At 32.5% G+C, this 62,919-nt stretch overlaps 1 protein-coding gene and 1 long non-coding RNA gene across 2 annotated transcripts; one reads left to right on the top strand and one right to left on the bottom strand.

Moving 5' to 3' along the window:
* Nucleotides 1–4,158: 4,158 nt before the first annotated feature.
* Nucleotides 4,159–5,917, top strand: LOC123690010. The gene is made up of 4 exons (XR_006750857.1): nt 4,159–4,551; nt 4,867–5,031; nt 5,354–5,439; nt 5,795–5,917. It is a non-coding gene; the product is annotated as an uncharacterized LOC123690010 (long non-coding RNA).
* Nucleotides 5,918–11,401: 5,484 nt separating this feature from the next.
* Nucleotides 11,402–53,885, bottom strand: LOC110996919. The gene is made up of 6 exons (XM_045632433.1): nt 53,775–53,885; nt 15,676–15,839; nt 13,641–13,857; nt 12,642–12,769; nt 11,980–12,160; nt 11,402–11,492 (listed from the first exon to the last, which is right to left on the bottom strand). Exons 1-6 carry the CDS (start codon nt 53,821–53,823, stop codon nt 11,443–11,445), a joined length of 789 nt encoding a protein of 262 aa, XP_045488389.1. The 5' UTR covers nt 53,824–53,885; the 3' UTR covers nt 11,402–11,442.
* Nucleotides 53,886–62,919: the final 9,034 nt, after the last annotated feature.

Genomic DNA, 62,919 nt, shown 5'->3' with positions numbered 1-62,919 from the left:
AGAACACCTTTGTTTGTTTGTCGCAATTTTATTTTATTGCAAATTATTTGTCTACTAGCTGACCCGGCAAAGGTTGTTTTACCATGTATTTGTTACTTCTAGGAAACATATTTTTAATTCTACTACGATTATAATATTTGATTGTCATCTTGCAACCTTATTGCCGATCTGTGGATAGATTAAAAAAAAATAAAAATCGGGATGTAAAAATAGGGGTTGATCGTATAGTGAGAGTGAAAATTGAGAGAGACATGAATTTTTTTACTGTCATCACAAAATAAAAATATTTTCTTTTTGCGAAAAAGTTAAAGTTTATATTAATTAACAAATAAAAATAGTGTTAAGAGTGAAAAATTCAGGGTCATATGAATTTTTTATTCTAAGTCTTCGGAACTTTTATCTTCCGAAAAATTTATGCGTTGCAGAGCTATTTGGTACTTTATCTATACATTGTGAAACAGACGCTTAACCTACGTTATAATTTAGATAGGAGTATAATTATAGTCGATTGTATTTATCTTTGACATTGTTGCACGTAATTTGCTACACAAAAACGTAGCAATCCGTAGATCAAAACATTCTCTATATCAGAACTATACTCAACTTAGCCATGGGGGGGTTCTTCGTTGTAAATGGTTCATTTATGTTTCTATTGAGATTGTCACGTTTGTTGGGTTTGGCTCCTGTCAGATTTAAGCCAGTACAAGATGGGTGTCGTATTGAACCTTTGAAGTCATCGAGTTATGAATATATATTTATAGTGTTTCTTAGTAAGTACTTAAAAGTTTTATAAATAAACAGTGCCGCTACAAACTTTGAGGTTTGTACCTCTGATGACTATATCTGATTCGTAATCATTTAATTTTGAGACACTCCGCCGATTTCTTTGATCTAAGGCATGCCGATTTCTTTTACCGAAAGACGGAGTGTTAATTGCGTAAACAGATAGTCCTCGAGTGCACATTCGAGGTTCGAACCTACGGCCTCAGAGATCAGAGCTATCGAATGATTTACTATATACTAGTATTAAGAATAATTAATAAAACGGTTTAAGAAATCTGATGCCAACATCGGTTGAACGACACTGTACACTGCTTCATTTAACATATTTCAATTTCATATCTTAACTAATTACTTTTCAGACGGTATATATTTTATAATTTCGTATATCGACATAATTTCTCCGGGAATAACAGGGAATATTCATGTTATTTCTTTGATATTAAGGACGCTTTTTTGGACTACACAAACAATATTGTTAAACATAGCGATATTAAGCAGTAAAGGTTGTTTGGAAACGTTGATAGATTGTGTTCCGGTAATTATTATTTACTATAAATATCATATTATGTCATGCCACAAGTATGATTACGCTGCAGTCCGATAACATTGTCGTTACTAGTTATAAATAATATGTCACAGAGCTCCTAAATTTACAAATTATGGTTTATTATAATATATGAAATAAATAAATTAAGGATTATTTGAACTAACAAATAGTCATTAATTTTTAGATGTCATTATTGTCATGTTAAAAATCATATTGATTTGATTTTTACTAATCTCTTTTTGCTAGTAACTTGAAATATTCGTTGTAAGTGTAAAAAAGATGAAACGTTGTTGAGTTTGAACGAATTTGATTGGTCTACAATAACATAATATCAGATCAGATAACATCGATAGAGAAGAATAAATATTATTTGTTCGTTCTTTTTTCAGATAAATAAAAAAAGTAATCTTGCAAGAGAACGATGGCGATCGCTATTAATCGCGTTTTATATCTTACTACGTATTGGATGTACTTTCGTTCCGTATATATACACTCGAAAATTCAAAGGTATCGGTAATTTAAATCAGAAAATATTTAAATTAGTACACCTAGGAATGAAAGGTAAAAAAAAACTTTCACAGCTCCATGCTTCCTTAAATATATTGTGAACTTACTGGAGGGCTTTTAGAAATTAGTCGTGATAATTGAAGTATTAATAGAAATTAATAAATTACATATTTTGTAGCCCAAGCCTTAACGCTTTTAAAAATTAAAAAGTAAGGAGTACATAGAAACGATTTAGTTTTGAGCATTTTTACTACTATTTCGTTGAAACAGCCACTTGGTCTCCGAAACTACAGAATGCCACCTTTGCCATTCACTCACTAACCGTTGCGTTTTTTCATTTAAAAAAAATCTTGAAAAAATAAAAACGTAATATTGAAACGAAATTTGTTTTTGAAGTAAAACTTCTTTAGGCGCATGAGGGTAAAATTTTTACAAATGTAACGTCACGCAAGTATGCAACGGAAGTGTCGAAAAAGAGAGAGAGAGCGATCGAGACCGATTGAGACAGAGTAAGACAAGGCGAACGTAGCATGAAGCAACTAGCGATGGAGTGAGAGTGGGGAGCAAGCAAGTGAGAAAGATCGAGAGAAAAAGTGAGATAGAGCGATTGTCGTATCACGCACAGTGCCATGGAGCGAGAGGTGGGAGAGAACTATAGTGAGAAAGATTAAACGAGAGAGAGAATAAGGGATATTGAGAAATAATACATGCTATATTGGTTTGTGTATTCGTTTACCAGTTAATTTATTTATATATACTTATTATTAGCACTTATACGTACAGTGAATAGAGATATACAAATACATACATGGAGTATTCGGGCTTTTACCTTTTTTTATTTATTTATTGAAAAAAAAGGCTTACCTTAGTAATTATTAATTCACAAAGATGTTTCACTTCGGACATGTGTACTTTGTACGCACGCACTTTTTTTTCTTTCAGTTGACATATTTGCGGATTGTTTTCTAAATATCATTATGGATCTTTTACAAAGTGTAATTGAGCTAAAATCGAGTTTTATTAAATTTGAAATTCATAAGTACATGGAAACAATTAAATATGAACTCATGGATATTATTGCTGACATTAAATCAGGTATGTATCTCGCACCATTTACGTCTGTTACGTACCCCTATACCATGGATTCTGCATTTTGGAATATATAAATCAACTTCCCTCATGGTGAAAAAAATTTGTTTTGCGGAATCTGGGCTGTATGCTGTTATTATAAATATCTTGTTCTTATTACGACTATACCGCGAATTTTAAATCAATTCCTGATTTGACATTAGCTACTGTCATTTTGTAAAATAATGATACAAAAGTGTAGTGATGTACACAGAGTATTTTAATAAGTCGATTCAGTTAACAAGTTCAAGTGGGGCGTGGAAAAGGTTCTCGAATTATGTAGGTAGATAATATCATCAATATCGTACAGGATCTAGATCCTGAAGTGCGTAGATTCGGGTCTAAGAATATTATTTTTGTCGTGAGTACTCGTTTTCGCAATATTAATATATTATTATATGTCATTTCTAAGTTTTTCTCTAATACTTCTTTACATATTGCACATTTGATTTTCATGACCCAAAACAGTTATCATACTACTCGATACGTACTCGACTTTTGAAGTATACTTGAAAATGATAAAAAAAACCCCTAATCCCCTCCCCCTCGAATCAAAAGACAATGAATGAATGAATGAACAAAACGTCATTATTACCATAGAAATAACTCCTCATTGAGAAGTTCAGTTAATGATAAAAAATAATTAGTAAGGCAATTTAAATATTTTATTTCCACAGATAAAAAGCCCAAACCCCCGATGTGTGATATTCGTTTATCGATTTGTGCTCTAAGCAAGGCTTTCGTGAGCACATGTAACATGATTTTTAAATTCAATACATCCGAGAATTTATTGGCCGTGACTTTAGCTTCAATGATTACAATAAATTTAGTTGGTACTGTCTCCAACTTCGCAGCAGCGATTACATCGACAGGTAAAAAAAATCAGTGGCGCTACAACCTTTTTAGGTCTTGGCCTCAGATTTCTGAATCTGTTCCATGATCATTAAATCTAATAGGCAAGAAGCTGATCAGCCTCCAGTGCCTGACACACGTGGTCGACTTTTTGGGTCTAAGACATGTCGGTTTCCTCACGATGTTTTCCTTCACCGTTCGAGCAAATGTTACGCACATAGAAAGAAAGTCCATTGGTGCACAGCCGGGGATAGAACCTACGACCTCAGGTATGAGAGTCGCACGCTCAAGCCACTAGGCCAACACTGCTACCCGCAGGATACTCACTTTATTTAGGCACCATTCCTGCGCTCAATGTTTTTAAGCTGAGTTTAAGCTAAATGAGAAATCAAGCAAGCCTATGCTTAAGCCTGGTTATGTTCACTTCTGCGTCATATATCTTTTATTGATTGTGAATGTTATTTTTCCCTATATACTGCTTTCTCTTTGTGTTTATCTATATCTATTGTAATCTTAATGAGGAAATTCTTACAGGATATGTCACCGTAATTACTTTAGAGTTGTAGTTCCATCTAGAGTTATGTTTTCAAACTTAAAATTGTAATGCTTTTTAAAAATCTTTTTCAGATTGTGAACATAAAACTGAGAAGTCTTGTGTAGAATTCGCTTGGCTGATATTACATATATTTAGAGTTATTTTGTATGTGGAAGCATCGGATCAAATAAGCAAAGAGGTAACTGTTACAAAGCATTTTTAGATTATTATTAGAATTTGTAAACTTTTATGAATGCATATGGAAAAATTTAGAGCAAGGAATTTCAAAGTATGACTCCCGCTAATATTATCAAAGTAATTTGAATTTGTTAATAGGGGTTCGTAACATTAACAATAAACATGCAACATGTATCTTGTATTGTTTACATTCTTAAATAAAAGTTTAGAATATCTGTAGATTAGAAATGTGAGCTATAAGGCCCTTTTAATAATATCTAACCTTTGACGACTAAATCAGACGATCTGGTAATTGATATTTGTAAAAATTATACAGGTGGACGTTATAAGGCTTCAAGTAGGAGAATTATCTCGACTCGTCACACCGGTCGGTGAGAAGATTCCGTTAGAAGTTGACATATTTCAAGTGGTCGTGTTAATCAATTATCCTGAAACGACTCCGATGGGTTTCTTTACAGTTTCTCGAGAATTGCTTGGACCAGTACGTGTAGTTTTTTTTCTGACCTTACATGCTTACTGTTTAAAAGCCTGTTTTGCTTATTTTTATTTATACCTTATCTTTGTATATATGAATTCCCTTAAATCGTATCGGTTTGTAAATATTTCTACTGAAAGCTGTTTTTTTTATAAACGCTTTGATGTAGAATGCAGGCGTCGCGGTGATTAGGATGATTTTTCTTATTCCGACTCGATGTACGATCATGGAATGCAGCTACAGATATACATTTGAACCACTAGATTTATATAGTGGTTAAGCATATACGAATTGCTTTGTATGTTTATCACATTTAATTTTTTTACAGATCTTTTCCACTTTTGTCACCTACGGCATTGTTATGGTCCAGATAAGTTCAAATTTCAATTACTAATGAAGATAATATTTTAAATTGTAAGTATGGATGTGTTAATATTAAAGTACCTAATACTATGCATTCGTTAGAATAATATAATTTTAATAATAGTCAAAGTCAAAAATCATTTACACTAAATGCTTCTAATGTCTGCCAGTTCTCAAATCAAGGGCGTAGAACTGAAGAGTTCTTCTCGCCCGCTCTACACCCTTGACTTGCGAACTGGTAGTAAATTAAAATTTAGAGTCAATTATCTGTTGAGTTTCAGAAGTGTACTCTATAATATGAATAAAGTTATTTAGAGTATGAGTTTATTGAAAATGGAATTATTGAGTCATAGATCAAGGAAATACAAACTAAACAAACTCATCTTCCAATAATATTTTCCTTCAGGTACTTGGAGTTGTGATGACCGTCTCTCTCTTAATGTGGCTTATATGACCTTCGCGTGCTTAATTCCTTAGTTATGTTGTTATCAATGAGATTCATATAGATATACCTAAACACAATAACGAGCGTTGTTACTTACAACGCTCGTTATTGTGTTTAGTGTATGTGCTATTTGGAAATTCAAACATATCGCAACAGATTAATTGGAGGAAAAATAAAACGAAGTTAACAGTTATATTTACAAACTAGAATTTATAATTTGTAAATATTTTAAAAATTATTATTCTAAGATCACTTACAACGGTCTCGTTTTTAATTTTAACGATTCGTCACATCAATGTTCGTTGTTTGCTTCGAGTTTACTAGGTTGATGTGACGTCTAATCTATATATAATGTTTGCTAAGAAATAAATGCTATTGTGAACATATATAAGTATGAACAGAAATTATAAATGCTAGTCTATACTAATATTATAAAGAGGAAAGGTTTGATTTTTTGTTTGTTTGTTTGTATGAATTGAATAGGCTCCGAAACTACTTGGCAGATTTGAAAAATTCTTTCACTGTTGGAAAGCTACATCATTCCTGAGTGACATAGGCTATATTTCATTTTCAAAAAAAATAGGCATCCTTACTAAAATTACGATAACATTAACATTTGTTTATTATTTGATACAATTCTAACAGATGGCGCTGAGTTAAAGGTAGTAGTTTGGCAAGACGACGTTTGCCAGGTCAGCTAGTTTTGAATAAGATACTAAAGTTTGTAACCTTTCACTCCGAGTTTTTGAAACTTTTTTATAAGCACAACAAAATTTGCTGCTAATTAATGTTTTTTAAATTATCTATTTAAATAATCTTACCTATATATTTCTAATGGTTGTGTAAATTTCGATAAAAATTTTCAATCATTTTTGCAAATAGAAGTGCGATGCAATACAATGCTGTACCCATATTTTTTTATTGTAGACACATTAAAATTATCACGCTTGGAACAATGTCTAATTTATCATCCCACCGCCTTACTATACATACTATAAACATTAAAATAATATACATATTGAAAAAATCCTTATGTTGATAAATTTATAAAATGTTTTATTTTCCACGTTCATCTGCAATCGGCTATCTGCCATAATCAGATATTTTCTGAGGTTAATTTGGGTTGGGTGGGATTCCATTGAAGGGCACCGTATGTGTTGTAGAAACTGGATTTTAGATTAGTTTCTCTGGTCTAGGTATAGTATTTGCCATCTTTTTAGGAGAGTCACGTCTTCTCCTGGAATTAACAGATTCTTGGCCAGCCCCGTTTGTATGCTTGCTTAATCTATCCCGGTATCTACTACTGTTAAGTAAATAATATAATGTAAAGAAGTGGAGCCAAAATATTATATTGATAAATTAATTTGCTACTTTACAGATAGTATAGTGGTGGATTTTTTTGTCTTTGAACTTTGGATTTGCAATATCAAATGCGCCTCAAATTTTTTAATGAAAGTTTTAATATAAATCAACTTTTGAAAATTGTCTTAAATGTATGACGGCAATTTCAAGTACAATGTTTATAATAATAATGTAAATGAATTTACAATATTGTAGGAAAACATCACGAGGAAACCATCACATCCAAAGGCCATAGAACCATGTCGTGAAGCAGTAGGCTCACCTATTTGCCTGTAATAAGTTAAGTCTGTTCCATATAACCGAAAAGTGCTTGAATATTTATTGTGGCACTAGTAAAAAAAGGATTTCTGTTCTTAGGCATTCTGATAATCCGTGATTTCTGCAACTCATTTCACTTACAACTGCCTTTGCGAACTTTTCAAACATTTACAAACAAACCTGAATATTTGAAATTTGGTAACAAATCATTTATTATCAATTGAAGGGTTAAACTTTCCAATATGACCCGTCGATTTTTGAGGTTTTTTTGATGGGAGATGGAAGAGGGGATGGAGAAATACCCCCTGTGTCAATCCCAACCTGCGGAAACCCATAGTTACGGAGATATTCATGTTTAAAATTTTAAGGCTAGAATGGTAACAATTTAGAAATGTGTCCCTGAATTTGATAATACTGATTATGTAAGTGTCTCTTTACCTTTAATGGAACACCTCCAAGTTATTTTTTCTGCCGGAGTTCCGTCTAAATATTAATAAAGATTATTTAAACCTGTATAATGTATAGAAATTCGTAAATAAATCGTACATTTTCCATTGCTTATTTTTTTTTATTTTCAATTTATCCCTAATGGGAAAGGCAAAGGACTTTAGCCATACAGATTCCATTAGTTATTAGAGACGTGACATTTTGCATCAAAATCGTTTTTTTAATTTGTCGATAGTTTTTTTAGAATAAAAACTTGAATTTTATTCAAATATAATATAATAATATGATATTAGTTAGTTATGATTATATTAGTTTTTTATATGTTTATTGATGATTTCAGAAACAGTTCTTAGAAAAAAGAAATTCATATACTAACCTAACCTAACCGAACTAGATAATAATTCGGTTTTTGAACGGCTCCGGCGCTACGGAAAACGCAGCCCCTCCACCCTTGCGTACCAAAGCACAGGCATTTCATGCCTGTGCTTTGTTACGGCGGGTGGGGGCTGCTCTTCCTCCGCGCCTCCGATTATTTATATACACTCTAGGGGTAGGGCAGACAAGACCACGTGGATAGTGGGGTGCTCTGATTCGGTGTTGGGTACTTTTAGGTTATTAAATAAAATGTTATTAAAAAAAAATATTCATATACTAACCTAACCTAACCGAACTAGATAATAATTCGGCTTTTGAACGGCTCCGATTATTTATATACACTCTAGGGGTAGGGCAGACAAGACCACGTGGATAGTGGGGTGCTCTGATTCGGTGTTGGGTACTTTTAGGTTATTAAATAAAATGTTATTAAAAAAAAATATTCATATACTAACCTAACCTAACCGAACTAGATAATAATTCGGTTTTTGAACGGCTCCGATTATTTATATACACTCTAGGGGTAGGGCAGACAAGACCACGTGGATAGTGGGGTGCTCTGATTCGGTGTTGGGTACTTTTAGGTTATTAAATAAAATGTTATTAAAAAAAAATATTCATATACTAACCTAACCTAACCGAACTAGATAATAATTCGGTTTTTGAACGGCTCCGATTATTTATATACACTCTAGGGGTAGGGCAGACAAGACCACGTGGATAGTGGGGTGCTCTGATTCGGTGTTGGGTACTTAGTTATTAAATAAAATGTTATTAAAAAAAATATTCATATACTAACCTAACCTAACCGAACTAGATAATAATTCGGTTTTTGAACGGCTCCGATTATTTATATACACTCTAGGGGTAGGGCAGACAAGACCACGTGGATAGTGGGGTGCTCTGATTCGGTGTTGGGTACTTTTAGGTTATTAAATAAAATGTTATTAAAAAAAAATATTCATATACTAACCTAACCTAACCGAACTAGATAATAATTCGGTTTTTGAACGGCTCCGATTATTTATATACACTCTAGGGGTAGGGCAGACAAGACCACGTGGATAGTGGGGTGCTCTGATTCGGTGTTGGGTACTTAGTTATTAAATAAAATGTTATTAAAAAAAATATTCATATACTAACCTAACCTAACCGAATTAGATAATAATTAAGTTTTTTGATTACAAATAATTAATTTGATCATAAGTTACAAATAATCTATGGTCCATATTGGAAAGTTTAGTAGTATCGATACGTCAAATTTTTCGAACCCTTCACTAATCGATACGTGAAATGGTTGATGTTTGACATCAGTCATTTGTCAAATTCATTGTGTTATGGCGTGTTATGGAATGATATTTGTCCATTTGTATGGAAAGTATAAATAAATATATCTCATGAACCGTAAGTTTCCGCAGCTTAATACTTTACAAAACGCTTTCTTATGGTGAGTACTATCTACAAAAAAAATTTGAGCATTCAAATCGACGGGTCATATTGGAAAGTTTAGCCTATGAAATAGAGGTTAAACATGAAAACGGGCCTTCTGTTACAACAACAAAGTTCTATTTTACTAAGTATAATACTCACAGATAAATTTATTATTAAAAATCTGTATTAATTCCTATTAAATGTTTAGTATATTTATTATTCATTACAAACTTACCCCGAATTACATATAATTTTCCCCAAGAATGTTTTCCTATTAAAGAACTTCAACTCAGGTTAAAAAATGGCTAAATCAATTGTCAATCACGAAATCATTGCGGAAATAGCAATTTTCAATTTGACGTTAAAATGAGATGTCAATTGTCACTATCACAATACCAAATGCCACAATTTTTTGGCGGGAGTGTTTTGAGTTTAGTTTTAGTTCCAAATATAAACAAAGTCACGTGACCGGCGCTTTTGTCACGGTTATTGTTGATCAGAATGCCAAATTGTGAAATTACACCATAAGAACTTTAGAGCGGAATCCGCGCTGGCGCTGTAAGAGTTTGAATAATGAGTCACAGAATCGGAAATAAATTAATTTTAATAGTATATAGTGAATAAAGGAGGGCACTTGTTGACAGTTGACTTTTGGAAATCACCATTTGCTTTGCAGTTTCTTATCATGTATTTAATATTTATAAACATATTTTTGCTTATCCAACAGATGGCGCTTTATAAATATTAAATTAAAGCCTTTAAAATGTTCTTATTTGGCTTTGTATTTTAGCCTGTGTGCTAATCCTTACTAATATAACGGCTAATATCAATTAAATTTGCTATTTAACTGTTTGCTATTTCATTCGTCTCTGACAAAAGTGAGAAAAGGAGTTAAATTAGTTTTATGAATAGCATTAAAAGAAAAATGAATATTGGGATTAAAAATATTATGTCTTACTTATGCCGAAGTTATGGCCGATTTAAGTGTAAAATATCACTAAATAAAAGAACTTATAATTGCGTTCCAAGTTTAGAACATAATGCTGCCACCTAGTAGCGAGAAGGAAAATTAGTATGTAAATTTAAATAGATATTTATAATATTTTTATTATTATTTACATAACATTTAGGGTGTTTTTTAGATGTCTCATTGACGAAATATGTTGTATCTGTAAAAATTTATGCAACGTAGTAAAGTTACTCAATATTTTTAGTATAAGTAATATTTTTTAAAGAATACTTGCCGAAATTTTCCTCCATTCATATTAATTGACATAATAATATATATTGCGTTTAGTTTTTATTCACTACCTCTAATTTTACTATTATAGTATTTTAGTTTGTTATAACTGAAATCGTTTTTGATTATTTATTTAATAAGCGCCAGAGTATTTTGTTTTTAGTTACCAAAGTAAAGATAATGCAAATATCCATTTGAACTGAATTAGTGCGTCTAGTTACTTTCTGATAAAAACATTTACAGACTATTCGTCTCTTCTTCTTTCTATTCATATTTATTACGTCAAAACAAAATAATAGCTCTTTAAAGACAGAAATTTTATTTTATTAATATAATCTGTAATATATCTTTTCTTTGGTAGACTTCTGAGACGTATGTATGAAAACAATGTCGTTAGGGTTGATTATTTGGATTCCCTGTAAAACTGTAAATCGTTTACAACGATATTAAAATTATTAAAAAAATAACGTGTTTTATTAAGTATCCTTGGATTGTATCATCTTAGACGATTCAGGATTGCCGTAAGTAGTATTAATTTGTTGAAACCTGAAAAAAATATTTACTTTAGTGGACAAGAGGAATCCAAACAGTGACCTCTGCTGGGTTATAACCCAAAAATAAAATAAAATAAAAAGCAAAATACATAAATCAAACCATATATTATGGTTTGATTGAAGTATTTTGCTATTACAGAATTTTTTTTTTATAATTTTAATTGTGTTAAGTCCGGATTCTGGTATAATTGTAAAAATCATTTATTTTCATATATTTTATTTCGAACCGATTCGACTTAGGCTCTTTCAAGAAAAGACCGTGCCCATTCTTCTGACAATATCGTGTCCATGGGCGGGTATTACTTAAGGTGAGCGAGCCTGCGGCCCGTTTGAATCCTATTACTCAAAAAAAAAAATTTCATAAAAGCAGACCAAAACACTGAGTTATAAGATTAAGGCATTACTTCAATCAATCGAAGTAATGATCGAAAGAATTTAATCGTCAATGAAAATCTACATAACGTTTTCGATATACCTACCTATTAAAGAAGCTGAGTTATACACAGCGGGTTTCCCTTTAATAGTATCATTGTTCCGTGTTATTTCTGGCAAACACGTGACTGTTTGTGTCGGATCAGTTCTTGTGTATGAAAGAGACGACCAAGCGTGCCACAGTTTTGAGGTCGCATTCCATTCACGTCGATTGAAATCTGCTTGTATCTGAAAAACGTGATTATTGTAATTTTAAACAAATCCATAAAATATTTAAAATATGCCAAGACGGTATGAGATTGATTCCGTGGAAGATAGGCCGGGTGCTGATATGGCATGCAACCTGTTCATACCCGCTGGCCTTCCCTTCTAAGAAAAAGACACTAACAATAGAAAAGAGGTATTTAATACAGGTAGTTTTTTTATAACTCATTTTACAGTTAAATAAAGTTTATTTAAATAACACAATAAATCTAAAATGTTGACTATAGCTAACACAGGGTGTCGGTTTTTCGTGACGGTGTGCGAGTGCATCGTAAAAAATTACATTGTTAATTTTTCCAGAACGCGCCAAATAAGTATAACTTAAAAAGTTTATTCGAGGAATGATCGAACCGGCATTCACTATGTACACTACGTAAAGTGTAGGCCTTGAGATAACAGCTGGCATTATTTTGAAACGATGGGGATGCAATCGTAGTTTAATTACCTTATCACCTCCAACTATCCAATTCAACGTGGGCGCTGGTAGACCTTCGGTTGAGCAGTTAAGCGTCACTCGTGGAGAAGCAAGATCTTCCGAAGCTTTGATCTCTAAGCGTGCATCACTTGGTACCACTGAACGTTAGTAAAAGAGGATACAATGTAATTTTATACATATACATGTTTATATATAAGAACTAAATCAGTCCAATTGCCTTCGTATACCTTTTTGTATACTTGTGTATATGTTGACAATTTTGTATTAAGACAAATGATGAATGACACATGTTGTTTTCTTTCCTGTATCATTTAAGAGAATCTTAAACTTTTAAAACTCAAACAAAACTCAACCCTATTCTTTCATAGTATTTAAATATGTTATACCTACTGTAGAAGTATATATCCTTATCCAAAGAAATCAAAATAAAACGATACGCCGGTAGAGATTTTAAGATAACCATCGTTTTACTGAAATGTAAGTCGACCTCAGTATTCAATGGTTTGACCGAAAATGTTTTGAAAAGATGTTACGTTTACACATTGGGCTCAAGCCCAGTCAAGGGACGAATACTTATACTAAAGTGCACAGAAATACATTTGTAAATAGATATTGTGTAAAACGAGTCTTGTATTGTCTAAATATTATGCTTTCCTGCCATAATGATTATAGGACTATGAATTCAACAACTGTTTTTTTTATATATTTGGTTGTTGTATTTTGATTGTTTAATAAATAAAACATATTTTATACTATTTATTACGCTAATTTTGGTAGTTGATTGCTTAGCAAAATTGGTTGATAAGGGCAGAGATTTATGGGTTCGTTTCATTTATATTTTTAGGTAAATTCGTCAGTGTTACTAAATAACAATTATTTCGAATCGAACATCTCCAATCAATCTCCAAGCTAAATGCCTCAACTGAGCACAGACTTTTAGTGGAAGCTACACAGATTGCAAAATTTTAGCTACTTAGTACTTTTAAGTAGGTATTTAAAACATAATACCTAGAGACTTGAGAAGATAGTCCATCTTGCCGATACGGAACATAGGCCTCTCGCCCGAGACTTCACAGGTATAAGTAGAATCATCCGATGGTGGCTGATAAGGCTCCAATGTGAGTACACATCTTCCGGTTTGACCTCTCTCTGAGGTCACCGCACAGTCAATGTTAATATAGTGATCAGGAGCTCGGAACACCTCGGTCTTCGAAGGTCCATGTTTCTGAAAGCGGATAGGTTATTTTTATCTAAGATCCTATGAAGCAAAGTTTCTCTCTCGTCGGTCAACACCTATAGACATTTTGCGAGATTTTCTGATGTTAGGGGTGTAAATTCATATTTTTTTTATGTAATCCGTGGTTGCATGTAATAATTTCAACGGTTATGTATAACTCGGTAAAACGGAGTTGTCTATATTTTGCCTTATACAAATGATATTGCTTAATATTAGTAATCGGTTACATAAGTATAACGAGGACAAAAGAAGATTCACTACAAAGTTAACATTTACTAATTGACTAAAAAACGCGTTAACACTATCTAACTAGCACACTATATACAAATAACAATAGTCTGTCTCGGCTTTACACAGCTGGGTTTACAAATATTTTACAAATAAATATAGCGTACAATAGTAATGCATAGCATTCTAATTCTAGTTTTTGTAAAAGATTCAGTCCGGTTTTTGTTCGGTTAATCTGTTATAAAGATATACCTTTCTTTGTAATATTCATATAGAGAATATAATGTAAGTATGGTTCTTACTGCGTTGGACAACTTTCTCCCAATTTCATGCAAAATTATGTCGCATTTTTACACAGTTGACTCGGCAGACAGCGCTCACTAAATGACCAATTTATGAGTTAATTGTAAGCATCCCATCATCTATTTAGACTATCATACCCCCACAATGAACAGGAACCGACAATAAGACGGATGGCCCGTATTAGGCACTTAAAATGTGAATAAATGATGACTCAACCTCTCAGACGTAAAGAAAGAATTGAATTAGCAATCTTTTCCCTTTTGAGAAACAATGAATTAATGTCAAAGATCTTTTAAGTTAATAGGTTTTACTTATTCATTTAAGACTTATTTTTTTTATTTGAATGTTTCCTTTTATTGGATTGATTGTTTTAAATATTAGTAGATTGTTGATTCGGGCGGCGAATCACGTGTTGGGTGCAAGAAATTGCAACCCTACAGTATAGACTTCTAAGGCGATGTCAATGTAATGGAATATGGTTGCTGCAGCAGCCAGTCACGGGGTTTCTTGGTAGAATGCTTAAGCGACACCAAGTTACCCCAACAGTGACGTGATTGGTGGGACGTAGTTTTTGTGGCTAGGGTTTTTTAGAGCGAGTCCCACACTCTGGACGGAAATGCATTCCCCTCAATAAAAAAAAGATATTGTTGATTCGATATAAATATCTATCTATCTAGATCCAATCAACAATTATCCACTCATGTATCCGACCTTATTTATTCTTAGTTCTGTAGGCTACAACGGACTAAGAGTACTCCGAGAATTCGCGGATGTGATGTACTTGATACAATTGTTACATGGCAAGTACAGTAATTCGCCAGTACTTCAGTACCTTAGCTTTAATGTACCTAGGACAGATCAGAACAGCTAGGACAAATCTTCTGAAAAGGGCACTTATGATGCGGTGTATCAATTTAGTTAACGATATATGGATTACGGCCCTTTTTCATTGTCCGTTGAGTGAACTGGCAAAACTTCTATTATTTGTTAGTGCCTATAGTAGTTAGTAAATCTATTGCATTCTTTATTATGTAATTTGGTTTTTCGTAATTAATTTAATATGCTTATTTGTTTTTTCATTCTGTAAAATTTATTCACTTATTGTTCACCTGTTAGGGCAGGAGTGTTTAAATAAATAAAAAAATATACTTATACAAAAAGGTTTGAGTTGATGAATTAGATAGATGGCCATTTTAGATAGAATACTAACTCTTATGTGTCGAATAAAATGTTTATTTTCTTTTAAGATTGTGATATAAATGCGTATATACTTACTTCTGGCCTATATATCATAAACTGTTGGCCATTGTGATAGAGTCGCACGGATTGCAAGGTATCGTTAGACAAGGTCTGCCAACCGCATGTCACCTCCCAGCCGAGATCAGTTTTCCATTCGCCGCTCACGTTCACCTCCGTAGCTTGGATTGCTAATATTGCAACTGGAAACAAATAAACTTCCTCTCAAATACTTTGTGCGATTCTTTATATGTATGAACGTTTCTCAAAATGGGTTCTTAAGATATAAAGTACCTTCTTCGTAACTTTTTTCCGGGGATCACGCTTACGTGTGTTAATTACAAAGTCATGGAGGCTTCGGATCATGTATTATATGTATTTATTGTTATTTAAATATTTATTAGATGTAAAGTACCTAAAGTGCCATGGCTTGAATCCGTAACACGGATATTACGGAGATTTTATGTTTAACTATTATCTATATAGCAATAGCTCATTGTTATGATTAAATATTTGATTCAGAACTTACACGTAATAATTTATATATAATTAGGACATTCTCGTGGTTTATACATGGTGTAATAAACCGTTAAAAAATGGAGAAAAAGTACATTATCCAAGTAAGTCGAAAATTAAAAAACATTACAAAAGTCGTAATAGTAGTGCTTTGTGACTTCCGGGGGCAAGCGATATAAGTGTAATGTAATGTAAGAGTGAGACTTATATTATTTAGCCCCTGATTTTCTTACGTAGTAGATACATTTGTTATTTTATTGTTATTCAGCACATTGTATGCATTATTTGATAATTGCTAATTAGTTAGCTGTGAATAAATTGACAAAACATTTTTTTCTCTCGGTTTGAATAGAATAAATCGATTCGACATTGAATTCTTACTAATATAAAATCTTATTTACGTTATATTACTCGTAGAAATGTATCATTATAAGAATATTGAAAGAGCTTCTCAGATCTATTTATTTCTTAAATAACATAATTGAATTTCTCGTTTTGGTACGGTTGACTTTTGGGCAACCTCAGATGTTATCCGTCGAAGCAAATTCACTTCAATCAAAATGTTATCGACCTCAGCTTTTAGAAACAGCTTTATTAAATTTGCTATACGTGGGTGTGGATTAAATAATTAATTATGCAAATAGCAGCAAATATGAACGTCGTATACAATGTATGGTCACGCGTGGCAGACTGGCGCACCTTGTATCCCGTTAATAGATTTACGTTGCTACTGATATCAGCTGGCTTTGCCCGTTTGTTCAACAATATATATGGAGCAGTCCCACGACATCTGACTTGGCATTTTTATGTTATCGTAAACATCGATATCGGAATTTCATATATAATTTACAAATCTTCGTTTCATAATAATAATAATCTAATTGAAACATAATGTTTGACACAACTCTCAACTCTTGTACTACCAGTAAAACATGTTAGTGAAATTGTCATTTTAAAAGATTATTTCGAAATGGTTTTGAATATAATAAAAGTACATTTTCATTCAAAGCATTGAATTTTGTTCATGTCGGAATAAAATATTTTTGTGTTGGTGTTAACGCGACAGCTAAATTGTGATTATTATTCTGATACTACTTAATATATTAAACTCTATTGAATGGCTTATTGTACATATAGGGGCGAATCAATGATGGATATTATTGTCAATTAAACGACTTGAATAACAAGGTAATATTAGGTATTAACTTATATTAGGAGGGGGGATGTAAATCTAAACCATACACTGTTTGATTAATATTGGTCACGTATAATCAAAAACATGCTCAACTACTTTGTTAATTTCGTTTAATTTTGATTGCAGTTTTGTATACGTCATGTCAATTTTTGACAGCTCGAATGTATTTATATTGCTACAAAATGTTATTCTCGTAACAGACAATAGGCACTTACATGCGAACTTATTCTCTAAAGGTACAATTGATCACGTCGTGGTCATTGAAGAGCTTCGAGAATGAATTAGCGAAGTAGAACTTGTGTGGAATTTCATTTACGTAGATAACTGGAATCACCCAAGACATGGTCTTCTTAATTTAAATATTGCTAGGCTGTCTGCAGTTTTGATATACTGTGGAAGTCTATTATACTGCAGCACTTCCCCAACGCTCAATGTTTTTTACCGTAATTGGTTCTATACTTAGGAAGAATTAGATTATGGGGGCGTCGTGCACTGCGTTTCTGAATTAGATTTATTTAAGTGAAAGTAACGCTCACAGCGCATGCTTTTATTTCAGTGTAAATAAAGTTTGTGTGTGTGTTTGTGGTTTTACCAAAAAAGTAAAAGAAAAGTTTATTTATTAAATATTAAGTCATAATTCGCATTGTAAACGTTGTAGTAGTATTTATACAAAATATTTTGAGATTAAATTATTAACTGTGAATTTTTTTATATATTAATAATATTATGTTACAAATAATGTATGCGATATAGAATTTGTAGACGAATTTTCGGCTTTAAAACTAATTTTAAAACCAACCGTAATTAAAGTAAAGCGTAGTCAGAAGTACTAAAAAAGTACTTTACGAACTTCTACGGTTTAGTTTCCGGGAAAGTGTTAATGCCTTTTCACTATCCCAGACTGGTTTCACCGACACCCAGATATTGAGGGTAGACATAGGGGAGTGAACTGTGTGGTGACTCTGATGCTAAAGATGCTAATTGAAGTTGAACGATTATTGTATTTTTTTTTAATAATCAAGGGCGGATCCAGATTTGGCGCCAGGAGGAGGTCACACAGTCGTGGTCAAGTCAACAACTTATACGCTTGTCATCACACAAAGCTATTATTGCTTTGTGTGATTTACTTTTATTAAATAAATATTGAGGATATGTAGTTAAGATTTTATGTAACTACATAAAATCTGGATGGTGACAAAATACTGAAATAAAATGTTCACATGGTCCACCTAAGTCCTGGAACCAGCTCAGGGGGGATGGTCATGACCCCCATGACCCCTCCTCTGGATATAATATACAATTGTATATTATACAATGTTAAATTAGAATCATTCAATGTATATTTCTTTTTTTTGATGTTCATGAGTGTACATTATGTTACCTATATGAATAAATGATTTTTGATTGATTGAGTTATATTGGCAAAATAAATACTTAAAGATAGGCCAAACTGCACCTGAACGTAATTTAGCATTTAATACGAACTATGTATTTTTATGACGCTTTAAAGTGTTGTCAATACTTACTTGCCAACTTCACAAAACTTTTATATACGAAAGATTGCATTTTTTTTCCCATCAAATTTTCGTTACTTACACATCACATGAACATTAAAGAAACCAATTGAAGCCCTTCCTTTCGCTCATAATAACATCCCATCGTTTCTCGTTAACTTTTAATATGCTGAATTGATGTCGCGCGCTCCTTAATACATTAATGTACCATATTTAGGGCGTCATATATTATGAAATTCTTCAATCTTAAGCGGATAGCGTTTGATGACGCAGAACAATTAAATTTTATAAGTGGAATAAAGCGCTTTTAGATATTTTTTTCACGTATTAACAACGATAAACATATTCATTGGTAGCATCGTTGCATCGATAATCATTTAAAGAGTGATAGAAGGAACTATTTAACACAAAATTGTGATTGTATGAGTGAAAAATTCTTATCCGTTCGACACCCGTGATTTGAGAGCTGGTAGCAAATTTTATTTCATTTATTGTACTTCAAACAGAACATTTTAATTTGATTGGACTAGCTTAAAAAATATGATGAAATTCACATATAAATTTCGTAATTTTGAGTAAAAATAGTATAAATAATAATGATATTTAAAAATTATATAAAGTATTAGAGATAGTTTAATAATTAAATATTTAGAATGGGACTTGAGACGCGCTTTTAGTAACGTTTTATGATATGTTTGTGTATAGTTATTAGGATTCAAAACGTGTCTTTAATAAATTAAAATACGGAGTCCATGAAACGTAATTTTTAACACATTGCAAATAAAATACATAATAATAAAATAAGACAACATTTTTTTTAACTTATTAATATCGTATCTTTTTAGACTATAGGTTCGACCTTTAGGTACCCGACCGAAAATGTTGTGTATTGCTATAGAACATATTATGAGGGTATATAAATCATACTGCATTATCTACTCTAAATACTAAATGTTTTTTTTTTAATATGAAAGATGCGAATGTCAAATTATAATTAAAAACAATTAAATTGTGTATTGTGTTATATTCTATGTTACTATATCATATATATAGCCTAAAAGTCCCTTACATTACAGAATCACCTTTGAATTATAAAAGTTATCATTTACCGAGTTCATAAGATGATTTAAAGTTGTTTAAAGATTGCAAATGTCTTTTGATAATAATTTTTATATATGTCTTCAAACGTTTTATACCCTTCAGACAGTCTTGACTTAGTAATTGTCTTCAATTGACCATAATTAAACAGACATCTGCAACTATGAGAAAAATTGTATGTCCCATGCGAATTATTATACACACAGTTATTATCTCTCTCCGAGCGGCTTGATTCTTTTAGGTTGCGTTGATGTTTTTTTTTTATCGAACAAGCAAACTGGCAGGAGGCTCACCTGATATTAAGTGATACCGCCGCCCATGGAGTGTCCATGGCTCAATGCCAGAGGGCTCGCAAGTGCGTTTCCGGCCTTTTAAGAATTGGTACGCTCTTTTCTTGAAGGACCCTAAGTCGAATTGGTTCCGAAATACTTCATTCGGCAGCTGGTTCCACAAAGTGTTGGTGCGCGGCAAATACTGCCTAGAAAAACGCGTAGTTGTGGAACGGTGGACGTCGAGATGATACGGGTGGAATTTCGTATTCTGCCTTGACGTCCGATGATGAAATTCAGCTGCAGGAGGTATTAATCCGAACAACGTCTCTGAACACTCTCCATGGTAAATGCGGTAGAAGATGCAGAGAGACCCCACATATCTTCGCAACGCTAAAGGATCAAGCCACTCGGAGAGAGTTTGGTCGTCAACGATTCGAACCGCTCTTCGTTGAATACGGTCAAGTGGAAGGAGCTGGTACTGGGGTGCACCCGCCCAGAGGTAAATTTAATTTTTTTATTTTAAATTATTTAACAATCAGGATGATTCCCCGATTCTTTTATCAAAATTGATATAAAAAAAAACATTCATTTATATACAAACAAAATTTATATATCGTGTACCCTGTATCTTTTCGTGCCTGTTATTATCTGTGAAGGTGACAGTGAGAGAGTTAGAGAATTATCACTGAATAAATTTAAAACTTAATATTATTAAGTGATCGTAATCCGTGGAAGTAAATAATCTTCATATTTATAAAAAGCTTTATTGATTAATTTACGTTTTACGAGAGTTTTGAATTTTGAACTCTCTCACATTATGTGTAGATACATCTACCACATTCTTTATAGTATAGCTTCAGTATCCAATACGTCAATAATTAGCACTGGCTTTGGTAAACTATACCATAACTAATGGAAATCAAAATACTCAAAATAAAAATCTATACAAACTAATACAGAACAATTATGAGAATTTACCTCCAAAACTCTTATAATTAATCGTCGATAACATTGAATATTGTTGTTTCTGAGTTGTCATGACAAAATTAGAGTAATACCATCGATCGAATGATGCTATAATGTCAGTACAATACAAAGTACATGGATTTGATTCCAGCTTAACGTCAAGATTCTATATAAAAAGCTTACATACCTGTTAAGCTTGTAAGTAGCTTAAATTTGGAACCGAAAATTACATAAGAAAGGATCACTCCTCTAACTTAATAACGGTATGCTTAACCTAGGCCTACTTTGTGCACAAAGCACCAAAGAAGTTGTCGATAGTTAAAACATATAAACAACTCTTATTCATTAAAATCCTTCAGTTACTTACTCATTCACTCACTGACTCACTCATTCACTCACTCACACATTTGCACCCACACACTTACTCATGCACTCAGGCGTGTTGATAAAGGTTTGAAAAAAGATAAATAAAATAAGGTTAAATAATGTTATTGTTTTAGGTAATTAAGAATTAAGTTTGTTTATGGAAGAGCTGGGAACCCTGATACAGGTATTTTTTTTACTTAAAATGGTTCGCAAATACCTACTTAAAATGAATAAACACTTTTTTTATTTTATTTTTTTAAATCAAGATTATCCGCCATACGTGAAACTGTCCAGAGAGAGAGAGAGAAATTGCAGGTGTATAAAATGTATTATTATTATTTATTTTTGGTCCTGTGGGCTACGAGCTTAGAGTACGCCAAAAAATTGAACTTGTTTATACATCATATAACTGTTGTTCATGGATTGTTCATGAAAAGACAGTATTTAGTTGAACTACCTTAGCATCAAAGTGACTGATGAGTACGTCAAAAGGCGACATCGTCTGCCGTTACTTCATGTGCCCACAGCTAGGACTAACCCTCTGAAAAGGGTGCATATGATTCGGTGTAATTTAGTTAACGAAATACATAGGTGAACGGACCTTTTTCGTAGATTGAACTGACTACTATTATTTTTTGGTGCCTTTAGTATTTAGATAATTTGTATTTTTGTTTTTCCTAATTAATTTTTTGTGCACTCTTATCAATTTAGGGTCACCTGTTAGGACAGGTGTGTTTTTATAAAATAAATAAAACGTACTTAAAATTAAATAGGAGATGGCGTTAAAGGACCTATATATTTCTTTGCAGCTGTTAAAACCTTAAATATGTAAATTCTCCATAGTAACATTTTACAAAACAAAAGAATGACTATGTTTGTCCATACCGATAACGGCAAAGATTGTATGGTCGTAAGGTTAATGTTGTAATTATTTTGTTTATTAAGGTGCCAGTTGTGCCCCGGGGTCTTGCGCTGGACATGCGCGCAGTAGGTAGGTACTCGATCACTCCTTTGGTTGCGGATTAATTTTAAGACAAGAAAATATTTATTAACATTTAATCCCTTAAAATCCAGCCAGCTTAAATACCAGTCGGCTTTACCTGCCCATTGATAATTTGCCCTTAACAGAAACATTGTATTTACGTTTTATTTTGAATCAAATAAAGTAATTTTTAATTTATTACTTGTACGTAATTGGATCTCAGATCTACCGTAGAGATATGAGTACAGTTATATAATAATTATGTATATATAGCTACGACGTAGCAAAATAATTATTGCTACACTTACTCGTAGCACTTTGTAGATAAAACAATGTAATTATGGCTACGGACGGGTCATGCGTAGTAAATGGATCATTCCTGTTTATATTAAGGGTATCCCGAGTATTTGGTTTGGCTCCTATCAGTTTTAAGACAGTTGAAGATGGGTGCCGCATAGAAATTTTGAAGTCCTCGTATTATGAGTATATATTTATGGGAATGATTAGTAAGTAACATTTATTTCATTAAAATTAATTTGAAGAAACTAATAATAAATAACTATATTGTTAATAATAATTGTGTATAGTAAATTTGCTATTAACTAACGAATAACTTTTCAGATGTTCTACAGATCATATTTTACTTCCACAACCTTGTTTTATGGGATATTTTGGGAAAATTACATGTAATTTTATTTATAATAAAAGTGATAAATTGGGTACCGTTACTGATGTTTTTGAACATTGCAGTATTAAGCAGTAAAACTCGTATGAGAGTTTTTTTAGAATGTGTTCCGGTAAGTACTACAATTTTATTACGTAAGTTACGTTATATAACACAGCACACATTGAGCTGCCATATTTATATTTTGTATTTTTAGATATCTGTAAATATTCTATTGAAATTATTCTGTAATGCTTTAGTTTACTAACATAAGCTTCGCACGTTTCGCAAAAATTTTAAATTGTGTAGAAACATAAATCATTTGTTCCATTTACAAGTAATATTATTTAAGGTTAAGTTTTTTTATGGAACTAAAAACGTTACGTAACTGTAAACGTGTAGGATATGGAAGATTACGCTACCAGAAGGTATGAATTAGGTAAGAATGCGTTTTCAGGCTTTAGTAGATACGCTCTTATCATGAATGACCCTCAAAAAAATTGAATCGGTTCGGAAATACTTCAGCAAAAGAAGGTTCTAAAAAGTGGTAGTATGTGGCAAAGAATTCCATACGAAGCGCTGAAAATGGGACTGTTGGTAGAACTCAGCTGGAGGTATTAATTGGAACAACACCTCTGACCCAATAACTCTTCACAACACCAAGGGATTAAATCGCTCGGAAAGTGACTAGTCATCGACAAATACATTTGCTCTTTGTTCAATATGGTCAAGTGGAAGGAGCTGGTACTGGAGAGCTCCCTCCCAAAGGTGAGAACAGTACTCCACGTAGGACTAAATTTGTGCTTTATACAGTTCATAAACGGTGGTTTAGAGGCAAACTTAGCTTTTCCTTACAAACCGTCAAATGAAATTGAATGTTTTCCGATATGTCAACGGCCAGTATTCCCACTGTCTGAGTAGTTAAAAAGAGTATCTCTGAATAGTGGATTAACGGCAAATAGGAGCATTTTTTGTGGACAAGTGTCAGAGAGATAGACTTTTCAGTGATTGGGTCTGTTAAAGCGATCTTCCTGCAGTTTGGACATTATCAAACGAATACACTTACCAGAAAAGCCAACTAGAATAGAAGAGCATGCAGTGCAGTTGAGGAGATACCAATAGGTCTGCTCGACTTATCGATGGCAAAATACTAACAGCCTCAAAGGTCGCCATCTCCTTCGCGGAATGGGCCAAAGAAGCACCCTACCTGTGCAGTGGTATCCCTTGGTCAGCTTTGGCAAGAGACCAGAAGGCTCTAGTCAACGAAAGGAGGATAGCCATTCACTTTACAAATCGGACAAAGTGTACTGAAGAAGACTAAATAACATTTTTATTACGGTTTTGTGTTCACCAGTATTCGTATGACACTGTACCTATCGAGCTTTTTGTATTGTAAGTGCACACAAGGAATAAAACGGCAACGCATTCGAAAACCTTCTGGCATCAAGAGTGTCCATGGGCAGTTTCACTTAACATCAGACGTTTGTCTATAAAAAAAGTATGTCTTATTTATGTATCCACTACTCCACTGCGATCACAGAAGAACACACTTCTTATACATCAAATTTTATTAAAAACTAACATATATATATATATATATATATCTATGCTTATCGTTTTTAGATAAATAAAACATATAATGCAGTAAAAGAGCGGAGACGATATACATTGATCACTTTGTTTACTACTTTACGGATTGGGTTGTGCTCGCTTCCGTTTATCTACGCCACAAAAATTGAAGGTTGTATGTTTTGTAATTTTAAAGTGCGATTGAAAAGATATTGAAATATATGTTTGAACTAATGATATGTCTCTTCATAGGCCCTTATAAAATATACAATTGTATATTTATAAATGAGAATTTAATCATTAGCCCTGCAGAATTAAACCAGTCAGTAATAAACTGAAAGTCTATAATAACTTAACTTTGTTTTAAAATTATGAATTTCTTTTCTGTTACAGTCACAGTGGATTTTTTTCTCGGCGTTTTCTTTCAGCTTTTGTTAACAGTGATTGAGCTTAATGTGTGCTTTATTAAATTGGAATTACATAAGTATTTGGAAACAATCAAAATTGAACTCGCGGCTATTACTGCTGACATAAAATCTGGTAAGAGATTTTCTATCTGAAATAGTTAACAAGTCTGGCCATAGATACATAAGAACTTTTATTGTCTTCAAATTTTTTAAATATTTTTTAGTTTGTATCAGTGACACAGACCACTTTTAAATTTATTTAATTTTTTAAATTAGGAAAGAGTATGAATAATTTATCAACCAAAAAAAGGTGGTGTTGATGTTTTTTTTTTTAATAGAACAAACAAACGGGCAAGAGGCTCACCTGATATTAAGTGATACCGCCGCCCATGGACACTCTCAATGCCATAGGGCTCGCGACTGCGTTGCCGGCCTTTTAATAATTGGTACGCTCTTTTATTGAAGGACCCTAAGTCGAATTGGTTCGGAAATACTTCAGTGGACATCTGGTTCCATAAAGTGATGGTGCGCGGCAAAAACTGCCTTGAAAAACGCGCAGTTGTGGAACGGCGGACGTCGAGGCATGATGTGGCAAAATTTTAATAAATCATTCGTTGTTGATGTAACAAAAAAAAAATTCTTACCTATTTACAGATAAGAAGACAAAACCACAAATGTCAGATATTTTGATATCTCTTCGGGCACTCAGTAAGGCTTTTGTGACAGTATGTAACATTTGTTTTAAATACAATGATTCCGAAAATTTACTGGCCTTGGCAATATCATCATTGTGTACATTAAATTTAATAAGAACATTATACAGCTTCTCAAGAGCCTGTACAGCAACTGGTATGTATTTTTTTATAGAAAAGGGGGCAAACAGGTATCACCTGATGTTAAGTGATACCGCCGCCCATGGACACTCTCAATGCCAGAGGGCTCGCGAGTGCGTGGCCGGACTTTTAAGGATTGGTACGCTCTTTTCTTGAAGGATCCTAAGTATTGCATGTATGCGGCTCAGCAAGAAATATTTACCGTGACTTCATGTTTTGCTTAGTACACTTCTACGAAAAGTTTCTGCATAGATTTGACTATCTTTTGTGAAGGGTCGTATGCAGAAGATAACGAATTCACAAGTATCTTTTCGTCACTCTTTAAGCCCGACGGGAATTTTGTCAGTTTGAATTTTACGTTATAAAAGCTCTCCATTAGGTTTTTTCTTTTTCACAGATGTTGACCATAAGACGTTTCAAATATTTCTGGAATTTTGTTGTTTGGTGTTGCATTTGTATAGAATAATTTTATACGTGGATTCATCGTCGGAAATAAGCAAGGAAGTATGTTAGCGATTTTCATTATAATTTTGAATCTATATTATTAAATTCTTATTAACGACAAACGTTTTAAATGTTATGGCCTTAGATTGACCAGTATTTTTATTTACAATGTATACCAATCGCCATATATTGGTAAAGTTAATGAATATTAAAATTTTATTTGAGCAAGTCCTCTATGCTAATTAAGTATGTTCTCATATTCGTAGATTAATTCAAATCATTCAGAGTCGTAATTCTTTGATAATGTTGTAAATAATGATACGGTACATTCTTAATACATTGTGATAAAATGCCGCTAGCAAAATATGCATTATAATGCAGCGAAATTGAATTGGATATAAAAATGGTGTCTGTATATTGGTAAAGTAAAAATGTCATAATGCAATTAGCTGAAAAAAACTGCCATTATTTTAATCAACTGATCAAAACAAACCTTACATTTAACCGGTTTTACAAATTATAACTCGCTCAAAAACAAAATGAAAGACCTCAAACATGTGAACCCTTTAAAATCTCCTTCAGATTTTTTTTCGTATTTAGTTCAGTCTCACATATCATTATAGTCGTGTCAATTTAATTTGTAATCGACAGGTGGACGAAGTAAGATATCAATTAGCAAACTTATCTCAACTAGTCACGTCTGTTGGAAAAATAATGCCACTGGAAGCTGAAATTTTTCAGTTCGTCGTGTTAATCAATAATCCTGTACTGAATCCTATGGGTTTCTTCACAGTTTCTCGAGGACTGCTTGGTCCGGTAAATATAATTTGTATAATATATGTAACGCAATGCAGTTTATCATTATATCGTTTAACGTTTAAACGCCCGTGTATACACTGCCTATGCGTCGTACTTGTGAATGTCCACTGCTTGCTGTCCTCGGCCGGTCAGTTGGTGTGTTTGTTCTATTTTGTGTCCTTAAAAGACTCAAGATAGTTTGATTACCATGGTAATAATTACGGTGCAATTTTTACTTGTTAAGATGAGTAGTTAATATAATATGCTATAAAGATTTTTTTTTATTGCAGATACTATCTACAGTTGTCACTTACGGTATTGTCACAGTTCAGATAGGTTAAATGTATCCTATTTACTTATAAAGCTACCAAATATTACAGCTATATAAGTAATTCTCGAGTACTACACAATTCTGATATCTGAAGTGAAAATCCATTTGTGGCTACGTGGCCATAGGAATCCAAAAGAAAACTACTGATATTCCTGTATATTGGTGGTGGACGCAGTTCGCAGTTCTATTTTTTTAAATAAAGATTGTTTTTTGTAGTTCACCTTGTTCTTTTCATTTAAGAATTGAATATAAATGTAAGTTTAAAACTATTTTTAATTTATAAGTCGAACTATATGCTACTTACATCTTTTACCTTATTGTTAATGTTCGTTTGCTTATGTCAGCTGTATAGAGATACAGTGTCCGTAAAATGATAAATATACCATCTAATGTAGATTGATTGGATTGGAGTGAACTATTTAGGGCCTGTTTCACAATGTTTGGATAAAGTGCCAAATAGCTATGCAACACATAAATTATTCGAAAGATAAAAGTTCCAAATAAGATTCTTCGAATTTCTTGACGTATAGCGCTATCTGACAGTCGTGAAACGCAAAAATACTATTTATCATACCAATAAGTAACAAATAGCTTATTTGGAACTTATCCGGACATTGTGAAACAGGCCCTTAATCTGTCATAGTACTGGTTAGTTTAAAAAAGTAATTAAGGTCAGTCAAAATGAAATAGCAAATATGTAAAAAATGCCCACCTTTAATGAATATAGATGGCGTTGCAATTAAAAATTTAAGTAATATTATTCAAAATATATGACATTATTATGATAAATAAATATATGTAGTGAAATTAAATCTTCCTGTCTGCACTTGTATACATAATAAAAGAAATTGGTCGCTGAGGTTCTAAATTTTAATTATAGATTGAGTTGTTGAATATTGTACATTTATTTCATAAGAAGTTTAATACATATTTGTTTTGAAACAATTGAAAACAACGAACAATTCTAGATGTGATAACTTTTTCCTTATTCATACAAGAACAAAATCGTATTTGTAATTGTGCTTTTGATATTATAAATTTTTGTCAAATCATATCGTTAGCTGTTAGTACGCTTTATGATCAGAATTCAAATCCAGTGAAAAATTGTTAACATATGCACTTAATCTATAATATAAAAATGAATCGCAAAATGTGTTGGTAAGCGCATAACTCAACAACGCCTGGACCAATTTGGCCAAATCTTTTTTTTAAATGTTCGTTGAAGTTCAAGGATGGTTTTTAGGGCGAGAAAAATTAGAATTATTGCTTGAAAAACCCTGAAAATAGCCCTTTTCTTTTTCCCATACAAATGATTTGTAACTAAAACGTAGTCAATTTGAGCTTTATTGCTATGGTATAAAGTTCATATTAAATTACAAGCACTCACTGTTGTCTAAGCAATGTAGGTGTGTTCATAACGTAAAAGATCATCTATCAAAACAATGTGCGTGTTGCCTTGGAGCACAGAATACATAGTTGGAGGAGTTTAATGTCGCGTTCCGAAACTCGCGTTTCTTTTGTATTAGTTTCGGCACGCGAGATAAAATGCATCAGTTTCCACGTCATTACATCAGTAAAAAAAAATCGCGTTACCAACAGTGTTTTGTTATTTTTAATATCCAAATTTTAAATAAGTTGATTCGGCTACTAATCAAGATGATGTAGTCAACTATCCACCGGAATTTTAAAACTCGCTGGATTTGCCAGGATTGCCACCTCACAATCTTCAATTAAAGGTTGGATCGGTGGTTATAATGTTGCGAAATATCAACCAACCGCGTCTTTGCAACGGTACACGGTTAGCGATAAAAAATTACTAAACAATGTGATAGAAGCAACTATACTCAAAGGAAAGTATAAAGGAGAAGATGTTCTCATACCGCGCATCCCAATGATTCCGACTGATGTGCCATTTGAGTTTAAACGACTACAGTTTCCAGTGCGGCTTGCTTTTGCTATGACTATAAACAAGTCCCAGGGGCAATCATTAAGTGTTTGTGGTATTAATCTAGAAAACCCATGTTTCTCACATGGTCAATTGTATGTTGCCTGTTCCCGTGTTGGAAAACCATCAGATTTGTTTTAATCTATGCGCCAGGTAATCAAACAAAAAACATCGTATACCACAAAGCACTACAATGATAACAATAATAATTATGATTCACATGATTAACAATAAAGCGATTACTTACTTTTAAATCCTTATATATGTTTTATTCACAACGCCCTATCACCAGAGTGACGGTTCTGTTCAGGAGAATTTTTTAAAGTACGTAGGCACAAGAACTGCCACATTACAAATCTTTTTGACAGGACGAAGTCTGTCGGGTCAGCTAGTTATCAATAGTTCAAAGGCTTTTAATACATTTTAATGAAAATCACAACGCTGAAGTAAAATTTAATTATTAATAATATACAAGTAAACTCCGAAATCATGTATAAATAAATAAATAAATAAGCAAAAGTTTGAATAGTTTATAGAATTTATGGATTATTATCCTAAAAAACCAAGGTCGGGACTGAGGCATCTCCAAAATTGTACTGCGTATTGTGCTCCTGAGTTGCTACGGTAAGAGGAGGGTTGGGGGGAAGTAAGAGGTGTGACGGGCCAGGAGGCTCACCAGATGTTAAGTAATACCGCTGCACATGGACACTCACATTGCTTGAAATGAGTACGCAAGTCCATTGCCGACCTTTTCAGAATTCTAAGGATCTCTTTTTGATGGACGCTATGTGAAATCGGTCAGGAAATACTTCAGTGGGTACCGGGTTTCACACAGTAGTGTTGCGCGGCTAAAACTGCCTTTAGAAGCACTCAGTTGTGGAACGATGGAGGTGATACGGATTGTATATAAGAGGAGAGATACATTGTGAAGATATGCAAGTACTTTTATTTGTTAAATAAGTTTAATATTAAATAGAAGTTAATTCTAATATACCTAATAACTTACCTTAAAATTGAATAATTAAAATATATTATTAAAAGGAGTCCCTTTAGCCAAGGTTCCGAAATACTGGTAGCGTTCCCCCTTTGAATAGCTAGACTAATTCTTTGTCCGAAGTAGCTGCTATCTCTTCGGTCTCCTGTGATTTCTTTTTGATATTTCCCTAGAAAGCCTTAGCCGACCAAGGGTCTCGACACCGAATGGGACAAAATCATATTCAGAGCCCCTGTATTTGCAGGTTTCAGCTTTTTCAGCCGCATCACAAGCCGCACCAGCTCTGTTGTTGGTTCTATGAATATGGGAAGGGGCCAGTGTATCTGAACCGGTGGCATCCCATACCAGCACCCGACCCATCTTCCATTAAGTATCAAGTAGTTATATTATTAACTGAATTATATACTAATGTCTGTAAGTATACACTTGGAAAAGAGAAGTAATTTTTGAATTTCAACACAATATATAAATGTTAGAGTCGGAACTTTTTAATAATAAGACGTGTTTCTAGTGTTCGCATACGTAACAGTATAATAGTATCTGACAGTAGTTCTACGTATTTAAATTAAGTCTAGCAGCAAATATTAATTAAATTAAAATACTCAAACCTTGCGACTAAATATACGTATCGTATGTACACATAACAATATGTTATATAACAATATGATATTTACCTTTTTAAAACACTATTTAATAATATTGTAAATTGTTTAAATATTGTATAGTAATGTATTAACTTGCTCTCTTTACATCTTTATTTTGTTTTTTTTAAAGGGGGAAACTATGTAGATGCCTACATATATGGCGCAATCGTTCTTACATTGCATTTATTATCTAGGTTAAGTCTAAATTATATTTAAAATGAATAAAGTCGTTTTCCAAGGCTTGCCTGAGATGGTTGTTTAATTAATTATTAATTATATTTCTCCTTCACATAGAATTGTTATGTGTCAACACATACGATACCCCATAGTATATTTATATTTAATATATTTCTCTTATCCACATTGATTAACATATAAGCTACCCTAATACATCAATAGTATCCCATACATTTTATCTTCGATATTAAATTGACAAGTGACCAACAAAACCTACTTAAACTTAAAAAAGACAAACATGTTTAGTTTCTTAAATACCGCAGATGGCGTTAGAGGTAGGGACCAATATATTCCTTCGTTATAAAATATATGAACCTTAACGGTCAGTGTTTTGATTATGTTCACGAATAAATTTTAATAATCGATGTTAATTCTCCATAGTTACATTTACAAAACAAAATAACGACTATGTTTGTTCATACTGATAACTGAAAAGATTGTATAGTTGGGGCTAATGTAGTAGTTATTTCATTTCATAAGGAACTAGATAAGCCCCGCGTCGCGCCTACTAGTAGGTAGTGGTCGATCACTCCTTATTTAACAAGATTGTGTTTAAAATATCTTCTATATAAGGTAGTAATTTAAATACAGTGGTCAATATTATTCAGAATAAAATGTTTGTAATGTATATGCGATAAACACAGTAAATCACAATATAAAAGCAACGTCGTAAATTATTTATCACTTTTATTACACACAAACAATTATTCCTTGATCATGGTATAGTTAGTCAATCATGTATGTAATACAATGTTTCTAAATTGTATGTAATTGCATTTCAGATCTACCGTAGAGATATGAGTACAAATATATAATAATCATGTACAGATTGCTACGACGTAGCAATATAATTACTGCTACACTTACTCGTAGCATTTGTAGACAGACGACTAAAATTATGGCTACGGACGGGTCATGCGTAGTGAATGGTTCATTTCTGTTTGTATTAAGGGTATCCCGAGTATTTGGTATAGCTCCTATCAGTTTCAAGCCAGTTGAAGATGGGTGTCGTATAGAACTTTTGAGGTCCTCGTATTATAAGTATATATTTTTGGGAATTATTAGTAAGTACATTTGTTTCAGTGAAATAAATTCGACAGAATAATTACTTTTAACTTTCGAATAACTTTTCAGATGTTCTGCAGGTCAAATTTTATTTTCACAACCTTTATGGGGGAAATTTTGAAAAACATAATCTCATTTTAATAATTATAAAAGTGATAAATTGGTTACCTTTATTGATGTTTTTGAACATTGCAATATTAAGCAGTAGAACTCGTATGACCGTATTTTTAGAACACGTTCCGGTAAATATTACAATTTTATTGCAAAAGTTAGATAGTATAACACGGCACAGATTGAGCATATGTATTGATGGTATTCAATTATATCCATTGCTTTGGTTTTGATAAAATAAGAAAATTAATATTTTTTCCAATGTGAAGTACGTAAGTCATTTTTTATGGATCAAATGGTAAACAAACAGGCTTTGGACACTGACGCTGTTAGAAGGCTTGTTGTCGGTATTGTAGGAATATGATTGATAGGAATAGAGGAATATGGATGATGGTATAATTTAAACAACTATTCGGCACAATCTCCATGATAAAAGCGGCAGAAGATGCAGAACTCTACTAACGAAAGTGCTGTTCTTGAAAGGTCTGACCATCGTTAAGTAGAAACAGATCGTTCTGGGCAGCTCACACCCATTGTGGGACCAGTCTCCATTAGTGACAGATTTGCGCTTTATAGTGTATTGTGTGTGTAAGTGTGTTGTAAGGATGGCTTGGTAAAAACTAACATCGCGCTTTAATGATTAGACCAAGATTCTTAGAGGCTAATTAAAAGTCTTTTCTTCTAAATGAAACTGAAGGTTATTTGATATGTCATCGCCCAATATCCCGATACTAGTTGAGGCTTTAAAGAGTTTATTTGAAGATTGGGGTAAGAGAGAGAGAAGTTTCAGAGCAATCGCCTGTTTTAAGGATTGGGTGTATTAAAGCGATTTTCTTGAACTTTTGGGCTGCGCGGAGCGTTACATGTACCGGAAAATGTGTATGTATGTGAAATGTATGAGGACCAAAGCCTACTCAGGAGCAAAAGCGCGAAGCTCAATTGGGGAGTTGATATAGGGGGTCTAGGGGGCCGGGCCTTACTTAAGAATGTCAATAAAGGATATGACTTATCGGGCAGCACTTTGACGGTATATTGTTCGCCGTATCGGCAAGTATCATACCGTGAAATAGTGTGACTCTGATACTGACCCTCCTTTGGTGATCGAAAGTTGATGTGCACGCAAATAGACAGCCTAAGCCATCAGTCTTGGCAGTATGGGCCAATGATATTTTATCAACGGATTGGTATCCCTTGTCCATCACAACGGCTTTGGGGAGTGACTAGAAGGCTCAAGACCCTTAAGGGGCCTTATTTACTTATTAGCCTGGGAGGGTATCTGAGTCTCGGTAAGAATAACAAGGCTGCTTCACAGTCCATAAATTGTAGGGGACAGTGTAGATGTTGGAATTTGCCGCCTAACATTTGTGAACTCCAATGCGAGTGTGGAAGTGCTTTGCTTTGTTTGAGCCGTTTAGTGATTTTATTTGGGGGGGGGGGGGGGGTGGTGTGCCTCGGATCTGGCTCACTGCACAAAACGAACGAAACGATATGGTGAACCTTTTGCCTCACTTCACGCCACTTTTATGTTCACCAGGAACCATTAAGTATAAATCATGCTACCAGTCCAGTATGAAAATTATATTCAATTAACAGTTCTTAATGATAATAAATGTTAATAATATCTTTAACGTTTGCAGATAAATAAAGAATATAATTTAGTAAAAGAGCGAAGACGATATACATTGATCACTTTGTTTGCTACTGTACGGATTGTGTTGTGCTTGCTTCCGTTTTTCTACTTCGCAAATATCAAAGGTAGTTTATTTTGTTTTTGTAAAGTGCAATTGACAACATGTTGAAATGTGTCTTGACGACAGGCGAACTTCGTGAAAGACTTATTTTAAATAAACAATTTCGTCTTAGCGTATTAAATTAAATTCTCTACAATATAGAATTTAATTTGGAAATTTATAAAGTAATAATAATAATCTTTATTTCTTCTCTCACATATACATACAAGGTTATAATGATAAAACTAAAATGATAACATTTAGAAGTGTATGTGAGAGACTGGTCCTCTGCAACAGGAGACCTGAGTGGCAGATAGCCAGACTCTCCATCACCGGACCGGAACACGTACAATCAGGTCATTGTCATAAGTACAATAGAAGAAAATAAGTAAATGCTAAAATCGTTAAAGTACATTTTATGTGAATGTGTGTGTGTGTGGCTATGTGTGTGTGTGTGCGTGCGTGTGTGTAAATAATAACTAAACCTTGCCTTAACCTTGTTTATAAAGTAAAATATATTAACAAAAAAAGATACAGAAAAATGTTAATTTATATTTTGTTATAGTGACAGTGGATGTTTTTCTCGGCATGTTCTTTCAGGTTATGTTAACAGTGATTGAGCTTAATGTGTGCTTTATAAAATTGGAATTACATAAGTATTTAGAAACAATCAAAATTGAACTCGCAGCTATTATTGCTGACATAAAATCAGGTTAGAGATAATTCCCGATTTTTGAGTCTTTATTATAGGTATATCTAGTTTTTGCTATTAATAGTAGATATTTTAAATGGCGCAAAGACACATCGTTTCTGACGAAACGTGGTCTCGTTAATGTGGAAAATTTTTAAAAATAATCTTAATCACTCTTTCTTTATAGGTATTTAATTATATCTGTAACTTCTTAATTATATAGACACAGCTACTTCTTACCTATTTACAGATAAGAAGACCAAACCACAAATGTCTGATATTTTGATATCTCTTCGGGCACTCAGTAAGGCTTTTGTGACAGTATGTGACATATGTTTTAAATACAATGATTCCGATAATTTACTGGCCATCGCATTATCATCAACGTGTACATTAAATTTAATAAGAACATTATACAACTTCTCACAAGCGTGTAAATCAACTGGTGTGTATTGGACTTATACTGGTATTAGTATGGTGAACTATTTATTCGTAGCTTCATGGTTTGATTAGTCACGTCAATTCTATGAGAAATTTCACTACATTCTTTCGAGAATTTCTGTTTTGGTTTAAAGATTATTTTTTATACTTTACAGATATTAAGACGTATCAAATATTTGTGGAATTTGGTTGGTTGTTGTATCATTTATTTAGAGTTATTTTATACGTGAATTCATCATCGGAAATAAGTAAGGAAGTAAGTAGTTTTAGTGATTTATTTATATTTAATATATCTATTTTTAAATATACATTTGAATCTAGATTGACAAATTTTATTGACGACAAACGTGTTAAATATATTTATGTTCTACTTATGGATATGAAAATAAAAATCCTCATTCACACACGTCCTTTTTTCTCTATGTATTTTAAAATTTTCAAAATTCGATTAGCAGAATAAAACTGTTTGTTAATTTATTCAACAGATCATAACAAACCTTACGTGTAAATAGTAAAGTTGTACAAAGTATAACTCACAAAAAAACAAAATGAAAAACCCTAAATATGAGAACCCTTCAGACAAGTCTATTTATATTTCCGATCAACTACAACGGTACGTTAAAAATCATTATAATCGGGTCCTTTTAATTTTAATCCACAGGTGGACGAAATAAGATATCAATTAGCAAAGTTATCTGAACTAGTCACGTCTGGTGGGAAAACAATGCCTCTGGAAGCAGAAATTTTTCAGGTGGCCGCGTTAATGAATAATCCTGTGCTGATTCCTATGGGTTTCTTCACAGTGTCTCGAGGCCTGATTGGTCCGGTAAATATAATTTGTATATAACGTGTTATCATTAGAAGTTTTGCTATACAGGGACAAATTGTCAGGAGGCACATCTAAAGTTAACTGAAGCCAGTGGACACACTGCCTATGCAAACTCGTGAGTGGCCGCTGCTGATGGTCCCTTGGTCGGTCGTTTTGTGTATTATTTTCAACTGTGATTATCCTCGATGTATGTGTTCGCTCTATTATATATCATTAATAAAACGAATTAAAGATTCCATAGTAGATTCAAGAGAAAGTTTGCCATGGTAATAAGCACTCTACTATTTGTATTTCTTATTAAAATCTCTTAAATTATTATTTTGTTTTGTTTTAGTAGGTAAATATATAATATGCTTTGAAAGATTATTAAAATATATTTTTTACAGATTATATCTACCGTTGTCACCTACGGTATTGTCACAGTCAAGATAGGTTAAATTAAGGGTACATTTAATCTATCTTTGATATGTAGATTTACCAAAAATATTACAACAGTATAAGTGATTCTACCGAATACTGCAAAATTCTAATATATCATACTTCCGAGGATAGTTCATCAGAACGATTAAACAATTTTGTTGGGTCAGCGTAAATGAGAAGAAGATAATTGTATATTACCTGTGTATGGTGTTTAATTTCCATCAGCAGATTATCTGTATTTATCGAACTGTATCCGTTTTTGACATCAATTTTGAGCAACACGTCAGACACGTTAGCAAATAGCGTAGGATATGGATAATGAAAGAAGAAAAAGAAAGAAGAAGCAGGGGATGGATGGCTGCCTCACACCCTTTGCCAACACCCTCACACTCTTTTTAAACCGAAGCCTAAGTGTACGGGTTTAAACTCTGAATTTAGTTTTGGTAAAATATGTCGAACGGCAATTTTGGAGGCGTAGTGTTGATCCAACAATAATAGGCTTAACTCCTCCGTCCTTCTTGCTGAGGGCAATGAGATTCGCGCCAAAAAGAATGGGTCGGCACTACCGGTATATACAAAGTTGATTTAGTGATCAAATTTACAAGTTGCTCGCTTGCATCATCAACAGAATACTTCCATCAAAACCTGCAGAAGAACCAGGTTTAAAAGATAAACTGGTATCCTTAACATCTTTGTTTTGGATTTGAAGGCATGATTGCCCTGCTATTGGTGGATAAAGATAATATGGGTTTACTGGAGCTGAAGGATGTTTCGTCCGTAAGGCCTGAAGGTTGGCAGGGGTATCTGGTGAAAGGTGATCGTTGGAGAACAAAAGGCAAGCGTCATCTTTGAGATCTCCCTAACAGATGTGGTTTTTAATAAACACAAAATCTTGTATTGGTATATGTTTTATTACTATTAAACCAAACACAACATTAAAGTTAAAAGTTCCAACAGTTCAAAGTAAAAATAAGATTTTTTTTACGTTTTTAAAATAACTCTTTAATATATTAGCCTTATTATTAAACTTTAATTATATTGAATTTACTCATAAATTATATGATTTATATTTAATATGTTTGATTTATTTCCTTAATCCTCATTTGTCCGACCAACCGGGCTCCAAAAGATAAACCACTCCTTATATGGAAATTGTATTCGTTTTTACAACAAACTCCCAAGCGAAATTAGATAACTATCAGTAAATAAATTAAAAAGCCCTTGTTAAAAGTAAATTAAATAATAAAGCCTTTTATAAATGTGACGAATACTTAAATGATCCTAATCCTAGGGATTGATTTGCTCCAGTTCAAACAATTTGTATTAAACACTTGGCGATTGAAAAGAGTGGCGGAAAGTTTCTTGCCAGTTCTTCCTACCCGCTCTACGCCCTTGACTTGCGAACTGGTTGTAAATGTAAATTTACATTTAATTTAATTTGTTATTTTGACGTTCATAAGTGTAAGTTTACCTATATGAATAAAGATATTTTTGAGTTTGAACACATTATCTGCCTATATATCAATAGTTTACCAAATATGTAATTTCCATTTCTTTTCTTCTATTCACAGCTGTATAAAGTGCCATAATCTTTTTATTGATGAAAATTCGGCAAGGGACCAGCAAACCGTTAAGATGAACAAACGTAAAATTACCAATATATTCCTTCGTATGCTACTTTTAAAACGAATATTTTTGATATTACAAATATAGTCAAAGTACTCTCCATAGTTACATGTCACAATACAAAAGAAGGACTATGTTTGATCATACCGATAACAGATAAGATTGTATGTTTGTGAAGCTAATGTTGTAGTTATTTCGTTTAAATGGTGCTAGTTGTACGCGAGGTCTTCGCGTGTGACAACGTGCAGTAGGAAAGTGGTCGATCATTATTGCGGAATTTAAAACAAGATATTATTAAAAATAAGATAAGATATTAATTCAAATATTATGTCAATATTATACAGAATAAAATATTTGTTATTATAATTTCGATATAGTTAATATTATGGTTATAAAAACAGCTACGTAAGTAATTAATTACTTTAAAAAAATCATTAAAGACTAGGTGTAGTCAATCAATAATGTACATAATACAATGTTTCTATTAATAAAGCGTCATCACCTAAGTTACAAAGGCAATGTATTTTTATGTAATTTCATCTCAGATCTACCGTAGAGCTATTTATTTTATTTTTATTTTATTAAGCTATTGCATAGATTTTATCGCAGGCATTAAGCGCGGCGACCGAATCAAGAAATTCCATAACGAAAATAACCTAACACTATGACGTAATAAAGGTGCGCCCAATATGCATTAGAGCAGGACAGAACGCATACTGCGTGTCACATCTCTCTGACGAGATCGGTAACGTTAACGTAACGTAAGCACGGCCGGTATGCGTTAGACAAGAGACAGACTATATAGGCTTGTTAGTCTGAGTCTGGTAGATTGGATTAATGTCAAAGAAAAAAAAAAACAATTATAATTGCACTGGTTGATAAAAAATGCTATGCAATAGCTTTATCGCGAGTGCCATACGTTTCTTTTTTTTATATTATTATGACAGTTATATAATAATAATGAACAGATAGCTACGATGTAGCAGAATAATTATTGCTACACTAAGTCGTAGCACTTTGTAGATAATACATTACAATGATGGCAACGGACGAGGCATACGTAGCAAATGGTTCATTTCTGTTTATATTAAGGGTATCCCGAGTATTTGGTTTGGCTCCTATCATTTTCAAGTCAGTTGAAGATGGATGTCGAATAGAACTTTTGAAGTCCTCGTTTTATGAGTATATATTTGTGGGAATTATTAGTAAGTAACATTTATTTTAGTAAAATTAGTTTTACAATCTATTAACAATTTATTGTTTAGTATTAATATTTTTTTAGATATTGTGCAAGTCAAATTTTACATCGAAAACCTTTATTGGGACATTTTGGGAAAATTTCATCTTGTTTTATTTGTAATAAAACTGATAAATTGGATACCGTTATTGATGTTCTTGAACATTGCAGTATTAAGCAGCAGAAGTCGTATGAGCGTTATTGTAGAACACGTTCCGGTAAATATTATAATTTATATACATAGGTTACATAATATAACATAGTACCCATTCAGGTGCCATATTTATTTTTTGTAATTTTAGATTGAGCTATAAATATTGTAATGAAACAATTTATTTATTGATTGCTTTAGTTTTCATGATACCCTATATAAGCGTTCAAGTGTGGCTAAAACAGTCAATATGAGAAAGAAAATTAATATTACTACATTAATTTTCTTTCGTACGTGGAATCGTTGGTGTTGTTTCGCACTGACACTGTCAGATGGCTTTTTAGGGCGTTGTCGGCCTTGTATTCGTACACTCTGATCTTGTAAGACCTTAAGTCAAATTTGTTACACATAGCTAAGGTGCGTAGTAAACTGTCCTGGTGGTACCAGTGGAATTTCGTATTCTGCCTCGACGACCGATGATGAAACTCAGCTCCTACAGCTTATACCGAAGAACTCTTCGAAATACGGTAAGGTAAAATAGATTGAAGATGCGCGAAGCAAATTTGCGCTTTTGGATTTGACTGTACTGTCAGAACTTTGTAATTATTATTATCGGAATATAATTTCTGGTATCATGCAAGAAACATACCGTGTCAGTGGTACCCCTCCTTGTTGATAGAAATTTGAGGAGCACGCAAGAGACAGCGTGCAGCTACTCCTTCTCAGTTCATCGTTTCGTTCATCATTCGTCAGGATCAACGATTCATTTTCTGCGCAGCGTTATCTCTTGTTCGTCACAACGGCTTTGGCGAGACACCAGAAGTCTCGAGCTCGTTAAGGGAGGAGGAAAGGAATTAGGTAAAAGTGGTAGGAAGTATAAGCCTGGGAGGATATAGAGGATGCAGAGGTTTCGGTAAGAATAATGAGGCCACAGGATGGTTTGAACTGTTTCCACCTAATTATTGTTAACTGCAATGCGAGTGTGGAAGGTGATACTTTACTTAGTTTAATCCGTTTAGTTGATATTATTTGGGGGGATGTGATCCTCACTCACCGCAAACGCGAGTACGATATGATGAACCTATTGCATCACATCATGCCAGTTATGGTCTCTATTAACAATTATGTGAATTATGTTTAAATGACATCATTAACTTTAAAATAAAATAAGACTTCTCATGATGATAAATGTTGCATATGTTTAGTGTTTTCAGATAAATAAAACAAATAATGCAGTAAAAGAGCTGAGACGATATACATTGATCACTTTGTTTGCTACTTTACGGATTGTGTTGTGCTTGCTTCCGTTTATCTACTCCACAAACGAAGGTAGTTTGTTGCGTTTTTTTTTTAAGAGAGATTCATCTTGATAGGCTAATTTAAAATATTGAACTGCGTACGTGTATTAGAAAGTATTTAATGCAACAGAAACAAATGGGTAAGACACCAATAAGCCACCAACCAGCCAAGTCATAAACAAGAAATTTATAATTACAAAACCTTGCCTTTACCTTTAAATTTATGAAAAAGAACAGAAAATTTTAATTTGTATTTTGTTACAGTGACAGTGGATTTTTTCCTTAATATATTAATTCAGCTTATGTTAACCGTGATTGAGCTTAATGTGTGCTTTATAAAATTAGAATTACATAAGTATTTGGAAACTATAAAAATTGAAATCGCAGCTTTCATTGCTGACATAGAATCAGGTTTGAGATTCCCGACTTTTGTATCTTAATTATAGTTATCGCTAGTTATAACTGCTAATAGTAGATATTTTAAGGAACGTAAGGACGCATGGTTTTTATCAATGAAAATATATATATTTAAATTTAAAAAAGACAGGAAACAAACCGATCATTTATATAGTACATATTAATATAACATCTTATATTATAGTGGTATACATTATAACAATCGTTTACATAATTTATACTATAAAAATTAAATAAAGAAAATAAAGAAAAAGCTATTTTTTACAGATAAGAAGACCAAACCACAAATGTCTGATATTTTGATATCTCTTCGAACACTCAGTAAGGCTTTTGTGACAGTATGTAACATTTGTTATAAATACTTTGCTTCCGATAATTTACTGGCCATCGCATTATCATCAACGTGTACATTAAATTTAATAAGAACATTATACAACTTCTCACAAGCCTGTACATCCACTGGTATGTATTGGTTTACGCTGGTAATAGTATAGTATGGCATGGTGAACTATTTATTCGAGCTTAATTTTTTGATTAGTCACGCCAATTCTATGAACAGTTTCGGGATAGATTCGACCACACTCTTTTGAGAATCGCTATTTTAGTTTTATTTTTATTTTCTGTACTTTACAGATATTAAGACGTATCAAATATTTGTGGAACTTGCTTGGTTGTTGTTTCATTTATTTAGAGTTGTTTTATACGTGGATTCATCGTCGAAAATAAGTAAGGAAGTAAGTCATTTTCGTGAGCTATTTATACTTAGGGCCTGTTTCACAATGTTTGGATAAAGAGCCAAATAGCTATGCAACACATAAATTATTCGAAAGATAAAAGTTCCAAATAAGATACTTCGAATTTCATGACGTATAGCGCTATCTGACAGTCGTGAAACGCAAATATACTATTTATCATACCAATAAGTAACAAATTGCTTATTTGGAGCTTATCCGGACATTGTGAAACAGGCCCTTAATATATTTATTTTTAAATATACATTTAAATCTAGATTAAACAATTTTAATTGTCGATAAACATGTTTTATATATATAAATATATATATATTCTACTTTTCAAAGGATATAATTTTAAAATCCTTATTCATACATACAAATATAATTTTGTCTTTGTTGTTTCGTGTAAAAATTTTTTTTATAGAACATGGGGCAAACGGGCAAGAGGCTCACTTGATGTTAAGTCATACCTTCGCCCATGAACACTCTCAATGCCAGAGGGTACGCGAGTGCGTTGCCGGCATTTAGAATTGCGTTGGTATATTAAAAATGGCATTTATACACTAGTATTTTAATTCAATTAGAAAAATAAAACTGCCTGTTAAAATTCTACTCTTCAAAACAAACCTTATGTTTATGTAAGATTGTTGTAAGTTATATGTTAAGATATAACCTTATATAAGAAAGCATAACTCGCACAAAACCAAAAATATGAGAACCCTTTAAAGTCTCCTTCAGACAAGTACCTAGTCTTGCCATAAATACTGAAACAAAGAAAAATATTTTTTTTTCTGTTGCAAATAACATTTATTACTTTTACAGTGTGTTAGTTTAATACATAAATAAAAAACAATTTATAATATAAAAAGCTTATTCGAAGTGGTCTCCATTGGGTGCGATACAGTCCTTAAAACGTTGAGGCCAGTTATCGATAGAAGCACGCACTCATTCCATGGGAAAAATCTTCACTACCAATCGTAAGGATTGTCTTAGGGCTTCCAAATTATAATGCCGTTTAGAGCAAGCCATACTCTCTAAAACTGACCATAAATCATAATCTAGCGGATTAAGATCGGGACTAGACGACGGCAAGTCTTCAGCGCTGATGAAGTCCGAAACGTTCATTTTCAACCAAGACTGCGTAGACCGAGCTTTATGACCCGTTGCCGAGTCTTGTTGGAAGGACCATTCTTTGTTATTGAAAATGGTGTTGTTAAATGGCTTCACTACCTTCTCAACGATGGTATCTTGATACACTTGTGCCGAAGTTTTGATACCTTTTTCACAAAAGTATGACTCAGTCACTCCTTCATAGCTAATACCCCACTAAACCATCACTGAAGTCGGATAGTTCCCACGTTGCACACTGGCGACTTATTGGGAAGCTTCCTTAGAGCTTTGAGCACAAATACAGTCATTTTGTTTGTTAAAATGTTGCTCGATTGTAAAAAAAATCTCATCCGTAAACAAAATTTTTCTGTGACCACTCTTTGCGTACCGCTTCAGTAATTTTTTCGATTTATCACCCTATTCTTTTTTAAATTATCATTTAAGAAATGACCAGAACGTCTCTTATAGGCTACAAGTCCTAAGTCATCTTTTAAAAAACGCAACATGGTTCTAGGTGCTATCTTTGTCTCCCGAGATAAAATCTTTTGCTTTCGGACAGGATTTCTTCGAATTCTTTCCCTTACTGCTTTGACCACCTTTTTCTTAAAAAGACTACGTGGAAGGCCAGATATTTTTCTGTCACAAATAGAGGAGGTCTCATTGTACCTATTAATAGCCCAGTACTCAAATATTTTACAAATACCAAGCGTATGGAGAGTTTTAAAATGTGCATTTAGCTTTATACCTACTTTGGTAATGCAATCACAGCGATTCGGTTCTCTTCATCACCCCACTGCATTTTAATATAGCAAAATATTATACAAAGTATTGGCGCCAAAATGAGAAAACTTAATGGACAATCATATAAAAATAACAGATTCCAAATTAAAATGTAATATTATGTTTATTTTTAATTGTATCAGTATTTATGGCCAGACTAAGTATATATTTATCCAGTCTTATGTTTAATCAAACGTTCATATGTCACATATCATTATAATCGTGTTCATTTAATTTTAAACCCACAGATGGACGAAATAAGATATCAAATAGCAAAGTTATCTGAACTAGTCACGTCTAATGGAAAAATAATGCCGCTGGAAGCTGAAATTTTTCATGTGGTCGTGTTAATCAATAATCCTGTGCTGATTCCTATGGGTTTCTTCACAGTTTCTCGAGGATTGATTGGTCCGGTAAATATAACTTATAGAGCTCGTTATAATATGTATTAGATTTTTTTATCTATGTATCGTACTAGTGATTGTGTATTATTTTCTATCGTGATTCACCTTGATGTGCATGTATTCAATTCAACGGACTAAAGATTGATTACCACGGTAACAAGCACGGTACTATTTATTTTTTATTGTTTTCTCTTAAATTATTTATGTTATAAATCACATTAAATTTTTTTAATGTGTGCTTAAACATTAAAATATTCTTTCATTACAGGTACTATCTACAGTTGTCACCTACGGTATTGTTACTATCCAGTTAGGTTAAATTTACTATAGTAATAAATATTTTTTTAAATTAAAATTAAAATTTTAAATTATTAAATTTTTTTATTGTTTCTCAAATTTTTACATCAATTAATGAGTATTAGACCCCCGTAAGTAGTCAAGAAACACTTGTGTTAGATAATAAATATAATATATATTAAAACAGTATAGATCATTCTCGAGAGTAACTTCTGCCCAATTCTAATATCCGAAGTAAAAATCCCTTTGTGGCTTATTGGTATCGGGTTCCAAAATAAAAGTTACTCATGTATATTAGTAGTGGTCGCAGATCCTCACAATTAAAAAAAAAAACAAAGCTTATTTATTTGTATTTCTGTTCACTCACCCTTGATTGAAGAACTGAAATAAATGTAAGTTTGATGTCATTTTAATTGTTACGTTTATATTTGTTATTTTGTTATGTTTTTTTAACCTCATTGTTCGTATTTGTTTGCTTATGCCAGTGTCTTGATAGAGATTTAAAGCCCGTGAAGTGAAATCTAAAATAGTTGTTTTTTATATAACACAAGGCAAACGGGCAGGAGGCTGAAGGTTAAGTGATACTTCCGCCCATGGGCACTCAATGGCAGAGGTCTCGCCAGTGATATTGATAGTGTTTTTTTTTCAAATCATATGATTTAATGTAACATGTAACATGTAAGCTGTTACGACGCAATTTAGTTTAGACTTTAAATTCAGTTTGAAACCAAGCAGTTTTTGGCGTCTGACCACTGAAGTATCTGAGCCATTTCACCTTATAGTCTTTTAACAACAGAGTGTACTATTTTTAAATGCCGGCAGGGGTCGTACTTGGAAATGTGAGTGTCCAGGTTTCGGTGGTATTAAAATCGGATGAGCCGTTTGCCCCCAGTTATAGAATAAATAAGAATAATAAAATACGTTTATTTTGGAACATAAGATCATCAAGGTATCACTTGTTTCACGTCATTAAATTTGAACCTGTAGGCATCCCTACTCATCGGCAAAGAAGACAGAGGGTGTAGGCCGAGAGAAAAAGCCGGCGTAAAAAACTCTCGATACTCTTTTAAAAAAGCAAATTATTTATCAAACAATACTACAATATTTTAAACAGATATAACAAATTAATTAGAAGTAGCCTGCCCAGCACTAGTCCCAGGCCCTTTTATCAACTAGATAATCGCTAACTTTATAGTAAGCCTTTGTACACAGCCTTTCTGTATTACATTTCTTAAATTTATTGAACAATCCATTGTGAAACAAAGTGGAATGGTTACAGCTCCATACAAGCATTTAGTAAAATATTTGACAGTTAAAAAGGGCGGCGGAGAGTTCGTCAAATGCCATGCATTTGGTCAAAAAAAACTGCATTTTTTTTACATATATAAATGAACTATAGCCTTTATGTATCCTAAGATACATAATAGCTTATTAAACAGCGCTTACAGTTGTTAATTATTGTAAGTAAATTGTCTTTGATGTTATATTCACAAGCACAAGTATATTCAAATGAAAGAATTGTACTTATTTTTTTTATGTATAATATTGATTGAAGAGTGAAAAAGACAAAGCATTTAATCGCAATTTATTGTAATAGTGCGTTTATGAAACAGTTAAATATATTTAGGTCATGTTTGCTACGATAACGTATCGTAGCACTTTGCAAATGTAGTACGCATCTTTATGAAATTACATAAAGACATAGAATTGTAGTATAAAATCAAAAATATTTTAGGTTTCTGTTTGTTATCACCTAGGAATAACTAATGGTCTATTATAAGAATGGTTTATCAAATAAAACAGAACGAAACGGTTGTAATCCCTGGCTAAGACCTGAAGTATTCCACAAACATAAATACGTTCTTCTTTGGGTTAATCCCTGACAATATTGTCGTAAGAAATTGTCAATTGTCATATATATATCATTAGAAAAATAGCATTTGTAACTGCTTGTTTGCCTAACTCGAAATCTGTGAATATGCGATGAGAATCCACCACGACCTGTCAACACCTGTGAGAAGAATAACTTATTTATTGCAGCTGTATCGCCATCGCTATATCAGTCCTTCCATCTGTCTTCCCTGCACATTTCTTCAGATACATACACGCACTACTGGTTGCGCAGATTCCTTTGCCAGTTGGTATTTTTGCTACACAGATCAGCTAAAATATTAATTATAAAACCTATGGCCCTCAGATCCGGCACCATTTTTTATAACAAAACATTAGCATCCACCAATTCATCTACCTTACTTTCAACCTTATTTTGGATGCAGTACTGGTACATCTATCCTAGGACGGTCTGAGTCTCTATAGGCCATCGTTAAATAGTGTCTGGGGGTGCCTTTTGTTCAGAAAAAAAAACACACATAAGAGTCATCATGATGATCATGATTGTAAAATTTTAAATTCATGACCTTAAATTTATTCAGATCATATTTAGTTAATATGTTCGTCGTTATTCAAATTGGAAATAGAAAATCACATTAGAGTTATTAAGAACACTGAAAAATCCGTTAAAAAAAGTATTTAAAAAATGTATACGAAAACTAATTATGAATTCTCCATAGTTACGTGTACAAAACAAAAGAACAACTTTGTTAGTTTAATAAGAATCTACTGATAAGGTAATAGGTTCTATATCCTTGAGGCTAATGCAGTAGGCTATTATGAGATCTATTATAGTTACCAAAGATTTTTATTAAGTTTATTATTATAACGCACAAAATTTATGTCATAATGATAAACTTGTTTGTTTCGTACATATCAAAACGTTTGTTTTCCCTGGCATCGAACCAGAATCTCCTGAGACAAAATCTCTTACATATTTGTTCTAAATAAACAATTGTTGTACGGCTGTTTGTAAGTGTATCGAAATCGTTTCATTTATTTTTTTTGTGTGTTGTTTTTAAATGTAAATTCATGTTGCTATGAATTACTATAAATTAAATAAATATGTTTATATTTAAAAAAAACTATTTCAATAAAAATAAACTAAACCAAAATATTAAAAAAAAAATCTGGTTACACTCTAAAAAAAATTAGGCCACCAAAATTTTGTTTAAAATATAATACATTTGTTTAAAAAATAGAAACGTCTTTATATGTATGTAACATAATCAAGCATTAAATTCTAAATATTAATTCTATGTAATACATAGCATCCATAGTTTAACAGCAGTGTAATTGTATTGTAATAATTATTAACTCGCTTGCAGTAAAAGCCGTCGATTAAATCAAACATGTTATATTTACAGATAGATTGATTGAAGCAAGTTATTTGTTTCACGAGGACGTAGAAAACAGTGGCCCGATTTGTTATTGTACACTCTAAACTACTAAAACGTGGCCATGAGTCGGTCTTGCGTTGTAAATGGTTCATTTAGGTTTTTACTGAGATTATCACGTTTGTTTGGTTTGGCTCCTATTACATTTTGCCCAGTAGAAGATGGGTTTCGTATAGAACTTTTGAAGTCCTCGTATTATGAGTACATATTTATAGTTTTAATTGGTAAGTACAAAACGGATTTTTAAATAGTAATAGTGGCGGTTCAAGGTTAGGTTTTGATTTCTTTTGTTTTATGATCAATGTTTTTTCTAATAGGTAAGTAGGACATTAGTCTCGACCCTCTGTCTTCTTTGCCGATGAGTAGGGATGCCAACAGGCACGAATTTAATAACGTGGAATAAGTGATACCATGATGATCTTATGTTCAAAAATAAACGTATTTTCTTTTTCTTTCATTTCTTGATGCCGTCAAATTTTGGGTTATGTTTTGCCAATTTCCTCATGATTTTTTAAAATCTCAACCCTGAGCGTTTGAATCAGGTTGTAGTTGACATTTTTGAAGCTATACTTCTTTAGTCGCATTAGGGAAATCTGATGAGAGTAAATTTTTACGATGCGCACGCACACCGTCACAAAAATCCGACACCTTGAAGTTAGCTTTAGTCTAAATTTTTTTGTTTTTGCTATTGGCAGTGTCGTTTTTTCTTGATAAGGATCTTATTACGCCAAAGAAGTATAACTTGCTAACGCTTGTACATAACACACGTTTTTTAAATATATGCATTAAAAGTTGCTCGTGCATGCTTGCATGACTTGAACCCAAATATCCACGACATTTTCTAGCATACTGATTAGTTATCGAGTGATCACAATTTTATTTATTAATAATATATTTATAATAATTATAATATCAGATTCAGCATGCGCTAAAAACTATTTAAAGGTACCGTTCCGTTTAAGATAGTTAAGGCTCATAACTTATCTATTAACTTTTCAGATGGTATGCATTTCACATCCTTATTTGTTTACGTAATTTCTTCGAAAATAACGGAGGATATTCATGTAATTTCTTTGGGATTAAGGATGCTTGATTGGATTGCACAAACAATATTTTTAAACATTGCGATATTAAGCAGTAAAAGAAGTTTGGAATCATTGATAGATTGTGTTCCGGTAATTATTGTTTAATTAAATTATTTATCGTGTCACAAATTTTATTTTTACTTTCTAATTTTATACGTAAGAGCAGTGTTAGCTTAGTGGCTTCAGCGTGCGACTCTCATGCCTGAGGTCGTACGTTCGATCCCCAGCTGTGCACCAATGAACTTTCTTTCTATGTGCATAAAACATTTGCTCGAACGGTGAAGGAAAACATCGTGAGGAAACCGACATGTCTTAGATCCTAAAAGTCGACGACGTGTCGTCAGGCACTGGAGGCACTGGAGGCTGATCACCGACTTGCCTATTAGATTTAAAAAATGATCATGAAACAGATTCAGAAATCTGAGGCCAAGACCTAAAAGGAGGTTGCAGCGCCACTGATTTTTTTATACGTATTGACATGGAATTGCTAATTCATTGTTAAGCTTAAATCACTTTAACAAAAAAAAAAGTTGCCCCTTGTGTTTAAACGAAATGGCACCGCGTTTCGTTTGATTGTAATTATTTAGTAATATCTTTATCGTTTCAGCGTGATTTGTTCAATTGTTATCATACGCACTGTCAAAGTCACAAGAACTGGCACAAAATCTCAGCGATGAGATGGACCTAAATATGTATTATCGTCTAAATATATAATTGTGTGTTCTTGTTTCAGATAAATAAAAAAAACAATCTTGCAAGAGAGCGAAGGCGTTCTCTGTTGATCATGCTGTCATTTTTACTACGAATTGGAAATAGTTTTCTTCCATATATATTCTACAAAAAGTTCGAAGGTATCGTTTAATTATAAAAATATATTTCGCTGATGCTTTCATCAATTAGTTGTTAACTTACGGCTGCAGGACTTTTAGATAAAATTTGTAAAATAGTACCAATTCTTAAAAGGCCAGCAAGGCACTTGCGAGCCCTCTGGCATTGAGAGTGTCCATGGGCGGTGGTATCACTTAACATCAGGTGAGCCTCCTGCCCGTTTGCCCCTGTTCTATTAAAAAAAAATAAAAAAATGATTTAATTACATATTATGCAACCCGATTGCAAATGCTCTATATATATCTCTTGTCACGATGTTTGTCCGTCTCCTAAACTACCGAACCGATATCAACCAAATTTGCACACCGTGTGCAGTCTGAACCAACTTAAGAGATAGAATAGCTTAGATCTTTAATTATAGTCGCAATTTTATTTTATTGCAAATTATTTGTTTCTTATTTGATACAATTCTAACAGATGGCGCTGTGTTAAAAGGACCAACGTTTCACATATTAAGTTCTCCTACCGTTTCCCTTGAATAGTTTACTACTATGTAATATAACAAAAAACCTTAGCCACAGCAACGCTTGGCCGAGACTGCTAGTATGGGTTATATAAATGTTTGTTGGTCATCCCGTTTCAATGAAATCTAAGTTTTGCGCATTTTTACTGAACACTATTCGTGCACTTTCGATTGCGTGTTTTTAATAAAATATGAATCTAAGAAATTAAATACGTAATATTTTAACGTAGATTTTTTGTATTTCCTTCAGTTGACGTTTTCACGAAGTATCTTCTAAATATAACAATTCAAGTTGCACAAAATTTGATTGAGCTAAAATCGAGTTTTATAAAATTTGAAATTCATAAGTATATGGAAACAATTAAATTTGAACTCATGGATATTATTGCTGATATCAAATCAGGTATTTACCTAAATATCTAACATCGCTTAAGTCTCATAAATCAATATATACATTAATATTTGTTTAAACCCTTAACGGTACATAATAAAAATATGTTTTCTAATATACATTAAATTAATGAGTATTATTTGCACAGATAAGAAGACCAAACCACTGATGTGTGATATTTGTGTATCGGTTGGTGCTCTCAGCAAGGCTTTCGTGAGCACATGTAACATCTTCTTTAAATACAATACATCCGACAATTTATTGGCTGTAATTTTATCATTGATGTTTACAGTAAATTTAGTAGGTACCGTCTACAACTTTGCAGAAACATTTACATTGACAGGTATGCAACATTACTATTTTTCATATATCACGAGTTCTCTTCATGATGTAATGTAATATTTTAGATTGTAATGGTATAACAATAACGATACATGTATGGATATGTTCCCTGTAAATAATTCGATTTGTGGTTTCATCTAAGGTTTTCAACATTAAAATATAATGGCTTTTAAAACTCTTTTTTAGACTCTGAATATGACGTTATGCAGTCTTGTTTGGAACTCAATTTTCTGATATTGCATATATTTAGAGCTATTTTGTATGTGGAAGCATCGTATCAAATTCGCAAAGAGGTGAGTGTTAAGAAGTATGCTTAGATTCATCATGATTGTGGTTCCTTTTATAATATCCAGTGCTTTTTGTTTCATTTAACAAGCCAAGGCGTCAAAGTATGGATCTCGTATACTGTTAACTTGTCCATGGGCGGCGGTATCACTTAATATCCTTTGAATAATTTTCATCACTTGCCTTAAAACATATTTTTTCCGCTAAAAATTTGTTTTTTGTATTATAGGATATTCTTAAGTAAATAATAATACTAAAAAAAGCCCGTTATATTTCCAATCATGACTATAAAATATATTATTAGATTATTATTACACAGCTGAGATTTTTTACATTTTTTCCAATTTATTAAAGTGAAACTTTTATTATATCGTCTCAAACTTTTTGGTCTGTGTGGCGCATGTCACGTGACGATCGGCCGCGGAGTAGGGATAAAGTGAAAAGCGCTCGTCATAGCAGCCAAGGTCAATATGGCGGCGCCTGACCGTGTAGTGTATACACTATTATTCATTTGTGCCAGTGCTCCACGCTATTTTAATATGTGTTTATAATCTTAATAATTGTTAAGTATTATGTATGTCGTACTCTCAAAGACACAGAGTTCAATAAAAATATTCGTTGGAGACTTAGTCTACTTTTATTATTTCCCATTATGATTCCAGTTTTCCAAATATTCCAATTATAAAATAAAGATTGATAAGCGATTTTTATACCCTTTAGTATTCCATTAAGGAATACTATTCTAATTTTTTTTTAGTAAAATGTCTATAATGTAAAAAAACGTTTCACTTTTACCGTGGTTTCATAAAACCACACTATCCTTTTTTATCTTGTTATCCTATATCCTAGCTTTCTATGCCTTAGAAAACGCTCAATAGAAAAAAAAAGAGTAAAATAGTAGTAGTATATATATTTCACAAAATTTATACAGGTGGATATTATAAGGCATCAATTGGGACAATTATCTGAACTAGTCACATCGAACGGTAGCGCGACACCATCAGAAGTTGAAATATTTCAAGTGGTCGTGTTAGTTAATTATCCTGAGACAATCCCGATGGGTTTCTTCACAGTGTCTAGGGAATTACTTGGTCCGGTATGTTACTATAGTGTATATTTCCAGTTTAATACAATAAGCTTGATGAACACATGAACCAAGTGTACATGTTTGATCGACGACATACTTACATCGTACAAGTAGTAGGTACATATGTCAGTTTATAATCTAGGCTGTTTTTGTAATAGTTTGAAATATACATATAAGCAAAGTACGGAACAGTATACGGTATTATTATATATGGGTCAGTCTATCTTAGAAAAACGTTGCCGCCGTATTTACGTTACGGGTGTGTTGCTCAATTGGAGAGCGGTCATAGCAGCGGTGCCGCCCACTCGGATCCGTGCGAGCGTCCCGTTCACTTTTCTAAACAATTGCCATTCCTAGCTCTCGGATCCAAGTATTCGGCAACCAATGTGCTGTATGCCGACCACTCGGATCCGAAAAATAATGTATTTTTTATTCATAAATATTTTTAATCATTCATATTTACTTAACCAAAATTCGCCATAAAAAATTTAGTTGCCGGCTATTACTTTGCTTCAATTGTTTAAGCATTCAATGTGTTGAAGAGAATGGTACGCTCTTGTCTAGAAGCCCTATAAGTTGTAACGGTTTTTAAATATTTCTTCTGGCAGCTTCCACCAAATAGTGGTCAGTTTTAGGTAAAAGTTCTCACCACTGGGTTAATCACTGATAACACTGATTTCTGTCAAACATATTTTTTTAATATATGTTTGACAGAAATATATTAATTTTATTATATAATTTTTTTTTACAGATCCTCTCCACTTTTTTCACCTACGGCATTTTTATGGTCCAGATAAGTTCAATTTTAACTAAGAGCAACAATGCAAAATAATAATTTGTAAGTATGAAAATGTGTAATTAGCATTAGCCCATTCTAAAATAGCTATTTTTAGGTACATATGAAATTGACGTTTTGAATGGGAGGAAGAAAACGTAGATTTTGTAAATATAAAGTGTATTTATTTTATTAAAGGATGTACCGTTGCTATCTATGTACTTTTGCCATCTTATGCGGTATTTATTTAATTCAAAATCATTTAATCAACAACAAATCTTTTTAAATTTGTTTCAATTTTAATTTTATTAATTTTTAATAATTACTATGTAAGAAATTTGTAAATACTTAAAATTTGAATGTTAGGTTTTGATTAAGTAAATTTAAAAACAAGCTAGAATCATAAAACCTAAACTCACCAATATGAAATATCAGTATCCCTTCTTTCGCACTCATTATTGTCCTCATATTAAATAATTCAGATAATGTTACAATTGACAATACACGCACTATACGTCCATCGCACAATAAAGTTTTAACAATACTGGAAGTTATATTAATTTATGAATGCGCGCGCGCCGACAATGACACTTAATGAATACTCATGCGACTAAAGTATGTGAACTTTAAAAATTATACAAAGTCTAATTTTGAAAGTTATCACATCTACTACATAATTAAAGAAGGTTTTTATATTTTAAAATTTTCTATGCTAACTTCTGGGTGTCGGTTTTTTGTGACGTTGTGCGCACGCATCATAAAAATTTAAAGTCATCATTTTTTCCCTATCTCGCCAAAAGATGTAAATGTTGTAATTAAAAAAATACTTCTCGAATTAATAAGCGTTAAGTTGAATAAAGGCTATTATTATTATATTATTATTATTAAGTTTTATACTCTTACTAGTTTAAAAAAAAACTTTTAACTGTTAAACCGAGGTGTATCCATTCATCGTCAAATTCTAGCTCGCTAGAACACTGGTAAAAGTTTTAACAATCTATAGAATAAACCTTTAAATCTGTAAAAAACATGACTTTTATCGTTCAAACCAACAAAAAATTAAAATTATTGTTTTTTAGTGTATTTACTTAGCGAAATTAGTTCGCCAAGCAATTGTAAATGAAGGTAAATTCAAAGCAATTTCAAAGTATTGTACTTATTTATTGGGCTTGGATAAATCGTGATCATATTTTATAATACTCAGTACGACTAATTCGTGAGTCTTTTATTAAATAAGCTAATGCGATCAAGTCAGTAAAATATAATTTTTGTAAGGAAAATAATTCCGTTATCAATACAATAACGCTAATTATGAATTAACGTGGGAGTATTTAAATAGTTAAAATTCATAGTTAATTAACAATTTACTGCAATGAACAACCTGCGTTTCTTTGATAAGCAAGTACAATATTCGGAAAACGATTAATGAGCATTCCGACCGAAACATGGATTACAAATTCAGCCACACCTCACTACACGATTCATTCCGCATCGATAAATACAATGGCATGCAGTTCATGATTTTGCATAAATGACCAATCCCAACACAAACGAATGTACTCGGGAATAACGTCCAATTTAAAATGACCTCTTAACCCCTTCCTATAACCCTTAGTACATACTAGTAAGGTGTGTAAAACGGTTTGAGTAGATCAATTTATAATGGTCCTAGTGCTTAAAAAATAATAGGCATAATGATCAGACGGTGCACACTAATTGATTGAACGGGGCGTAATTAAAACGCCTATCCTTAAAATCGTTTTAGTTTTAATAGACAATATTCATGGAATAAACAAAGCGTTTTGTTGAATGTCGCTTTTGTATCTTTTATAACATTGAAACAAAATTAAAGGTATCTATTGTTGTACTATATACTACTTTAACATAGAATATGTATCCGTACATAAAAATGTAATATAAATATAAGGAAATATTAACGACAGTCGACATTTCACAGGTTCACCAAATCTCCCGGTGGGGGACTTGCCAGACTTCCAACTATTCAAAGTTAGAGTGTTCATCCCTCAAAGGCTATGGGCTGCGATGACTGATCTTTTTGGGCGTCCTCTAGTATCCATCTGTATTTAATGCATGTCATTGATTTTTTTAAGTTTGGACTTTAAAAATACTGTTAATTGTATACAGGACTGCAGAGCTCACATTGTGACAGTTTTTTAATTATTTCTTTTATAAAAAATAATATAAAACCTATAGTAGATTTGCAGTAAATATGAGAGCACCATGTATCTACATAATAATACAGTTATCTGTTCCATTGTTTTTTTACACCATTTTATTTTAGCATATTAGTTTTTTTAATTACATGGTCATACTAAGTACATGGTCTTTTATAATTTTCATATTAATGTTTATAATATATTGTAAAAACTATTTTAAAAGATTAAAGCAGTTTCTTGCCTATTTTCTCCAATTCACTTTAGGAAGGGGCAATATTTAAAAAAAAATAACTTGTAATTTTTACTCTCTAATAGGCCTAATAAATGATTTGACTTATGACATTAATAAACATTTGATATAAACGCATACTTCTGTCTCGTCAATCAAGAGGTAAGTTTGTTTGACTGCAGCGTTGGTACTATGTAAATAGTGTTTTTTATAGCAGGGGAAGCCATCGCTAAAAATAGCAAAACGGATATTTAAATAAATATATACCATACAGATCAAGATCGTTACTTTAATTAGTACTTATAATTGCTCCTTTAATACTTAATTGTGTGTAAGTTGTATGATTAGTTAAATAAAATACATAAACCAAAAACTGTGTCTGATTTCTTTTATGATGCTAGAACTCTTAATAAAGAACTTAAAATAACACAAGTGTTTCAATTATTATCCTATAAGATAGTAGTAATTAAAAAAAGCCGGCGACGCACATTTGAGCCTTGGTAGTATGTATCCGCCGGTATATATATAGACAATGTGCATGAAAAAGTTAACAATTACTGTTGACGTAATGACCAAATAAGAAAATCAAAGATCCCCATTGCTTGCGTAATACACGAACAGCCTCTAACATCAACTGAGCATCCGGCCTGTTTTTCCCTTTTCTATTAAATATATATATATATATCTTAATATATATATTTCTTGTGTGCGTGTGTATGTGACTGAACTCCTCCTAAACGACTGGACCGATTTAGACGAAATTTTTTTGTGTGTGTTCGAGGGGATCTGGGAATGGTTTAGATTCACAATTTTGTCCGTTGGACAATGTTTTTTTAATTAATTTTCAATTTATTAGTTGTTGTTGATTTTGGAATGTTTTACATTGGATCCGACAGACGGCGCTACCATCGCAGTGTCAAATTTTAAATAATATTCGAATTTTAATTTTAGTCTGTCCCGAAATTTAAAAAAAGTTTTGTTATCATTGTGTTATATCGTGTGTGACCATGTGCTGGATCGTTAGATATTGTCATAACATTTGAAGAATAATTTTCATCAAAATGGCTTATTAAAAATTGAAATTTTGAAATTAAAGACGTGTAGACAGGACAACGTCTGTCGGATCCGCTAGTATATATATATATATATATCTATATCAAGAAAAAATAAAACCCAATGGTTTAGAGCCCATAAATCATAGAACATTTTTAAATTCAACAGTTTATTCGAGTGAAAAATTACACGAATACACAGTGTTAGGTGGACCGTAATTCCTTACGGAGTTTTTAAAATAAGAACGGAATTAAATGTAAATATACTTGTGAATAAGTACTTTGCCGTATCAACCTTTAGAATGGTTTTATTTGAGAAATAACTCGGCTGGGTTACACGACGCTAAAGTTAGTTTAAATAGGATTAAAAAATTATCAAATTTATCGTTTCGTTAACATAAGTATTAATTCATGTTAAAGAACGGTGTCTGATTTCGTCTCCCATAAACTTAACAATGCGTAGAATTTAATCAATTATGTGTATTAATATAATTATATTTTTCTATATAGGAAAAGATCAACTGTCACACACATCAAAGTGAATAAAAGTAAAAAAATATTCAATGATTCTAATTTTAAAACTCTAATCAAAGGCCTAGAACACCAATAAACAAAACATGCAGTTTCCAGGAATTTAATTGAATAAAATGGTTATATTCTGAAGTTATAATTAATATTAACGCGGCTCAATGAAATGGCATTTAAATGGCAATTTGTAGGGATAAAACGACACTATCTGAACGCTTCGCTGGAAACTAAAAAAGGTGCAGATGACGCGGAAAATTACACTTCAAAGCAATGTACACATTCTTTTTAAAGTTATCAAGTTTCAAATTCTATCTATTCTAATATATTAAAACTAAGGTTGTAGGTTCGATCCCTCAGTCGATCTCGACTGTGCACCAATGGACTTTTGTTCTATGTGCGCTTTTACATTTGCTCGAACGGTGAAGAAAAGCAACGTGAGGAAACCAGCTTATCTCAGACCCAAAAAGTCGACGTGTGTCAGGCACAGGTGGCTGATCATATTCTTATCAATTAGATTGACAAATGATCGTGAAACAGATACATAAATCTGTGGGCCTGACTTAAAATTGTTGTACCATATATTAATTTTTTTAAACAGTGTGGTGTGAGTTAACTGTCCTTCTTTCAAGGTTTTTGCTTTAATATACGCTGAATTTTTTATTTTACTACTAATGTTAACGTTGAAATATACGGGAAAAAGTCGCCATTATTTTTCAAGGATTTTATAGTAGACATGATATTCTGCTGTATCTCACGGTATTGCATAATAATTACATTATAATCTTTTGTATTACTCAATACCCCATCATAAATATAGCGTTAACTAGTCCTGTTTAACCCTACCAAGTAATCCGTTAATTCAATACTGCTCACATTAACTTACAAATATGTATGCACAAAGATTATAATTATAGGTTTTGAGTTTCGGAAGAGTTTTATTTGTATAATTACTTTGTGAGTGATTGTCTGTATTCACCTTTACTCTACGCTTGACCCCTTTCACATATCAAGGCATCGGAGAGTACACTGGCACTGAGCATGATACGACCATTAAATTAATAGAGTTCTGTTACGTCCTTAATATTTCTAACAGAAATCCAATAATAAAAACATTTTATATTTTTAATTCTTTAGAAATATTTGCTTGGAACGTTTCTTTATTATTAAAGAGCTTCTTTAACGATCCTTAACTTTCAAAATCAATTTAGTGCCTCAATGATCGGATTTCAAATTATACGAAACAACAATTTTGAAGATTAGGGCGTTAAGACACGTGGCTACTGCGTGTCAATAGTAGGGTATGTAAGATACTTTATTTAAATTCTTAAGTGTTTTTTTTTATATTAAAATTCTTGTCCAAGTTACCCTAAGTCTCTCATCTTTTCTTGAAGGTCCCTGGATTGTCCTGTGAGAGCAAGAGACGATGGCCGGACGGTATGAGTTTGATTCTATAAGAGGATGGGCCGGGTGCTGGTATGGGATGCAACCTGTTCAGACACACTGGCCCCATTACCACCTTCATGGAACCAACAACAGAGCTGGTGCGGCTTGTGATGCTGCTAAAAAAGCTACAGCCTGCAAATACAGGGGTCTAGGCTCAGAATATGATTTTGTGCCAATAGGTGTCGAGACCCTTGGTCCGTGGGATCCTAGCGCTATAAGGCTCTTTAGGGAAATACAAAAAGGTTAGTCGACATCACTGGAGACTGGCAGCTACCTCGGACAAAGAATTAGTCTAGCTATTAAAAGGGGGAACGCTGCGAGTATCTTCGGAACCTTGCCTAAAGGGACTCCTTTTAATAATATATTTAAATTATTACATTTTAAGGTAAGTTATTATATTACGCTATATAAATATTTATTTTGTTTCTTAAATGAAACAATGTTTGTATTTGACATTAAACAATTGCCATAGTTTTTATCGTATTCGTGGTAAACTTCTCTCATCTGTCGTATATATCAAGCCTTATGCATCATTGGATTTATCGCAGAAAAAACTGATTGGCATCCAAAGCTTTTAGGTGCTCAAAAGAATAATTAAGGGAGCTATTAGAAAGATTCTCAAAGATGCAATTTGTCCTCATTAAATGTAATGTCCTGAAGACATTAATCACCCCTTGGTCCATTAGAGCGGGACTAGTGGACGTTTTAATTCCAACCTAGATTTTCGCAGAGGAGATAATGTGGTTAGATGCGGGATGCTGAAGTTTGAAGCAGTTTTAAGGTAGACAGTTTAATTGGTCGCCGATTAGGATGTTGTGTGACTTCAGCTACATACAGGTTAATTTGGAAAGTTTTCTCACATGCAATGTCGTATTTCACTTACTCTGAATGACACAATACATCTAAATATATACTTTGTTGTATCTTTAATTCAACTCAATTATATAAAACTAATGCTAAGGTAAAGGCTCAGGGATAGGTCTCGTAGGAATAAGTAAATTTAATATAGGAACAACGAGAAAGACTCATATATACTTTGCCTTTCAGTACGAAGATAAAGTTTACAACTTGCACTAAATGCTCGTGTATATATATTATTTGTTTTAATTATAAACAAGACTAAAATTGGCAAATATTAACAACATTACGAGTGTAGTTAACCAAGCCAAACAGTTTTAACAGATGTATTAATCTAGCAAAGTTAAAATAAAAATAAGCATATTTTGGGAACAGTTTTAATCTAAATACTTTAACGGATACAAACGCAAATTTATTTCATTATTTATCACTCGCTGAACACTGTTACTATAGACAATTTATGATTGTTTTTAATTCAAATTATCGTTACAGATAAACATATATGTGAATATCGTATAGATTAGTTATCATACTTAAAAATATGAAAATCAGCGTTCGCTCCAATTTATTTAGTAAATTTATCAAATGCTTATTAGCGAGTATCTTCTCGCATAATGGGAACTGTCAAACAATATCTAAAATTACTGTTTCTCTTGTTTAATCACATTAACTCCTAAAATTGATTACACGAAAATTAGTTCGTCCACGATAGGATAATACGTATTTCCGAATCGGAAGGTAATTGGAAATTGGTTGTATCGATTAACTGATATCCTTGATGGATTGGCTGATTTGGCATTAAATGATGTGTTTAGGTTGTGTTAATTTAAATAACTATTATGAAAAGAAATCTTAATCCTCTGAGGTACTGGAGTACCCTTCGAAACTACAGAACTATTTAATTTAAAAATAAAATTTTTTTTTTGCTTCTTTCCTTTTGTTAATTTTAAATATTTTTGTAGTTAAATGTATTCCATCTCTGTATTCCATCAGTGTTTGTTTGTATATATGTATTTTATATTAGTTATGATATAAAAAATAATTTTATTACAGATTCTATTCAAGTTTTTGCACTTGATTGGTAGATCTCTAATTTTTTTTTAAATTATTTTAATTTTCTATTTATCCATTTTTAATTAGTTGAGAAAATTGTAAATATTGTATATTTATTTGTTATGATTAGTTACATTAATAAAATTATATTTATTGACTAAATCATTACAAACGCAATATCTATACATCGCCATTATTCGATAAGAAAAAACTGATTTTTATGCTTTTATGCATCATTAAGTTTATTTAATATATATTAATTTAATCGACTTCAAAATGCAGCAATACCGAAAAAACGTTAAATTAATAATTTAAGATGTAGATTTTGTGCATCGTAATCATAAATTGTGTTCCACCTAATATAAGAAAAGTACATTGATAAACACAGGTCTTTAATAGCTGTTATTTTTTTTTCAATTCAATATCATTTGGTTTCAATAATCCGTCTAAACCTCACATTACTAGTTTCTGTGGTCAGAGGCAGTCTTTGAAGGCATTTAAATTTTTAAGACTACAAAGTTGCTGGCATCGCGAACGAATCCGAAATCTTCTTACTCGTAAGCTGCTTAGAGGTAAGTCTTTGACAATCGAATGCGAGATTGGGGTCTGCGAATTTAAATTTCGAGATCCTTTAAGGCATTTGCGCACTGCGATTACAAAACGAATTTATGGTTGAAGTGAAGACAGAAGGCGACATGACACTTATATTATTTTTTTTTTTTTTGTAGAACAGGGAGCAAACGGGCAGGAGGCTCACCTGATGTTAAGTGATACCGCCGCCCATGGACACTCTCAATGCCAGAGGGCTCGCGAGTAATTCTTGCTGTTTCGTTGAGGCTTTAACTTTATACACAACCACACAGTGGGGTCACGAAATACGTTACAGATTCCTATAACCATAAATAATATAGAAGAATGCGATTGAGGATTCCATAGGGCTGCAGTGCAGGGGAGGTTTTTGCAAAAGCCCCTTGTAGGTTGTTGATAGGCAACGGTCAGTCAGATGATTCCTCCAAGACCGTATGACCTTTTCCCAAGGATCTGAGCGGTGGTGACTGTAGTCTTAGGTTACAAGTTACTACAAAGATTGCGGTTGGCTTACATTACTATCAACAAGAATATTTCTTGACTATAACCCGTCTGATATTTATTATCGTTAAATTAAAATAGTGTACCCGAGTATTTAAGATAATTACAAAAATATTGTGTTTCATGTCGTAATTACTGAATATTATTTAAAAGCAAGTTTGGTTAGAAAATATCGAATTTAATTTAAATAGGCGAACGATATCATTATTCTAATTATAGCAATTTTCAAATTAGCTTTATTCACATTGATGGTGATAGCGCTGGCTGTACTTTTCTTAAATAACCTTTTATTTATGTTTATACTTTTTTTAAGTGACCTTATAACGCAATGACGAAAACCAAAGGATTAAAACGCCATGGGTGAGGTTTTAAAACAAACAAGAAAAAATATTGAATACCGTTATTTTTGGAAAACATTGTAAGAAATCTTTTCTGGTTTAAAATAATCGACGGTAGGCCATATTTTTGGAATGAAGTTCCTTACCGCGCGTTGCGAAAAGGGGCTAGACGGAAAAACATAAGACGAAAAGTTGTAACGACGAAGCTAGCGACATCTCTATGATGGAACGGAACTTTTTGGTAAGAAAAATGTCTCTATCTTCAGACTTTTTGTCAAAATGAAACAGAATAATTTATTAATACAAAATAATAATTTTAGGCACTTTAATTACTAAAATTGAGCCTACTGATTAAGTTTACACTACATTAAATTTGTTAATAATAATAAAAAAAATTAGTTAGTTTTAAAATGTATTATTGTTATTAATTTAGTTGTTTTTTCTGTTTTATATACATATATTGTTTATCTATGTAATCTGTTTCGGCTTACTGTATTGTCTTAGTGTTTTGTCTTATAATACGTATAACTATGAGCTGTTAAATAAATTCTTCCACTAATTAATCGAATGGAACTTCGTTCATCTGAGTGTCTCTTGACACCTCTCAAGTTTTTTATTTTAGTTCCATACATTGTTTACCACACACAGCAAATATTGAAACACTACATATCCAACAGTGCGAGCATAGTAACATTTAGTTAAATTTCACGTGCCTAGCTGAATTAATTCGGACAAGAATTAATGTCAACACCTTAAGATTCCAAAGTGACGCTCCGAATGGAGGCCGCTGAGAATTT

The sequence above is a fragment of the Pieris rapae genome, chromosome 19, assembly GCF_905147795.1.
Source record: "Pieris rapae chromosome 19, ilPieRapa1.1, whole genome shotgun sequence".
NCBI lineage: Eukaryota > Metazoa > Arthropoda > Insecta > Lepidoptera > Pieridae > Pieris > Pieris rapae.
The sequence above is the reverse complement of the archived record's forward strand: the minus strand, read 5'-3'. Positions and strand labels throughout refer to the sequence as shown.

What these genes read in the sequence shown, in the direction of transcription:
- LOC110996919 (XM_045632433.1), bottom strand. Translation starts at nt 53,823, where the DNA reads ATGAGGACAATAATGAGTGCGAAAGAAGGGATACTGATATTTCATATT. An exon ending in TTATGATATATAGGCCAGAA is followed by an intron (nt 13,858 to 15,675) that starts GTAAGTATATAC and finishes ATCCGCTTTCAG; the next exon opens with AAACATGGACCTTCGAAGAC. An exon ending in GGATAGTTGGAGGTGATAAG is followed by an intron (nt 12,161 to 12,641) that starts GTAATTAAACTA and finishes CACGTTTTTCAG; the next exon opens with ATACAAGCAGATTTCAATCG.